This window comes from Symphodus melops (genome assembly GCF_947650265.1).
Source record: "Symphodus melops genome assembly, chromosome: 8".
In the NCBI taxonomy this organism is placed as follows: domain Eukaryota; kingdom Metazoa; phylum Chordata; class Actinopteri; order Labriformes; family Labridae; genus Symphodus; species Symphodus melops.
This window is the reverse complement of record NC_136698.1, coordinates 7738920-7809957: the sequence shown is the minus strand read 5'-3', so window position 1 is coordinate 7809957 and position 71038 is coordinate 7738920. Positions and strand designations below refer to the sequence as shown.

The 71038-nt window shown below is 40.2% G+C and overlaps 5 protein-coding genes across 7 annotated transcripts in view; 3 read left to right on the top strand and 2 right to left on the bottom strand.

Moving 5' to 3' along the window:
* LOC306828559 (receptor-type tyrosine-protein phosphatase C-like) overlaps positions 1-2302 on the top strand; it is an 18317-nt gene extending 16015 nt beyond the window's left edge. The window contains exon 23 of the mRNA XM_079351079.1: positions 772-2302. Coding sequence (XP_079207205.1) covers positions 772-1074 — 303 coding nt within the window. The 3' untranslated portion in view covers positions 1075-2302. The remainder of the gene's footprint in view (positions 1-771) is intronic.
* A 436-nt stretch (positions 2303-2738) lies between these two features.
* abhd8b (abhydrolase domain containing 8b) lies at positions 2739-12097 on the bottom strand. Its single transcript, XM_079349826.1, has 5 exons — positions 11684-12097; positions 6030-6827; positions 5006-5176; positions 4365-4581; positions 2739-4107 (listed from the first exon to the last, which is right to left on the bottom strand). The coding sequence occupies exons 2-5, from the start codon at positions 6815-6817 to the stop codon at positions 3835-3837; spliced, it is 1449 nt and encodes a 482-aa protein (XP_079205952.1). The 5' UTR covers positions 6818-6827; positions 11684-12097; the 3' UTR covers positions 2739-3834.
* A 1744-nt stretch (positions 12098-13841) lies between these two features.
* dda1 (DET1 and DDB1 associated 1) lies at positions 13842-17206 on the top strand. Its single transcript, XM_079349813.1, has 5 exons — positions 13842-14188; positions 14630-14710; positions 14887-14938; positions 15128-15189; positions 15321-17206. Exons 1-5 carry the CDS (start codon positions 14180-14182, stop codon positions 15423-15425), a joined length of 309 nt encoding a protein of 102 aa, XP_079205939.1. The 5' UTR covers positions 13842-14179; the 3' UTR covers positions 15426-17206.
* ano8b (anoctamin 8b) lies at positions 16978-52462 on the bottom strand. Of its 2 annotated transcripts, none has more exons than XM_079349781.1 (19): positions 52014-52462; positions 35505-35615; positions 34223-34355; positions 30149-30287; positions 29954-30050; positions 29594-29710; positions 29092-29219; positions 28830-28991; positions 28589-28741; positions 28329-28455; positions 28105-28160; positions 27946-28020; positions 25452-25699; positions 24924-25083; positions 24373-24762; positions 22450-22641; positions 22091-22222; positions 21454-21564; positions 16978-21032 (listed from the first exon to the last, which is right to left on the bottom strand). In XM_079349781.1, exons 1-19 carry the CDS (start codon positions 52177-52179, stop codon positions 20277-20279), a joined length of 3453 nt encoding a protein of 1150 aa, XP_079205907.1. In that variant the 5' UTR covers positions 52180-52462; the 3' UTR covers positions 16978-20276. The 2 variants fall into 2 exon arrangements, with proteins under 2 accessions (XP_079205907.1, XP_079205908.1); XM_079349782.1 differs by lacking the exon at positions 52014-52462 and adding an exon at positions 38761-39481.
* Positions 52463-57008: 4546 nt separating this feature from the next.
* gtpbp3 (GTP binding protein 3, mitochondrial) lies at positions 57009-70552 on the top strand. 2 transcript variants are annotated; one of them, XM_079349700.1, is made up of 11 exons: positions 57009-57331; positions 57730-57998; positions 58655-58741; positions 59506-59588; positions 60111-60230; positions 63442-63514; positions 64511-64654; positions 66379-66544; positions 69204-69355; positions 69572-69746; positions 70265-70552. In XM_079349700.1, exons 1-11 carry the CDS (start codon positions 57270-57272, stop codon positions 70494-70496), a joined length of 1563 nt encoding a protein of 520 aa, XP_079205826.1. In that variant the 5' UTR covers positions 57009-57269; the 3' UTR covers positions 70497-70552. The 2 variants fall into 2 exon arrangements, with proteins under 2 accessions (XP_079205826.1, XP_079205825.1); XM_079349699.1 differs by having other exon boundaries at positions 69560-69746.
* The last annotated feature ends 486 nt before the right edge of the window (positions 70553-71038 follow it).

Genomic DNA, 71038 nt, shown 5'->3' with positions numbered 1-71038 from the left:
TCAGCCTTGTTCTGGCTGCCTTTGTAAAATAAATATTCCCCTTTTAATTTAGCCCCTCTCCCTTTAATAAATATCAAAGGTTTAAGATGATGATTGATATAACAAGATATCTGAAAAGACCAAAATAATCTTTTATCTACTTCCTCTGTTGGTGCTTCCTGACTCTGTAGCGCTCTGACTCAACACAATTACTTAAAAACTTACTGCTGAACATCAAGACTCTTCCAAGTGTCCATGTTGACCCTTTTCAAAGCTGGAAGGTGCTATGGTGCAAATTCAATTTGTTTATTGATCACCGTTATAGATACCTAGTTATACCTTCCCAACAAACTTACAATTATTGTATGACTGTTATCATACAATAAAATTAAAATAAAACTTTGTACAATACAATATTTCTACAGTTTTTATAGGGGAAAAAATCTATATCTGATGCTTTACAGGAATAAATAAAGCCACTGATATATTCTTATTAAGCATTGTCAGTAGCTTAGAATTTAAAGAGTTTGGTTTGTCAATGTCTTTTCACCGTTTAAACACGACATCTATGGCACAAAGAAAACATCCGGCTACCTAAGTGTTAATGTGACACATTTAGAGTCAGTTTTGTTCATTTGAAGTGAAATTCATTTCTTTGTTGAAAAGAGAAGCTGAATTCTTGCGCTCTAGTTTTACGTTGTCGATATAGTGTGACCTTGAGTAGACTTAACGCCCTTATTATAGCACAAAACCTGCATTATTTTTACTTAATTCCACCTCTGTCTCAAACAGGAGCAGTACCAGTTCTTGTATGACGCACTGGAGGGAGTCTTTCCTGTTCAGAACGGGGACGTGAAGGCAGCACAGTCCTCCACAGCCGACAGCATCTTGATCCTTAATGAAACAAAATCAGCAGCAGAGCCTGATGAACCAGCCAGCACTACCAGCCATGACCAACAGGGGGCAGGAGAGAGCACTTCTGATGTGGGTGATGGTGTAAAGGAAGAGAAAAAAGAGGAGGCTGAAAAGGTTACTAGTGAAACAACACCCCTAGAGGACAGCAGTAACGGTCCTACTGTCACTGTGGAGGTCTGAGGAGAGGTTGAGTGTTTATCTCTGCCGACTACTTTGGAAAAATCAGCGCTTTAGCTTAATGCTTTCTTATATTTTACTTAATGAATGTAAAAACAATGTAAAGGTTCAGCTCAGAAGGGTTTGGGTTGAGATTTGTAAAAGAATTTGATCAAATGTTAAATGTGAATTTTTAAAAATACAATTTAAAATAAGTTATAAATATCTTAAAAGAGAACGTTGAGTCGAAGAGAGTGTCTGTGAGCAAATTTTACAATAATGCTGTTGTCAAACTAGAGTCCTTTACTGTATAGTGAGGAAATGTTAAATATAAAGTGGATACAAGTTTAAATAGCCCTCTTTAAGTGCATATTGTATTGAAGTTATTTTATGTTTTTCTCTCGCAAAATAACCAGAAGCTATGCGTTTATATATTTCTAGAGTAGCAGAGTCATTACAATGTTTTGTTAAAAATTTCGAAGACTTTTAAGGTAACACTTTGCTGTCTGAATAAAAGAGACCCGCCCAAAAAAACAGTATTAATGTTGTCTTTGCAAAGTTTGGTTTAGATACGTTTCATTAGGATTGACTAAACAAGTTTCTGGTATCAGAAAATTTCAAAGACATTTTGCCTTCTTCTGGGCATCTTCTCGTCTAACTGGTTGGAAACAAAATGTATCCTTTCTTACTGGTTTGAAGTGAGAAGTGCCCCTGCTGTTGTACCCTTGAGCGAAAAAAAAAAAGAAGACCAGACTCTTTACAAGCCTGTGGTTTAACAATGTATGTGATTGTTTAAGTCTATCAATTGAGCTATTAGTGAAAAAGAGAATTTATGGTTGCAAAATAAGATAAGATTAGGTAAAATAATCCTTTATTCATCTCACAAATGGAGAAATTTACAGTATAATAGTGTCCTTAGTAAATGGTGTTATATTACATGTTATATTTCAATCATACACTGGTGATATAAAAGACAGAAGACAAACTGTTCAAATCATTTTACAATAATTTACTTTGATACAATGAATATTTCTAGATCTACAGTGTGTCCAAGGCAAAAAGTTACAAAATGTAAGACACAAGATACAACAAGAATTAAGTACAATGATATAAGAACACCATAATTTGTCATTTAGAAATGTTTGAGATTAATACATATCTGTCACATATGTCTGAGCAAGCTGTTTTAATTGGTCAATGATTCAGTGCAGCAGCATCTGGATCTTTAAATATAGAAAAACAAAGTATAAAAGTCTCTCTCTCTCTCTCTCTCTCTCTCTTTCTGTGTGTATATGTTGTTATATGAACTACTGCATCTCTAAGAACATACAATGCAATATTTTAGTGGTGCAAAATAACTTTAAAAAGATATTAGTAAAGATAGTGTTCTGAGACAACTGTTGGCATTTAATGTGCATTTAATTCAAACAAATGTCCATACCAAGAGGTTACTGGAAATACATTCAGTTTATTTATGATACCATACGATAGAGCTTTGCTATTATTATTATTTTAAATTAGCATAGTTTGGGTGAGCAATAAATGCCACTAACGTGTATTAACCGTGATGTAGTTTATGAAAGTCTTACAGACTTTAACCTTGACATGTTCAAATGTTTGTTTTATTCTGTTGAATTATAAATCATAATATCTTCAGAGATGCATATATGTTGCTTTTTTTTAGGACAGTAAATACTGATACTGTTTGGTGACTTGAAGTCAATACTCATCAGGAAGAATTCCATTCTTAAACCTTTACAGTGATGTTGCACGGCCTCTGTGCAGAGACCCTTTGCTCCCCTGCTGCCTCCTTTCAACAATTCCTTTTTCTCAATAAAAGGCAAACATGTAAAACATATAACTTATAAAAACAGAACACATACCCACAGAGGGCATGGATACTTTAATTAAGAAAAAGAAAGAAAAAAGCTAGTTGTTTATATGTTCATTTTTTGAAGTCCATTGAAGTATTGTAAAGTTTTGGGTGGATTTTTGTTATTACTAAAGCATTCTTATGCACTTTCCTTATAGATTTAACATCTGTTTATATACATGTGCTTTTTCATTCAGCTACTTCAGCATGTACAATATTAAAGTTAATCACTTGTATGCTGCGTTTGCTATCATTAGAGTAAGCACTTGTCCCTGAATTCTTAGAAGTGGCAAAATTACTTTCACTTCCGTCCTTCTGAGTACTTCATGAGTCTTCACTTTTTACAGAAGGTAGGGCTACTTCCCCTTTTTTTAATTCCAAAAAAGATACTGAAAAAGTATCAAAGTAACAAGTACTTCAACAGGAGCTTTGGCTTGCTTTTCATCTCAATGTGACAGGCAGAAGTTAGCCCTGTTATCTTTTCTTCAATAGGTGTCAGTGTGGCACGTGTTTCCAGAAAAGTCAATTCCATCATTTTGTTGATCGATAAATGTTTATTTTGCGACCGTGCCTGTATCTCTTTCAAGTCTTGCTCCAACTTCACCAGCATCATCGAAAGCCTTGACTTCAAAGCACAGCTATGTCTTTCAGTCTGTACAGGAACAGGAGGCTGAACACTGAAGATTGGACCTTCTGAAGCCAATGTTTGAGCTCCTCCTCTCTGTCTTTCAGCACAGCAGCTGACCAAGCTCGAGTCAAACGTTCCTGCTGTAAGCTGGAACATCAGATAACCTGGCTAAAAGCAGCTCAGCTCATCAGGACCCTCAGAGTGCCTGGTCTGCTCTTTTACAGTGTGCAATACTGTAACAACCACAGGAAGCTTTAGCTGTGATCTTCACAAATTTCTTGTTTTAGCTGCCTGACTTTTCCTCTTTTTTGCAGTTGGGTGAGGCCTGCCGAGCTGAGGCAGGTCGGACCTTGGCATGGTCAGATGTAGCCTTTGTGTTGTCGGAATGGGTTTTGGCGGTCTCTGGGCGTGTTTTGGTTGCGTGCGTTGGCAGAGGGACAGTGACCGGCTCCCAGAGGAAAAACTCATGGAGAAGTGTGTTTACAGGGTCTGGACACTCCATCATGATCATGTGACTCCCGTCCTCAAGGACCTTTAGGAAGGCCATCAGAAGGATCTGAGAGGAGGTTAAATGGAAAAAAGAAAGAAAGTCAGATTCTAACTAGATAGCTGTACTAAAGCCCTGGTTCTGTTTGCAGAGCTCTGAATAACAGATAATATCTACAATCTTTTTCACAGTTCAAAGAGTAAAATAAAATGAAACAAGCTTATCATTTAAATGCAGGAGTACAAGAGAGAGTTAGAGAGCCCCCTATGACTTTGGAGGAAGGTGGACTATTCCAGGAAACTGGGGGATGAGAGGACCATGCTTACCTCTGCCATGCGCTGGTCCTCCTCTATGGGGACAAACTTGTCGTACATTCCGTGAATCAGCAGGACGGGTACTGTGAGTTCAGCATGGTAGACCTCGTCCCCCTCAGGCCAGTACTGTCCACTCATCATGGCGCGCAGCACAAAGGACGACACGTTGAAGGCATTGTTGTCTTTCAGCAGCTGCTTTTCCCTGGCACCCTGTCGAGCAAAGCCAGCCCTGCAGGAGGCAGAGAGTGGGAGATCAACCTGAATTAAAAATTGTTTGAAAACAACATAAATACAGGATTGGGATGATAATTAACTGTGGGTTTAATAAAAACACACGATGCCTGATGAAGATTAACCCATCATAAATAAACAGCGACAGAAAAAGTTTTTCAGTTGCAACATTTCCTTTTTATTTGATTAAAATATGTGTTTGCATAGATTAAAAATCATATGTTTGGATGATTGACAGGACCCTGACCTCTGTCTTATGGACTTACTAAATCAGGCTTTAAAATAATACATGGTTATTGGCCTGGCAGAGAAAATCTTGTCAGCGGGCCTTCATCATTCTTCTAATTCTAGATAGATCTACCAAATCAAAGATTTGTCTCTGTTACTGTTTACTGGTTTACTCTTGTGTTGCTGTGTCTTACTTGAGAAAGCTCCAGGCTAGCAGGGGAGAGAGGCAGTGAAGTACGCAGGTGGGCAGGTTGAAGATGGAGCAGAGGCTGGGCTCCAGAGCTGTGGGACCACCTCCATTGATCATAACCATCTTGTGAATTTGGTCTGGATACTCATGGGCCAGGAAGGTACAGAACGACACACTAGGACAACAGAACAGGAAGCTGGGTGGTTACAGAACAGACTACAGAAGTCAGACATACTTATACTGTTTGTTTGGAAATGGAGTTGGGGATGACAATTCTGTCATTTTTTACATTTAGGTTTTTGGATGTTGGGAAACATATACTTCGTCATTAAAGTCTAGAAATGTTTAGACTTCCCTTTTACATGCTGTAGCTGCCACAGAAAAACATACAATGAGGTCAAAATTTGCATTTGCAATATTAAATTCATAAGGAACTATGAAACCTGCCCACCAAGCAAATACTAGCTTTAGCTAATAATTCTGGACTCAAAGGAAAAAAGTTTGAGACATCCAAAACGCCATTATCTGTAAACCAAAGGAAGATACCCATAATCCTTTTCCTCGGAGCTTTCCCTTCTTGTATGTCAGAAAAGCTGACCCACGAACATTAGCAACAATAATGTAATGCTTGGCTATATCCCCTGAATGTATTTGTTTGAATCAACTGCAATTTATTGTGTAAACATTAAGTCTTAGTATGTAAATGGAAGTTTCTGTTGGGCATAATTATGAAAACTGTAAATGAGCATTGCAATAAATTGAGAACAAATAAAAACTAAAAGGGTGTTAAGTTAATTTGGCTTTTTAACTTATTTGTTTTTTATTATATATATTTTTTTATATGTTAGATATATATATATATATATATATATATATATATATATATATATGTGTGTATGTGTGTATGTGTGTATGTGTGTGTGTGTGTGTGTGTGTGTGTGTGCATGTGCATTTATAACTAATTTCTGCATGACCTGGCGATCATTAAATGCCCCCGCTCTCCATGGATATAGTGACCTTGTACTTACCCATAAGAATGCCCTATGAGAATATTCCTTTTGCGTGCATATCTCTTAAAGATGAGTCTTATATCCTCTGCCAGGGCATAGAAAGTGTATGCAGCAGCTATCTGTGGTGCTGAGCTGGCTCCGTGTCCTGCCAGGTCTGGGGCAATCACCTCATAACCAAGCCTAGAAAAGAAGTCCAACTGGCTCCCCCAGATGTCCAGTGAGCCCCCTACTCCATGAATGAAGAACAGAGCCACGTCTGAATGTGTCCCCCTGCAGGCTGATATCTTCCTCTCACAGTCAATCACCACAGTGCGCTTTGGTTTACGCCTGCGCCTCCTGGGAAGTTGCGACTGCTCGTGCTGTGCAGCAGCGGGAGCATCTCCTACTGCTGCTCCTTCAGAAGTCCCATCTTTTGCAGGCTCAGACATGGGCTCAGGCATGGTGACAGGAGGTGAGGTGTTCACACAGTCTGTCAGCTCTACCTCCACGGTGCTGTTTGGTTCTGTATCCCCATTCTGGTAGTTTTTCAGCTCTCCGCTCGCCCTGTCACTTAAGTTCTCGATGAATAGTTGTCCATTACGATAAACTGTGATCTTCCGTTTGCAACTGACACTCCCACCTTCCCCAGTGGGTTCCTCCACCACCGGACGGTCAGGTATAATGTGTCGAACCCGCAGAACACGGCCTGGCTTCACCTCCACAAACTCGAATCCATCAGCTGGTTCTGATGTTTCTACAGGAACGACCACGTTGGCAGACTTTGAGGTCAGGCAGCAGAGTACACCCTCTATAAAGCTGGTCAGCATGGCTGCCAGCCTGAAGGTAATGCATGGGAAAAAAACACATCAGCACACATTAGCAAGCACATGACCAAATGTAAATTAAGTAAAGCTTACAAACACAATGTTTTCCTATATCTTGTTTTTCTCATACAAACAAATCTTCAAACATGATATCAATACTTTTCTTTTTCTACAACCTGTCTCCAAATCCCTGATAGTCAAAGAAGTCATTTGGTACAACAAAAGCAGCCACAAAAGCAAACCAGACCACTGGAGAGAGAGCTGACTTTTTCTATAGTTTTTTTAAATTCCTGTAACTGCTGCCATGGGGTTGGATTAAGACCACATCTTTTCCAGGAAGCATCGCACAAGAGCCTTTGTTTACGTTACAAGTGTCTCAGTGAGTAGTACGCAAGAGAGTTAAAAGGATGAAGGCGATTTCTCCTTAAGGAATTCTACACACGGACGCACAGGACAAGATCGGCGATGATACAAGACATGCGTCTACAGGGGGCGCCAAAGTCAACAGAAAGTAAAGTTCCTCACTATTGATTGAAGTAAAAGTCAATTCAATTCTTTACATTAAAATGAATATTAGGATTCAAAGTATAGAAGTTATTTCTGAATTAACAATATCACTCATGTTTTAGCAGGTACAAGAGGGGTTAATTTTAATAACTATCAGTTAATTATACTTAAATAATGTTATTTTGTATAATCCAGATCTGCAATATAATAAGCAATTGAAATTATTTAACAAATGCAGTGGAGTAAAGGGAGCAATATCTTCCTCTGAAATGCAATGTAGTAAAAGATAAAGGTCGCAGGAAATAAAATTAAGTTACTTCAGTAAAGAATCTGACAAACTACGAGCACAGTAAATGCACGACCTAACTTTTCACCCCTGCAGCTATTAACTTTATTTTCACACTATTTCTGTACAGTATATCATGCATTTTGACAAAACAATGCAACTCTTGTCATTAATCTTTTAAACAACATTGAATCTTTCTATTAAACAAGTATGTGCAAACCCTAAACATACCGGTAAACAACTTCATCTGCCCTTACAGTCTGGGGACTAATTACAACTGAAACCTAGGACACTTTCTGTCAGAAGCCGAAGGAGAATCCTCCCTCAGCGTGGACTCTGGTGGTATTAATAGCCAGGGACAGTAATAGCTCGCTGCGTTAAAGCTGTCCACCATGTGACCACTGTACACCGGCAAACGCTGCCACACCGTGAGTCACAAACACTAAACTACTCATAGTAATCAGTGGTCCTTTCTGAAGTATGGACCAGTAATTGGGAAGAAGACTTAAATCATTAACTTGGGGAAAATTGGGCTTTTAAAGAACATGTGCACTCAGTCATGAAACAAGCCCTCACATTTGAGCGTAAATTGCGCATCCAAAGGTAAGGAATTAGCATTGACTCCATATTTTAAAATGTGAGAAACAAACCATCTTTAAAGTACATTTCTAAAGAAAAATCAAGACAACATATATTGCATGTCTCATGTGTACTGATTTTAGGCTGTCAGTTGATTATCGTCCATGGCAACAGCTAAGCAGCTGAGCAGGGTCTGCAAGTCTCTCTGCTGGTGGTATTATCCTGTCTCCTTGTTTCTCCCCTCCCTGCTACGGGGGATTATACTCTCCGTCTCCCTATCTAAATCCACACAACACAATCTGTCTGTCTCCTCTCTGAATAAAAAAAGTTAACAGGGACAATCTCACCCTCCGTGTGATTTGACATCCTGTTTTCATCAGGGGCCTGTGGACGAAGGTGTCACTTGTACTTTAATTTTTTTGCTTTCCAGTGTTTTTATACTGATTCATGTAAGGCTAGCTGTAGTAGGCCTATCACATTGGTTGTCTTAAAGTTAACCACAAACTTGATATACTCACTTGTTAGATGTTTGCCTCTAACACAGGACAACTGAACACAACTCATTTCACTGACATTAACAAAATCATTCCACCAGTCTCATTTAAAGCTGTGAGGAACTTTCTTTTTTTAACCATCTTGGCAACCTCTGACGACAAAGTGGTACGTCTTATGTCTATGCTGAACTTTTCCTCTACATACTGTATGTTATTACATCTCTGTGAAATGTAGTAGTCTTTTCTGCAGAAATGTTAACAATGCCATTCTGGTTTGGCCTGTTGTAAATGACCTCATCTGACATGTAGGTGGCATCAGACATCAATGTGACATATTTTCTAATATTCAGTCTGATGGTCTGGTTTGCTTTTCTTGGCCGTGTAGAGGTATTTGTTTTATTTCAGATAGCTCTATAAACAGCTCAAAACTCCACATAGGTGCTTTAAATTATGCAAATGACCAAAATGTAAATGTGTTGCGCTTCTTCAAGTAGCGGAAAATATAAGAATAAAATTTAGGAATATCTTCTTTTTTTTTTATCTAACTCTGAAATAGAATTATTTCTTAAAAGAATCTTCACAAAAAAAATTCTCATTACAGAAACATTCACCCTTTAGATGCATTATGATCCTCTTTAAATTGCCAAATCCACAATAAAGGTGGTAAACATGCTCTATGTGTCTCATCTATCTGCCCTATACATTATAATCTAGTCTTTATATAAAGAACGAGGTGGTTAAAGCATGGATGGCTTGAGTTTTTCACAAGGTAAAACTAGCACAATAATAGTAGTAGAGTTTGTTAATAGTTAATAGAAGGTGGATAGAAAAATCAAGATTCTTGTCTTCTGAGACTTTGTTGTTTATGGTGGTGCGCTGTACATGGGCGCCTCTGCAAAATGTTTACAGTCATTAGATACTGTGTATCACTGTGCTTTGAGATTTGTGACAGGTTGTAGACGCCTTACTCATCACTGTGACTTGTACATGATAGCTGATTGGCCATCCTTAAAGGTGTGGAGATATTTACACTGGCAAAATCTTATTTATAAAGCTTTTCTTGGTTTGGTGCATTTAAATTTATGTACATACCTTCAAAGAACCAGAAGGACAAAAACACGAGACAATCGGACAGTGCCTGTGTGTCTGAATTGTAATCTGTCATCATGACTATGCACTTGATCTGTAAACTGATCTGTTCATTGCAATTGTTGTTTTTTTCTTATCTTATTATAAAATGTTATTAATCATGTACTATTTATCATGACGTGTGCCGCTACCCTTCTGGCCAGGTCTACCTTGTGAAAGAGATCTTGATCTCAATGGGTTAATTACCTGGTTAAATAAAAAAAATAAAAAAATAAAACTTTTTGTTAAGTGTAAAAAACAGACAGTCTTGGACTATACCTGTGCTGGAGGTGATGAAGTATCAGAACATGTATGGTACCCAGAGAAGGACACAGCCTTTGTAAAGGCAAACTAGATTTCACCTGTGAGTAGCTGATTATAACTATGTTTCTTTTGAGGGTCACTGAAGCAGTCAGGTGTTAATTGTCTTGTTAAAGAGAAGTTTATAATGATCATTAGGAAAAGGCAAAGGCCACCTTTAGTCTCATTTGATCACTCTCGTCCAGGGATTGAACTGACCACCTTGAAGCCAAAACACTGTGTCCCTGACTGATGGTTTAGATTAAGAGCAAAGAAGCTAAGTGCGTCTCTCTTTAATTAAAATGTTTGTGCTGTGCTTTGTTATTGTGTAAGCTTGCCTGCCTGTGATTTCACCTTCTATTTGGACCTTATACTGTAAAGAAATGCTGCCAGTTTGATCTCACTTGCAGTCAGTGCTGTTCAGTAACTTCAGGAGGCTGTTATATAATGACTAACAGACTAATCTTTTTCAGACTAATCAGACAGAATCATAGTGGGGAACGATGCCCAGAAAAGAGCAGAGACTGTGTTGGGGGTTTCTGTTCCTTCACTGTCCTGCAGATGAACTACAACTATTCCCTGGAGCTGCTTTAAGAGAACATGGCCTGTCTGATTATGTGCTACTAAACACTGAATCTGGATCACTAGTCTCAGTTGTACTTTATATTTTAATCAATAAATAGTGGTATCTAACTACTGTAAGTAGGCTACCTTTGAATTATGTCTTTTTTTCTCAAGGAAGTTTCAGCATGTAACAACTTGATATGAAACTGTGTGAAACAATCAACTTTTCTGTGCATGTTGCTTTAATGAAGACATGTTATATTAAAAACATTTGATTAAAAACTGACTGCAGACAATCTGTTAGATTGAACTAACATTCGTCAGAATTTTGGATCTGGGAATCAGCTCCATCTTCATTTTTACAACTGACTGGTTTACAATGGGTGCTTTAGTCTTTTAGTCTCTAAGGAATGGCTGGCCTACAATATTTGAACATAATTTTATTTGGAGGGGAAAGTTTGATTAAACAGGTGGAAAGACATGAAATCATATAGATAGGTTACGATGGGAGCCAAATCTCAGCAGAGTAGTAAATATTTATAAATCAACGTATTTTTTAATGCCAACAGTGTTTGGTCTAAAGGCCAATTCAATTTGTTCAAATGGGGTAAAAGAGTAAAGAAATAGCCATAGGTGTATCAAAAAAAGAAAAGAAAAAAATGAACGTTAAAATAAAACTTCCTCTGACAGTATTAGTGCCTCATTATAACATAGCCAGTTTTGTTTCTAATGTTGAATGAAACTTGCTGTATTTGTTGTGCAGGTAAATCCAGTTGTCCCTTTCTATTCACTGATGACAAAGGGGAGTTGAAAAGGCCCCTCACTCATTGTCTGATACAACAAATGAGACCAGTCACTTTTTATTCTAATCCAGTGCAGCAATAAACTAAACTAGGCTATTATTCATATAAACAGTCGCCCCAGGCTTTTTAACTACAGCAACCTGTTTCGTGTCTGTTTTTAGTTAAATAATGTAACATAAATGACAAAGTATAAACTGTAAAAACGTACCTTCTTATTTTCGTAAACTCCGCGTCAAATATGATTAGATAGGTGTGTTTTTCTCATGAAGCATTGCGGATGCAGGTGAGCTATAATCTGTGGCAGCCAATCCAATAATCTAATTTATCTGGATTCTGTTGTCCAGAAAGTAGCCTCCACATGGCGGCCAGCGTCAGCCGACTGACAGCATACATATGCGTGTGGTACACAGTCATCTCCAAGTGTGTCAATGATATGCCTCCATGTTATTGTTGAGGGCGTTTGGAAACGCACCGGAGATCAGCTAAATGCCAACGCTTTTACTCGGGAGCGACGGGAGTGAGGTTGACCTCCCTGTTCGGTTTGTGGACGTGAAAAGCTGCCCCCTGCTGCTAGGCTACGTGATGCCAAACAAGTAAAAAACCCTTCGGAACACTGCAAAAGGTGAATCATTAGCATACTTGAACACAATCTCCATGTAAAATAAAAAGATCAGGGTCCAAGTGTATTTTCATCAGAGTTAATTCAATTTCTTTAAATAAACAATCTGTATGCCTATCTAGTGTATATGTTGACCCTAAATCAAAATATTAAATTGAACCAATGTGATTTTTCTTTTAATGTATAATCTCTACATTTTGTTGATCAGTAGGCTATGATTTGTCAAACTTGTTTCTCGAATGGGTTTCTTGAGGGTTTGTTGAGTTCACTGATGTTTTAAAAACATAACCTAAACACTTTACACATAAAATGCCAACCCAATTGTCTTTTTGAGATATTTATTGCATTTATTTTGAGTGCAACTTTGACAGCAACAGGAAATGGTCATGTAGCCTAGCCTATATAACTACAAACTAACAATCCAGACAAAGTCTACAGCATTTAAAAGTCCTGTGCAGCCTGCCAGATGCTGAACAGCAACATTTAAATGTGGATAAAAACACTTTAAAAGGACAAGGAGACATTATGTATGAAGAAGAATCATCTAAAATCTACTTATTGTCAAAAGTTTATTAGCTGTTTATGACTTCATTGACAAAAAAAGATTACAATAATAATAAAAAAGTGATGAAATAATACTTGTTATGCAAAAATACATAAAGACCTAAGTTTTAAAAGCCTAATCCTAATCAAATTATAGCAGAAACTATTTGTCCACTATAAACCTTTGTGAGATAGCATATTGCCCAGTTAGTTAAGTTAAACTTTGAAAAATCTGGTCCTATAGAACCAGCCTCAGTGGTCAAGCAAGAGTTCGTCACTGTGTGCTTTCTTTATTTGTAAATAAAAAAAAATATGACTTGTTAAATGTTGTAGGCTATTAGTTCAGCATGTATCTGTGCTTCGATGTTTATATATCTTTCAGCTGTTGGCCTAAGTCTATGGACTATTGTTTTTTTCGCTGAACACTCAAAGGCATTGTCTCCTTGTACTTGTCATTTTTTTTTATTACATTTAATTGTAATCTTTTATATTTCACATAAATTGCAAATAATTTGCATTATAAAAAAACAGCACTCCATTCTTCATGCAGCATCCCGTAGGAGCTGGTGCTGTAGTTACCGTGGCAGGTTGTTGCTAGGCAACTGTGTGTCAAGACAGATGCTGGAAAATTGATAGCAGTTGAACAAAATAAAGATCCACCAACCATGTGCTAAAAATGATTTTGATCACTCAACTTCATAAACAAAACAAAATAAGGTTGATTTAAAGTTGAACGAGTTTACATTTTAGTGTCAAAAACAAGATAAATAGACTCAACTAAACAGCAGCTACAGTTGAAGTAGCCACATGTCATTTCTGTACAGATGGTCTGCCAACTTTCATTCTTTACAGAAAAAAACAATACCATGTCATTGTTATGTTTAATGTGATGCAACCTTTCTGGAAAGAGATGTAATATATTCTATTCATCTATAGTTACAAACAATCTTGAGCTTGAAAATAACAAACGGAAAAGAAGGAATCTTCTACATTTCATTGGCGTTACATCTACATCTGAACTGTAGAAAAAAGCTTTCAGTAGATGTTAAACAACTTTCAAACTGTTGTGTGTATGTTGATATTTAAATAATGAAACCATAGACTGTAAATATTGTAACGATTTTTAGTCAATGTTTTAGGGAGGGGTCAATGATTGCTGCGCTTTTGATTGGCTGTCCGGTCAAGCTACAACCACATGGTTGAAAGAGTGTGCCAATGGGCGCCGTCGGGGCGTGGCCAATAAAGCATCGTTACCATCGAGCGATCATGCTAGCCGAAGAAGTCCTGTTAAACTAGCTTTTTTATAAACTCATAAAATGACAACTTGGATTGTTTTATTTGGTCTTTTCATTGACAGTTGGTTATAGAATGGAAAGAAGAACTTGTGTGTGAAGGTTATTGTCTTCTTTACGTCTGGGACCCGAGAGGACAGCTGCCCTACAGCTAACTAGCTAGCCACGCTAACCGCTACATGCTCACACAGCCTTCCTTCACAGCACGACAAACACAGAGCGAGGTCCACAACTCAGCGTCTCCACCATCATGGAAAAGGTACGTACTCCACATACCCAAACACGGTAGCGTTAGCTTCACTTACACTACCGTTCACAGAGGGCATGTAGGAATACCAAGCAGGTTAGCCAGGTAACAGATAGCTACTACTAGCCACACCTGCTTCTGCTGCTGGCGTCCATTCATCAAGGCCGAGCCGGTTTCTCTCAACTCTGGCTTGATATCTTAAGCCATGTGCTGTAAACTGTGTACCTTACACTGTCTGATACATCTCCTACAGTAGGGGAGGTTACCGGGGACTGTGTAGGCCCATTAGCATGTGGCTAAGATGTGGCAACGCCCAGCACTGACTCATTTAGATTTACATTTGTGTTTTGTTTTGTGTAGATTTCGTAGTCTAAATAATGACAATAAAACAAGACAGATGGAAATTCATTCACCAAACTGGCTGTTGTTGTTGCTGTCTACCTCTTCCCACAGGCGGATTTCTTAAAAGGACTTCCTGTCTACAATAAGAGCAACTTCAGTAGGTTTCATGCAGACTCTGTTTGTAAAGCATCGGTACGTAGCCAATGGTTATATTCATACTAAATGTTTTCTATGGGGGAAATGTTTTGCTTATGGTTTTCATTTATTTCCTGAAATAGAAGACATACTGTGGCTTAAATGTACACATAAAGTGTGTTCGATTGCAATTTAAATTGTAATTTTTAATCTTTCTCTGTCGTGTTTTACAGAATCGTAGACCCTCAGTGTACCTTCCAACACGTGAATACCCCTCTGAACAGAGTAAGTATCAATCCTTCACAGCTCAAAGCTGAAGATCAGAGCGATGACAAAAGTGTCACATTTGAAACCATAGATATTAAGACTCTAGAATTGAAGCTGTTCTTCACTGAATGCAAGTAAACAAAGGCCAGCTGTGCTTTAAACTGAGCAGCACTTGTCAGTAATATGCTAACTGTGTTTACTCAACAGTTATTGTAACAGAAAAAACCAACATCCTCCTGCGTTACCTCCATCAGCAGTGGGACAAAAAGGTGTGCATGTTCATATCGTAGGAGTTTTTCTAAAAGAAATTCACACAAACAATCTGAATATACAAAGTTTAATTAGTATGAAACACGTGTTGGATTTTACTGACTGCAGTGTAATCCTCTGTGTCACACAGAATGCAGCAAAGAAAAGGGAACAGGAACAAGGTGAGAGTGACAGTCCAGCACCCCCGAGGAAGATCGCCAGGACAGACAGCCAAGAGATGAACGAGGACTCATAAGTGTGCTACTGTGTGTGTGTGTGTGTGTGTGTGTGTGTGTGTGTGTGTGTGTGTGTGTGTGTGTTAGAAAGAGTGGAGAGATAATGTGTGTATGTATGTTGCCTATACAGGGGACAGCCAGTATAACTAAATCCAGGGATAGTTCCCCCTGAATAAGACTTCTGGTATCGGCATAATGGGAGGATACTTTCCCTGGCAAAACTTAAGGGTCATTGTGTGGTGAATTGGGAACATTCATATCATCAAAGTAGCAGTTTGTTTAGTCTGTCTGTTGGTCTCCAAAAGAGACGTTGTCAGGGAGGGATCTTTGAAGTGCTGTTTATCTTATTTATGTTGGCTAATCCCTGTGTAGGTTAGTAAACGTGTATATGTCTGTATGCATGCTGAACTGCAGTTGTGCATTGTAAAGAACTGTGTGTACAAAGTGGAGGATGAGATGAAAATGTGTCAGAGTAGATTAAAGAACAGAGATGAACTTGTAGCCTTCTGTTGCCTGGAGAGGCTGTCCTGATTTGTGATGACGTTTTTGTTACTGTTTTAATTTTATTATAACTATTATTGTTTATGTATGGCAAAGAGCTTCCTGCCAGCCACAGTGCCCGCGCTCTCAGTTTCACTGCCCAATCTGCAACCACACAGGGGTATTGTGACATTTCTCCACACCGTTTGAATCAACTGAACCAAGATTGCACTGTGAAGAACAGCACAAAGTAGAAGCAATCCCTCAACCCCCCCCTTAGGTGTTTGTTTACAGCAAATATGCGTACTTTCATTTTATTCTGGGACTTGTGCTTATTAAGTGTTGTGCTAATGTTTCTAAGAAAAAAATATTTATGTTTTGCACCTCCATCATCTGACTGATTGATGCTATTAAAAATAGGAACTCTGAGGTTTAGCTGCTCATTAAACAAATTATGTCAAAGTTGGATTAAAATATAGAGCTGTCTGTTGTTGGATCGTCAGTTGCACATCAATATGTAAAGTTGCCTGGAAAAGACACATTATGATGTGTAAATACTTGCCAGCATCAGACCTAGTTCATCCCATCAAGTATCGTTCTGTCTGCCTCTTTGTAAGAGAATCCATGGCCATGGTAAGCAAACACTTTTTGAAAGAATAGAGCCCTGGTTGAACGTTGCCTCGGCTTGCATGTTAACACCTGGTTATTATATTCCAGGACCACCAAAGGGTTTTAAGATGTGTTGTTATCCATGGAAGGTATTAGTCTGTAGGCCTTACAACCTGTTATCATGGTTCCAGCTCTTTTGCTCCCTATGTGCAGTGTTGGTATAGCCGTGCTGTGTGCTCCATCTTCAGGTCAACTTTGGATGAGTTCATGGTCTGAGGACAGGCTGAGGTAGAAAAAAAAGGGCTGGTGGTAATGTTTTCAGCTATAGAGCGCACAAGAAGCATGCACAGCAGAGTGCACTCGTCATCCTGCCTTGTTCTTGAGATTCAGTTTGTATTGGTGTCATATACTGTACAACACTGAGAAATCTTTTTTGGTTAAACTTTCTTTCCACTGCCCCATTAAAGAGTCCTCCCCTTCCTGTTCTGTTTTTTTTTTTTTTTTTCAGTAAATGCTGCAGTGTTGGTTGTCTGTGTGGTTGGTGATCTTCCTACCTAAAATGTATATACAGTACTGTCAGTTTCTGAAGCGTAAACACATGATGCTTCTTCTCATTTAGACTGTTCTACACCTAAGCCTTGCCCCATCTCATGGCTGTTTGATCACATGTTCTTTTTAGCTTTGTCCAAATAAAACTGGACTGAAACTGGGATTTATTTGTCATGTGATGCTTTAAGTTGATTATTTGGAAGTCTTTAATATCAGGTATTTTTATAATGTTTGTGTGTAGGGAAAAAAGTATTATTGTTTTCATAGAAATAACTTCTCGACACATGAAATGCATTTCAAATAGTTTTATTAACTATTTTTCAGGTCTTACAAAAATATGACAAAATAAATTAAATGAAATAAATAATCCCATTTTCCAGTAGTTCTCTTTAAAAGATCTTTTTTTTTTGTACAGTGGTACATTGGAAGAGCGTATGATGTTCAGTTAAGTGAGGCTTCCATGAAGATGTCTTCGGGTCAGGTTTAAACGTAGCTGTAGGGAGATTTCTGCCTCCTCAAATCCACTTTGAAAGTCCTGAAGAAGTCTGTGCATTCACTAAACAGTCCTTTCCCCTCGGCTTTCACATGAAGGTGCTTGTAAAGTGTGGATAAGCCCTAAACCCTAAAGGAACTGCAGTTTCTTTGATAGTGAATCACAGACGGCTGATGAGTCTCAGCTGTCTGAGCTGCTGTCCTTTATGCAAGCGGTGCAGTGCATGGCCCGTTTCACTTCAACCAAAGCTTATTTTAAGACCTCCATAACATGCAGTATTTGTTGCTGCTGCCAAGAGTGCGAGGATAAAAGCTGTGATAGGTTGGTTAATGCTATCCCTTTCTAGTATATGAAGTTGTACTGAGAGTTTTCCCTGAATAAAAAGGAACTACATGTGTGAAGGAATGACCTAAACTACAGATTGATGCCTTTCAATTCTGATTTTTTTCATGTAAGCCATCTCTGCTATGAAACCAGCTTCTAATTTAGTACACAAACTATCAAATGATAAGTGAAGTCTATTGCATTACGGTGTCACTCGTCCCTGAAATCAAAATGCTGCAAGAAAAAACAAGTTTTTTTGTTTTTACAAGACTTTGCTCAGCTAAACATACCATCCTAATCGCTCTTATGTGTCCTTTAAACAATGAGACTAATATATCACATCACATTTCAACCAGCCTTGCTCTTCTCATTCAACGAGTATCAAGTACAATGATTCCAGATATAAAAAAGAACAGACTGTAGCTGGACAGTAAAATGACACTTTGACCACACAAATGGATATCCTGTCTGTTTCCTTATTGCGTTTGACGCCGGTAAGTTTTTTTTTGTCCATCTATGGAAGTACAGTCTTGTATTTTATTGAAGTATGATACTAAAATATGGACTACGGTTACTGAAATGTTGTTACAGACATGAAAGCAGCCACATATGATAAAAACCTGCACAAAGCTTCATATCAATCAAAAACCCTAGACCAGACAGAGAGAAAGCAGGAATTAAACGGATGAAATGATTGGTATAAAAGTTGTAAGACCACAAATAAAGGAGCCTAACACAGGGAAACAAGAAAAGATGCATAGCATCTGGCTGGGAATAATGCAGAGGGATTGGTGCTCGTGTGGGGAAGTTTCAAAAGGTAAGTCTCCAACAAACCCATCGTTATTGCAGCAAACCTTGCCAGAGGTGACAGTGCACAGTTGATGTTTCAGTCTCGTCCTACAGTAAGAAAGCATCTTATCTTTATCGCTGTACAACTTTACATATTTTCTCCATTCACGTAGCTCTTAAACTGCAGCCAAATACTGTAATGTTACTACTTCTGCTGTATTCTAGAGATTAAACACTGATACCGTTTTAACGCAAGCAGTGAATCATAACAAGAAACACTTTCAGCTATGCACGTAAACTCTGGCACCACCTTCTGGACAGCCTGCAGAAGTGAAATACCTTTAAAAAGTCAATTATGGGCTTGCTTGTTGAGTACTACCAACATAAACATTGTTAATGCACAAGGAACAAAACATACAGAGCAACTATCCTGGATTAACTGTGTAATCTGAGATAATGCTGCTTTGGTAAAAAAAAAAAAAAAGGTATATTTCCATGATTCGTACTGCAGTACAGCAATGCAGCAAATGGTGCGTATAAAAAGATAAAGAAGTTGAAAAAATTAAGAGCAGCTATTGTAAAAACGGATCGTATCATTCAGCAAAAAGCATGTTTTGTGTGAAAGGTGGAAAGAAAACCATCCAGCTTTTGCATAATGTTATGAGGCAGGCTGGTGTTTCCATGCACGGCGAAGGGATTTAGTGCAAATGATAACTTCTTTAACTCAACGCTTGATTCCAAGTCTGGTTAGAGTGCATCGGCTGGAGCACTATCTGTATATATATGGCACTCTGCAGGCTCCAATGGAAACCAGCACTCAAAAGGCTTCCTACTTTTTTTTTTCTCAAAATCTCCTACTTCTACTTTTTTTTTTTTTTCTCGTTTCTTTTCTCGGGTCCATTCGCTCTCTTGAGAAGAAAAATGCTGAAACATGACATCTCAAACTTACTCAAATCTTTTCATTTGGCTACGGTCACAGGATGGGCTGCAGTGTTCAATCACATCACCCCTGCTTTGAAAATAAAGCTGGTGATAAATTAGGGATGATTATTAAGGGGAGGGGAGATGTGTGATGACGGGTATGAAGAATCAAAACACTGATTAATATTGCTTTTCATTTTTTCCACTTCATTTATAAACGTGAAGGGCCCAAGAATTTTCTCACAGCTTAAAATGAGACCTGTTTCATACATTTCATGTACAATCTGTGATTCTTCTAAACAACTTTTTTTTTTTTTTTTAACCCTTAACCTCCACTGTCACGTCTTGAGCGGGAGGCGAGATGCTTACAATTTATGTCAGAATGAAATAAAAAAACAGCTCTCTGCTTTAAAGGCTTAAAAATATTAGAAACGCAGCTCATGCATTTCTTTATGTATTGCAGACAAGGAAGGATTCGATGTTTGAGTGTGTGTGTGTGTGTCTGTGTTTTATTTGTCACGGTAGGAGGGCTTACGTCTTTCTTACAAGCCTGTTTGTCTCTCTGCATAAAAGCAAACAAGTCGCCTTCAAGTACCTCTACACTGATCCTGTGATCACACACGACATGTACTGTAGGTCACAGTACCCACATCTCTTCTTCAGTTCAGGTAAAACCAACAATACGTTTTTTTTTCCTAGACAGCTACTAGACTTTAGAGCCAGCGGAGTCCAAGTCTATCGAATGTCCATTCTCAGACCCCTCCCCTCCAGGTGAGGGGATCTCGTCTGGAACGCCGTTCAGGTCGGACCTGGATGCTTGTCTCTCTGAAGTCTGTGATGATGATGATGATGATGATGTTGATGAGGTTTCCCCGGATTTGGGCAGCGGGGCTCCATTTACACATGCCCCCCCCTCAGATTTCCCAAAGTTAAACAGTTTCCCAGGGTTGAAGGCTTTGCTGGGTGACTGAGAACGCTCCTGAGAGCTGCTACCTGAAGATGAAGATGCTGTTGCTGTGGCGTTAGCTGCTGTGGTGTTAGTTGCAGAAGAAGCCGCAGCACCTTCCTTCTTATTCTCTGGTGATTTGAGGAATTTGAAGCTCAGGAAGCCGGGCAGCTTCGGCTCGCTGCCTGTGGGTGACTGCGGGGAGCGTGCGCCCGCGGAGGAGAACTTACTCTGCAGGGGGATGATCTGCTTCAGCTTCATCACATTGTTGTTGGCCAAAAGAGAGCTGGGCCTCTTGGGTTTGTCTGACCCGCTGCTGCCCCCTCCAGCTCCCCCAGTACGCGATTTACTGCTATGACTTTTGTCGTGGTGGTGATCCCCGGAGGAGTCGCCCTTGCTATCGTCCCTCTCCCTCTCTCTGCGGGCCATGTGCTCCGCCTGCCTCTGTCGCTCCTCCTCCTCTCTCTTCCTCCTCTGCAGCTGCTGGTAATGCTGCTGCGCCTGGCGCTCGTGCTTCTGCAGAGGAAAGGGAAACATTCACACAATATGTTTACTACAATCAGCACTAAACCAGCAAACCGTTACCATACTGCAGCAAACAAATCCCTTACTAAGAATTCTGAATTACTACTGCAGCTGTCTTTACACGCTTGCCTCTTTCAGACTTCTGAAAATTGGAGAAAAAACTTGTTCAATAAGTAATAAAAGTAAAAACCTCTCCTGGAGTGAACAAATCAAACATTTTATCTCCAAAAAGAAAACGCAGTCCTGCACTGCAGCCTTTTCACAGCACACACTTTGGACATCTATTTAACACAAGTGTCCAAAAGAAGTTGGTCTTTTGAGGGCTTGTTTTAACTGATAATATACAATATACACCTTGAGCTTAAACGTCACCCCTTCATCTGCATTTTGTCTATGAAACATAAAATGTTACCTTAAAGGCTTCCCTGCGTTGATAATCCAGTTTAGCCATCTCCTCTTGCACCCATGTGGGAATGTCAGGGATGGCAATATGGATGACGTACTTTAGGAGGATGGCAAAGTGCTGCAGAAGGAGAGAGTAACATATGTTAAAAAGAACCATCAGGTAAAGTGCAGTACTCCTTAAATGTTACATCAACTTATTCCTGCAAAACATCAATTAGGCCATGAAATCCTCTCGTGATAGGCTCGATTTCTTTACCAGGCCAAGACAGAGCTGCAGGCTGTTTACCTCTTTCCCAATATAGGCACACACAGTTTGTAAAGCTAACAGAACTAGTATCCAAACATGTCACAAGAGGAGGCTTTCATTAAAATTGGTACTATAGAAAACAATTTCATGTAATTAAATTGAATCAATCTTCACAACATTATTATGTAAAATATTCACACAACCTCCTCATGTCATAAAACACTCTAAAGTTTCTGCAGGTTGATAAATACATAAAGTAAGAAACTAGCAGTCTGTAACATTTATACCTGGCACTCTTTTTTTTTTTTTTTTGTGATACATAACAAAATCCTGGGCACTGGGAAAACATTTTATCAGTACTTCACCAAGCGATGAATCAGAGATGAGGCGCATTTACCTCGAGGATGACGATGGAAATGATGGCCATTTCAGGGCTGAGCCACGGAAAGAGACGCTGCAGCTGACCACACTGACCAATCAGGTAGCAGTTCACTATGATGGCAATCAGGCCCATAGCTTCCATTGCAGTCTGTAAAGAAAGAAAACGAGCAAACAAATCTAAATCTTTTTCCCATTTCTGCCAACTATTGATGATTGATTTGATGTAATTGTTATATAGTGACATTAATGTCTACTCTCTGTACATCTGGAAACATTACTGTGATTCTTTAAATTGTTGCTCCCTATGGATAGCATTGAGTTCAGTAAAAGCCAAAGCATGATCCTGTGTTGACATCCACAGGGTGTGTTTCTGACCTGCCACTGGCCGATGCTCTCCACTCTCAGTCCAAACGGCCTCTGCAGACCAGTGCAGAGCTTGAAGGCATCGCTGCGGATCTCTATGATGTTGTTGATGAGAGCGCACATGGCAGCCAGAGGGAAAGCTGAGGAGAAGAGCACCACGTAGCCAAACTGCACAAACATCTCCTGGTAGTCCTGAAAGGTGTCCTTAAAGAGGCAAAGCGGAGCATTAAACCATAACAGGAGACATAAAGGTTTCACACAAAGAGCTGGTATTTGTCAGCTAAATGACGAGCCTGCATTTATGTATTTCAAATAATGTAATGCTGTCAAATGGTCATTTCTTATCTTTTGTAACGTAACTGTGTTAGCCGCGTCACATCATGACACTTTGGGTGTCACTTAAGCACCACATGCATGCAACCAGACCTAAGAATGAGAGGAATGACAGCCAAAGGTTCCCCGGCTGGCAAGATATATATGGCTAAGTTGTTTACTCGCTCACTATGCAACATTTTAAAGTTGTTTTCTTTCTATTCCATATTACACCACACATGTACCACTAACTAACAGACTAGTTTCTGTCTATTTAGCCTTTTTGGTATTGATTAAAAAAAAAAAAAAAAAACATACAACTCTCCATCAGTCAAGGAAAATGACACAAGTTACTTATAGTACAGCTTTCCAAGTAACGTCAATCTAAGGAAATGTATTTCAACATTAGCTGCTCAGACCAGCAGATCTACCTCTGGTCCACATGTCAGCTGATTTATCTGCCATATTTACACACGTTTTTTTAACAGCAATACAAGGCTATATTTGTGGTGGAGCCGTATCCTTCATTTCCCCCCGTACACAACATATTCTCACAGCTCCTGAAAACTGACTGATAAGCACTTTACCTTGGACAATTAGTCACAATGTTGTAACACTTGTCCAAAATGTTTTGAAGGAATATTTATTCAAAGGCTGTTTCTGCAGCGTGCTGTTAATCACTTTCTGTAACACCTACCCTATGGCAGCTGTTTCAGACCTTAATAATAACTATATAGAAATACTCAATTTTTAATAGCGATCGTCATGTTTGGTTTTATAGGTCAGAAAGAAACATCAGTATTCATTTCAGTCTGTTTCATAACCAGCCAAAAACTCTTCACTGGAGCTTAAAGCTGGTAGGCAAACAAAAGCTTCTTGCATAATACATATTTTAATCATGTTTATATGCCCTGTACTTATCTAATAGCAGTGTTTTTGTATTGATCTGATCTAATGTCTTTGCTTTTCATTTGTACATTTTTTAGATTTGCTTGGTGTTGTCAATTGTGGTTCGTTGTTGTGCTTCATTTCTGTTTGTGTTCCTACAAACAGCACTGTTGTTTGCAGGTTTGCATGAATAAAGTTGCCTTTACAAGGATATAACATGCACCATAAAAAAGATTGGCAAGTAACACATAACGCGCTGCCCTCTTTGTTATGTTAGTTTATATATTTCAGTAAGGTCGTTTTGGGCTTTTTATTTGAGCCAATATTTGGATATAGGACAGTGGATAGAGTCAGAAATCAGGGAGAGAGAGATTTGGGAATGACATGTGGGAAAGCAGCCACAGGCTGGATCTGAACCTTGGTGACCAATGCTTTGGCACACGCTCAGTAACCATTAGGCCAACAGTGCCCCTTAGCCTTCCTCCATTTAATGAAGAGATCTAACAGCTGTCTTATCACTTTACACGCTCTGAGATTGTGAGGTGATTTTGGTTTAAAAAAGTATTTTACTTCTTGCCCTTACTAACTTCATTCTTGCATGAGTTTGCACTTCCTGAATCTCTTCAACAGAGGTGATTTATGAACCGCTAACATGGCCATTAGTTGTAATTAGTCTAAATTGCCTAAAAACCCAGGGGCAGGATGAACAGGATAAATCTAGTATGTCTTTCTTACGGCGTAAGTCTGCATGCAGCTCTCCATCTCAGCCTGAGTGAGCAAGTTACTCTCTCTCTCCTCAGGGGGGTCCATCCATGACTCCCTTTTTGTCTTAAGCTCCGGCCTCTCTGCGCTCCTGCCTCTTCTTCTGTGTCGCAGTGACGTGCTGCTCTCAGACCCAGAAGGCACGGGGGCAGCAGAAGTACCAGCAGCAGCATTTAGTCCCTCAGCTGCACCTGTCCCTCCCCTGCCCGCCTCCTTCACATCATGGATGCCATTATCGTCGTCGTCATCGCACAATTCAAATACAGAGGAGGGGTCCATTCCTTTTTCCACCATGGTGGGGCTCCCCTCATCCAGGAAACTGCTGTCTATGGGAGGTCCGCTGCAGACTGGCCTTCTGTCAACCTTCGCAACGAAACACGGATAAGAAACCAAAACAACACTCTTACTGATATGACTACCAACATTACTGTATTTCACTGTTAACACCTTTTATAAAAAAATATGATCAAAATAATCATAGGTTTATGAACATATAATGCGTTTATATTATCACACAGCTTTACCTTCTCTATGAAGCTGACTTTTCTCAGCTTCAAACCACAGTCGATTAGACTTTCCTCCTCCGTCTCCCCTTCACTAAACCTCCCGCTGTCTGCCTCGTCCCTCTCACCTCCCTCCTCTTCATCAGGCACCCCGCAGCCGCCGTTCAAACACTTCTTTTCCCTGTGAGAAGGCAGAGAGACAGATAAGACGTCAGACAGAGTGCGTGTGTTAACTGCTGCTTAGTGTCCAACTGGCATGAATCATGACTGCACGCAGACCAAGATCAAGTGAGCATGATGAGGCATTTAATTTGAAACCATGCCAGTGTGTTTGTAGCGACTAATACTTTAAGTGTTGGTGTTTTTGAAAACTGAAAAATCAGATATGTCACCCTTCATCTGACTGATCTTTTGAGAAAGTGACAGATTCTTCTCCGTGATGGTAAACGATTATTTAAGTGTTTAAAGAAAAAACTGTTTGTGTATGTTTTACTCAAGTGTTAATGTAACTTAATTAATATATCCAAGAGAGTTAAAATAATGTTTAACCTTCTGTCTGACTGCCCCAGCCCAGGCCTGGTGCCCCTCAGACCTGGCCCTGGCATGGCCTGGTCAGTCGGGGATGCCTGTGCTTTTCCAGCAGCCAGTCGGGCGTATTTCAACAGCACAGAGAGCAGCAGGTCCCACACTGCTCGCAGGGTGAGCTCGCCCAGCTTGTGGCGCTCGTACAGGTAAGGCTGCAGCACCTCCTTCACATTTTGAAGGAACTGTCTGATGATGAGAAGAGTGGCCAGCATCTGACAAGTACACAGAAAAAAAAAATCACAACTAAATCAGCTGGCACACTGAATGAGAACATAATGTGAGCAGACTTTGGACATTCTCAGAGCATCTGAGAGAAACTTCCCTGGAAAATTGTTCAAAGTTTAAGTTGCAAATAGTCTAAAATAGGAAGATGGACAGGAAGAGAAGAAGGACATCATCACAGACTGAGAGAGCAGATAGATACACCCTTATTACACAATGCAACTAAGCAATCAATACATAATCATGACAGCAGACTTTATCCACAAACAAATCCCATCAGACGGACAAGCAATGCTCAAATATTTCCTGTCAATTAAAATGCTCATCGCTGACTGGATGGAAGAAGTGTATCTGTGGTTTTCTTTTCTATATGACTTGATGCAGACATACCGTTTAAGAACAATGAACAAACCATGTGTAAATGGCCCATCGAACATCAAGGCCTTCCAATACATCAGAAGCTTAAAGTGGATAATTATCCATGAATCTTATTCACTCTGTTTTCCCGTGATAATGTAAATACACTATTAATGGATATTTTCATGAGATTTTAACTTAATTGTCTCGTATTCTCAGAGTTGAAAAGCACAAAACAAAAATAATTTGGCCTAACTCAGCTCATTGTTGAAGGCTTGGGGAGCATCACATGTCATGGTCTGGCATATCAGTGATCAGCCTGTTGCTTTGTATTCTGTCACAAGAAGATAATGCATTTATCACGAGAAAATACACTCTGTTATCTCCAGATATCAAGAAAATTAACCGCAACAACCGCAAGTTACTTATCATGTAAAAGTGAAGCAATAAAAATTAATGGATGTATGTCCACTGAGGGCTTCTGTATATTGCTATGGAAACAGACGCTGAACAAAATCAAATCACAAGAAAACATCAAAGTACAAACAGTTCACACACGAAGGAGAACTCAGGCAAACACAAGGTCTCCCTGACATGGACTGTCGATGCTGTAATGTGAGATCTCAATGATAAAGAAAAGCAGACACTGTTCTCCTACTGTTCCCTCCAGCGCGTCAGCACGGATACGTCACAGTAAGAGACAAGCAGATTCAGCTTGACAACACGTGATGTCATTCATTTCAGACACATAAAAGTGACCTCAACAATGTTTAGATCAGTCAATGGGTTCTGTTCATTTAACTACGGAATGAAATTTAACAAAGACAAATCCTTTTTTTTCAGTATTTCAGTGTAGTTTCAGGGTGACTGATGTAGTGGGGGGCGGAAGTTAAATATACTGTCACAAATACTGAACTCAAGTGATGTTAACAGATTTTGAAAAGAAGACTGAGGAGGCACTCCTCAGTCTGAAACAGAAACTGACAGACAGAGTGAGTAATTAATGGACCAGGGCAGACAGCTGAATTTGAAAAAAAAACATTCCCACAACACCAATGAAGCAAAATACCAATAAATAAAAAATATTAACTCCAAATCCCCACGTCAGCAGTGGAGGTGTCACAACAGAAGGGAAAAAAACAGATATGAAACGCTGATCATTCAAACAATCAGACCTCATCTTCTGCTCCTGTTTATTCATCACAGCTGAGCTATTGGTCAATCTGTCACTTAACTTCTTCTAAGAGCCCCATCTTAAAAATAAGGAGTATTAAAGAGCAGCAAAAACAGGATTATGGGGAATTGACGGCATTAAAACAACCTGTAATCTGCGGATGTGTCAAGTTGCGACATCCCTAATTGTTCAAAAGGAAACCAATCAAATGTCAAGCTCTTCACAAGACTAAAAAAAAAAAGGAAAATAAACAACCTGAATTATCAAGGCGCGCACTGGTAGCTCTAGTTTATGTCTGGAGTGGCATGGCGCATGCAAAGTTTACACTGAAGAGGTCTGAATTGCCCAGGCAGTGGATGTGCAGGCATCATACTTTCGACCTGAGTAAAGCCCTGAAGAACCAGGGAACAGAGACCACAAGCATCTGGATCCTGAAGAGCAGGGAAGGCAGCAGATTGTCCCGGACCTGCCGCTGCAGACTCCTTAACAGAGACAACACCAGCAGCATCTTCCACACACGGACAAACAGGTGGATGTGAGCATGGATGGTTATGGTGAACAGTGCATGTAAGCAAGAAAGTGTTAGGGTTTAAGGATGGGCGTAAACAACAACAATGGATGTTTGGGGCTAAATGAAATGATGGAGCTAATATATATATATATATATACATGACAGGGAAATACAAGGATCGAGATGTTTCTCACCTCTTTGAGACGCTCCATGTCTTTGAGGTAGAATCCAATGTAAAAAAGGCTGAGATAAGAATTTATAAACTGAAACTGCAGGAGAAAGGAACAGAGTTTAAATATTCTATCATAAATCACAGGTGCAGTTTGGATATGATGTACTGAAAAAACACTCACTAGAACCATTTTGATGATGAGATTTTTCTCATAGGCACTCTGGAGTCTATAGTTTTCTATGGAAACAGAACAGAAATGATTATTTATTGCATCCACTGAAGCACTCATAAACAGTGTGTTCAACAATCTGGGCTGAAAGCATTTTAATGAAGCCTGTGCTCTATGAGAGACGCACTGCTCTGAATATGAGGAGATTTTGAGAAATCTGGAAGCTCGACTCTCACCCATGTCGTTGAGCCAGCAGGCGATTTTCCTGTACACTTCGTCACATGCAGTCACAGTGATAGCTAGCATGATTTTAGGGATGAAGCGCGCCAGACGAGGCATTTCCTTGATCCCCATCACAAACTCCTGAGGAGACACAACAGATGACAAGTTCTTTTTTCTTGATTTACTGAAGATGAATAATTTGCTTAAGATACTAACCAACTATTGCTATTGCTACAGTTATTCATGCAAGACAAGAAGCTTCCAGTGGACTGACCTGCAGCTCAAAGCAGATAAGCATGACCAGGAAGACAAAACAGAGACAGAGGATACAGATGGGCAGGCTGACCAGCCACCTGAACACACGCCTCCGCCACGGAGGATAGTAGAACTCCTCGCAGCCTGTGATGGGACTGCAGCGCTTCACTCCCTGCAGAGAAAGAGAGGGAGAGAGGAAAAGTATGAAGGGTCTGAGAGAGAAGTTAGACAGATAGAAGGAGTCAAAGTTGTTCTCTTACTCTGAACTGAGGCCGAGGTTCCTCAAGGGATTCAGCCGGTGTGTCCAGTGTTCCCCACTTGTACGCCAGCTCAGCCCCCCTCCTCTTCCACCGCTCCAGAAACAGAGTGGCCCACACCACGTTGAACAGAGCAAACACCACACAGCAGATGTCACGGCTCGTCTAAGACAAAAACAAACACACACAGGCGTTTCTGACTATGATCAGGTGACGATCTTAGGAGGTGTAAAGCAGTTTAAGGTTATGTCGCTCCTATCCTCACCTGATCTGACTCAGTTAGCATCCAAAGCACGAAGCCGATCACAGCAGGATACAACATAGAAGTGGTGTAAAAACCCAGCCAGGCAAAATACATAGCAATCTTCACCCCGAAGTAGTCACAGATATCATCTGTAAACAGCAGAGAAAAAACACAGATTAGAGGGAGAACATGACACAGGGATTATGAGCAAAGTCAATGATTCCAACTTTATCAAAATGATTTTAGTCAAATAGAGAATGAAGAAATCTATCCAACTCGTGTCCCTTTGGCAGAATCCATCGTTTACTCCCTAAAAACATTTAAGGACAAAGTACTTCTTCCAGCTACATATGTTAGCTTCACAAAGACGACATCATTTGAAAATGTTTGAGCCCATTCTTAAGTAATATGTGTAGTTGAGCAGAGACATACTTTTTTTCATTTCCCAGGGTGTATAGCAGAGGAGGCGGGTTAGGAAAGCCGAATATGTACATGTGTTAAGGCAGTATTTTGTTCGACTGACCTAAGGGCTGTTTCTCACAAACAGCCTGCACCCAAGACTTCATTAGCTGACTGAGGATCCTCTGCTCATGGAGAGGAAAAACCTGCTGGATCACACCTCGCGCACTCAGCTCTGGGACTGCAGAGAATCAGAGAGCAAACAACAATGACGATTGAAATTGCAGTACATTTATTATTTCAGAAACATAAAGGAAATCTAATTCATAAGACAATATACAGTATTATTGACAAGACTAAAACATCTAATCCAGCCCAATTTGCTGCTAATAGAATTAATCTCAAACCAACAGAGGGATTATTTCCAAAGCCTATGAAAGAACACATTTCAAACAACAGCCCTCTGACAGAGGATGTGACTCACTGATTGGCTGGCCTTCCAGGAAGTTAATATTATGAAGCACTTCCCCGTGTTTGGCACGTAGATTGTCCAGCCAGTATTTGATGATGCTCTGCCTCTCCTGCAGTGAACAAGAGGAGGAGGAATTCATTGACTTTTGTTTGATTGTCTGTGTGGTTTTGTAGGTACATTTGTGTCAGTCTGTCTCTGAACGCTAACCTGTGAAGTGAAGAAGCACAGCTCGCTCTCGATGTTCTCATATATGTAGTCCTCCTCACAGGAGAAGCTTCGGGCTCCGCCACCAAATTCAGGCTTCACAGATTTCCTCAAGCCCATCTCCTCTGCACCTCGCAGCAAACTGCAAGACAACGGAGAGACACCTTTCATAAGAAATCCCCCCTCTGGAAGTGTTACGGAGCAATAAAGTTCTTAATTCTGTGATACTGGGGAGAGCTGGAGTGAGGGTAAAAAAAAAAGCAGATACTGCAAATTAAAAGTTTGCATCTCCCACTTCCTATTTGAAATCCTGAAAGAAATTCCCTCAAAAAGCTTGAGATGCATTAGAAACATTGTACTATAAATAAATTAACCACAGCATATTTGGTCAGTTTTTTCATGAAATCAGAATAAACCAACAGCAAACGTTCAAATGAACAGTGATGGATCGTCCTTCATCGTGTTAAAGGCAAGGGAACTCTCCTTTAATGCTTTAACCTCATCACTCTCTCTCATCATCTTATTTCCCATCAACCCCTCCTCCTTGCCGTCGCTCTTCCCTCCCCTTTCCCTGTTCGTCTTTTTATCTCCCAGAGTCCTTTCCTTTGCCCCTTCATCATCCCTTTCTCCCCTCCTCCTGCCCTTCCCAGCAGCTTTGTGCTACAATGGCGGTAATAATGCAGCACCATGCTCTCTGTTCTGACAGCTCCTCCCCCCCTCTCTCTCACACACACCCATGTACATGTATATAAAGTTCATGCACACACATTCAGGAGCATGGTCTAGGTGGGCCTCCAACATCCATCCATCATCCAGCTCCAGACACTTTGAGGAGCACTACTGCGAGGTACGTTCAGCACCATGATGGATTATAGCAGAAATATGAGCTGTAAGCTTCTGTATCAGCGCTGAATACTGCTTAGTGTGCAGCACTTTCACAATAAAAGGTCCTTGCCTGAGAAAAGAAACGGCTGTATCTGTTTAAAACAACTGTTTAGTAATCTCAACCAGCAAAGCCTTACAGCGTGTGTGCTGCTGCTGCGGCTGCTGCTGCTGCCAGGAATCTTAATAAGATTCCTCCTTTTCTTACTTTAATCAAAAACGTTATTACCTTTTACACTCTCTATGCCCAAATACAAGGAGTCTTAATTTGAACTCAAAGCTGTGGATGAAGCTCACGCTATAAAAGACAGAACACTGTGAGGAAGAGCACTGCATAGATTTAGTTTGTTAAGCAAATATCCATCAGACGTAATGTAGAAAGACACCATAACAGGATGGGAAACCTTAACATGCCCAGGTAAGAACAGGTAATGATGCATGTTTGTTAATTAAAAGGTTTCATGATGAAAATGACTGTACCTCTCACATGATTTGTTATTGTTTTTCTCTGTGAGTTTAAGGTTTTAAGAGTTATGCAGGTCTTGAGACAGGTCTGTTTTGTCCACAGGGGGCGCCAATGCTGATGCAACCTGAAGCATTTTGAGTAGTAGTCCGCATCTTCTGATTTTAGCATCAGAAGATGTATTCTGATTTTAAATACGGTAAACTCAAGATTGTCTCTATCTTTGAATGGACAAGTCATTAAGAAATGTTGTATAGAATTTAATCAAGCTAAAAGGATGTGATTTTATTTTTTATATAAGCATGTTATGTAGAGCCTGTTTTTTGTTTTAAAATTACAATCCCATTCATATCTCAGGTTTTCATCTTGCCTACCCAGGAAGAGCAACAACGAGCTGATGATTTAGTGTTTCCTAAAGCTTCATTCTTTGCAGCATTTTGTCCAAATAAGGTCAGTCACGGCCACAAAACCAACAAGACGGCAACAACATGCCATTGCCAATACACAAAACGAGAGCATGTAAATTTTAAATCATTTTTCAAAACTCCTCAATTTTTTATAAGCTGAATCTCTATAGCAGAGGCCCTCCACGCTCCACCATCTCAGCTAATGGGACAACTTATTACAAACCAACAGATGACAACAAGCTCACCTGAAGCCCTAAGCTGGAAACTGAATGGCTAATGTAGGAAAAGAAAGGTAAATTCAAACTGATTCAATATGGAAAAGTTATGATTATTCAAGGTGACTACGAGGATGGAATAGCTTCTGGGTTATCTTTTCTATCTTATACAATGTAGGTCAACCTTTTTAGCAGCAGGTGTGTGTGTGTGTATGTGTGTGTGTGTATGTAGAGAGAGAGAGAGAGAGAGAGAGAGAGAGAGAGAGAGAGATATACAGGAATCATTTTCCTTGAGCATTTCATCAAAAAACACACTGGCACAGTTTCAAAAAGCCCTCTCTCCATCCTCCTACTACATTACCCTCCCTGTTCTTTTCTCTGTCTATCCTCATCCCCCTTCTTCTTTCTTCTCTCTAGTTCTCTCTTTGTCGGTCTTTCTTTGTCTCTCTTTCTATCTTTGTTCGTTCTGGCCATCTGTCTATTCTCTCTCCAATCACGGGTAAAAAATGTTGCTTGAGATTTTCAGGTTTTTTTCTCAAGAGGCCCGTTGGTATGCACAGTCAGCAAAGTGTATTGAATATTTGTCAGGAGGTGAAATGCAGTATGAGACAGCGAGTACCACCCTGATCCCTTGGATTGTATTTCTCAGTATTAATATAAACCAAAGTCAAAGCACAATTAAAATGACCCTGAGCTCATCCACAATTCTCCTGGGGATTTATTCAAACAAAGATAAGAGGCTGTGTCTGGGCAGTGAAGTCAGAGTGAATATGATCCATATGTTGAACCCGACTCTAACCTTCCACAAAACTTGAAATAACCTGCAGCACAGCTTCAGAGGCAGGGCAGTGATGCAGATACACCAGCCATCTCTAATGTTTCACTGAACTGTACTGCAGTGCTACTACAGCTGCAGCTAAATATAAGATGATAAGAAACACGTACAATTTGACACTAGCAGAGAACAGCGATATTTTTGTCTCCAGTTGTAATGTTTAAAAATAACTAAACCTCTGACGGATTAGAAAGTAGAAGAAGAATACTTCATTATTCATGTTGCAGTTGGTTCATCTTTTTGTTATTGCTGTAGCTTGTTGCCAATGCTCAAGTGTCAAAACATGTAGGCCACACAGCTGTTACATATTGCATGGCATGGACTTATGTATCTGCAAAGGTCATAATAACACTAAGAGTATTATCTCTGATTTGTTGTTCAGCTATGTCGGAATAGCCTACTGTTCAGGCTAAGCTAGCAATGTTGGCTAATTAATGAAAGCATTTTTTTCCAATCTGAATTTTTCACTGCACAACTGTCTGTTAAATCTGTCGCTAAGGTCAGGAGACAGCTAGCTTAGTGTAGCATAAAACATAACATGCAACAGAAGCTATAATAATAGTAGAATACAACATGAATTTAAATGTAAACCTTTTTAGTCTTTTTGCTAAGCTCGTGAGTTGTTCAGCAACATTTAAGTATACAGGAGTTCAGTTGAGTCTAACAGCGATAAGCCAGTAAGGTATTTAAAACCAAAGTATTTTTTATAAATCTGTAAATACTTTTCTTTCTTTTTTTTTACCAAGATCTTTGTTAGAGGATTGCAACAACTCATAATCTAAATATAAAATACTATCTAAGGTCCAAATCTATCATTCCCTGTTTCTGGTGGTTTCTGTTCTGCTTTTAATTTATCATTTCACTTTTGATAATTATTAAGCACACAGCCCTATTTGGCTGTCAAACAAATGGGGTGACCATGTTATGATTAATCAGCAGCCAAAATTGTAAAGTGTCTCCAGATAACGCCTGTTATGAATTGACGCTATACAAATAAAGATTGATTGATTGATGAAAATGAGATGCCACCAATTTGATTCATAAAAAGTGTCATTTTTTTAATGCAGTTGTTTACTGAATATTTTGGGTTTGGGAGTTTGTCAGAAAAGATACGTCATCTGAAGGCGTCATCTTAGATAAAAGCTATTAACATTTTTTTCTATATTTCAAAGAGTGGGTTACTTCTCAGCAGTTTAAGTACGTATCACACATACTCAACAAATAAGCGAAACAACGTGTTGCCTTCAATTGAAAATCTTTCTAGTGAATTCTTACTTTTCATACGTAGCTGTGACGAAGAATGCGTAGACTCGTGTGTGCTTATGATGTCGGATTTGGATGATGAGTTCTGGGATTCCCAGCCTGATGTGGTTCAGTAGCCATAGCAACGTGTGGTCATCTGTACCGTCTGTGGAAGGAAATGAAAGTTAGAAATACATTTCCAACCGTACCCACGCATCCCTGTACGCTGGAGCTGCTGAGTACTCCCACATTCTTGTTATATGTATTCCAGAGCAGCAGCTGGAGGTTAAGTATCGTAGTCACAAACACTTGAGAAAGACTCTTCTGCTCAGCTTCCTTCTTCTCTGATTTCTTCTTATTTGCACAATAGTCAAGAGCCTGCTCTGTATTATCCACAGAATAAATCAATGGATTCAGACTGTTGAAGATAATGTTGTGCAATTTCTAGTTTGTGAGGATTTTATAAAGAAATGTAAACGCTAGAATGATCAACTTAAGGCAGACAATACATGAATACAATAATACTGCTTTCTTCCTTCCCTAGAGAATGAGACTGTGAATGTACAGCTTCTTATGGTTTCGTAAAATCTGAATGAAATAAATGAAAAAGATTTCAACTTACATTTATAAATGTGCATGAATGTGTGCACTTCATTTGTAGGGATCAATACTTAGACCTTAAGAGCAGACACAGGAGGTTAAGGAGCAAACCGCCCATATATTTGAAAAGGCTGTTAAATGGTGAAGACCTTTTTTTCAATGTGTAAAGAAGCCGTAAAAACTAATCAAGTGAAGGGCAGACTATTTGTCGACTATCTCTCTGAACTAATAAATTCATTTGGTTCACTTTGGCCAAACATTTCCTTCTTCCAGCCTTTAAGATTTGGTGTTTCCTTTATTTTTAGATGAAACTCAGATGAAACTTTTATTTGGAAACAGCAAATAACTTCATAAATACCACATATTGGATCATTGTTCATTACTACTTTTGTTGTCCAGAAGTTGATATTTTAGGCATTTCTTAAATCATTTTAAGGTTAATGCAACTTAAATAACCCTGAAGTTGCACCTAGGTTTAGATGAGGTCCTGTAAGTAAGGGATCCATTATGTCAAGAAGACTCCTCCGTAGTATATTTTGTTGTCTACTTTTTAAAATTAGTTTTGATTAGGTTTTACAGTGATGTTGTCCCTGTGCTTCTAGTCTTCTCTGTGTTCCTGCAGCAAAAAATATCTGCCCTTGTGGGACTCTGAATCGGAATTAGAATAGAAGAGCAACGAACAACAAACACAAGATCGTGTGCGAGTGAGTCTGACCTGCAAACGTCATGAGGACATCACAGTTCTCAGTCGGCACAGTTTTCATCCAAGACTTATGAGACATGATGTGTCTCCCAGCCTGCAGCAGCCGCTTCCCAAATAACTTATCTGAGAAAGAGACAGACGGAGAGAAACACAGGGAAACAGAGAGACAGACAAACCGAGAGGGAGAGAGAGAGAGAGAGAGAGAGAGAGAGAGAGAGAGAGAGAGATGGGAAGAAAAGAGAGAGAGAATGTCACCTTTTCAAAGTCAAACAGTATAAGGAGCGATGACATTTCTAACGTTTTTGGGCAAACCACCCCCCCACCACCACCACCAAAACTCTCCCCTCTGCTGCCCCATAAAACACAGACACACACACAGACTCAAAACTGTCCTTCTCGACGGGACAGATTTAAATGTCACGCTGCTTTGCCTCACAACACAAGATTGACAAATTAATCCTGCCAAGACTAGAGGCCACACATTGTCTACACTCTATGAAACAACACACACAAAGACACTCAGCTAAGTCAACTCAGCACATGTAAGAGTTGCTATTTCTCCCTTTGGTGACATGTCCTGAGAGGCACGCACACACATGCTTTGAATCATAAACAAACACTCCTTATGGCAGGATAGCTAAACATGTTGCTGAAATACAACAAAAACAGTGGATTCAGCTCCTGTATAGAATTACCTTGTCTCTATTCCTGAAGTGAACAGGAGACCTAAAATAGATCTACTGTAGCCAGATAGTAATGTCACATCATAACACAGATGCTTTTTATTCAGCAGTCTGTAAGGAAATCCAGTCTATCATACTTCACTAGTGGACACTGTCATATCTTTTTTTTTTTTAATTTTAAAGAAGAAAAAAGATTTTATTGTCGCGTAAAACACAAAACAAACACGGATAACAAAACAATGTAACAATATAGCCTCACAAGAGCAGGGACAGAAAATAATTAGAGATGCTTGAAAAGTCTCACAAACTGAATATCACTGATTTTCCCCAGAGACACAACACCGGTACGTCTCCCACATAACAGATATTCTCCTTCTTATTAGACAATGGAAAAAACAAAAACCGATTTATTTCAAGCAGATGAAATCCGCTGCCCAATAAAAACCAATGTTTCATACAAAAAGGTACTTATGTAAGTTTTCCAGCAGTATAATTGTGCCACGCAGCACGACTAATGACGTCGGTGCATGCTGCATTATTTGAAAAAGGGGCCTATGTCTGTCAAAAGGGTCAGCGGGGGCTGACAGCGATGCATCTGAGCTTTTTTTAGATAAGTCCAAATCTTTACTCAATGCAACAAAAACATTAACCCTAACCCTGAAACAAAAGAATGATCACCTTACCAGTGGGTTGAAACGTTGCCCTGTGACTGCATGATCTGTATAATCACCCTTTTTTAATCATTGAAAAGAACGTCATAAAGAGAAAAAACTGTAAACCAAGCAATATATGACTTAGAAAGAAACAAAATACTAAATGAAATACATGTTACATATTGTATTTTAACTGATTACACAATAAAAGGTAGGTTCTGTATAATCCCACTGTTAATTTTGCTTTTATGTTGGTCTCTTTCACTGGTCATCAGAGGGATTTTGTATGTTTTTTAACAAAAGATTCTGATTAATTCTTAATTGAGCTTCAAGTATAAATATTTGAAACAGTAACTACAGCTGTTGTTTTCATGTCTAGGATCAGCTTGCTCTTCGTGACACCTTTGTAATTTGTCACCAATCTTCTCGTGTCTCATATTTCCGCCCCTTTATGTTCTTGAGATAAAGCAGCAGTGCCAAAAGTTCAGACAGGACTAAGTGATTCTGTAAGCGGTGAAAGCCCAGACCCTGCTCGGCTGTCAGAGGACAGTTTGTGAAAATCATTTCCTGAGTTCTGACTGATAAAGACAGCAGCCTGGAGAGAATGCCGGCCGAACAAAAACCCTGTGATCACTGAGGCATGGAGCGTCAGAGGAGCCAGAAAAGTGGGACACTTTCCAGAGATGGCACACAGACACATTCGGAATCACATCATTCATCCAAGAATTGTTCCTTGTTAGGCATTTTAAACAGAAGAACTTCTGGAGTAGAAGAAAAGGAGACCAAACGAAGAAAAAGTGATCTTGATGTTTCTCTACATGGTTTATGAAATGCTCTTAGCATTACAAAAGGGAATGAACACACGTCTGGCATCTCACAAAGGTCAAGGCCATGCCAGGCTGTAAATATAACCATGATGTCACCACTAACATGGCATTGTAAATTACAGAGTCTCTGTGTGTTCTGGGGCCGTGCTGCTGCGTGCCGTGTGTGTCCTGTTATTTCCTGGAACCCCCTGCAGAGGAGACAGGGAGGAGTGGAGCTTCCTGGAACTAATCCTGATGGTCTTTCCCAGGTAAAATAATTGTCCTATATTTGTTTCAGTACTGGATATAAGGGAATAAACACTGCACAAACCTGCAACATGTGTAGCACATGCTAAGTCACTTTACCAATTTTAACCTCTACCGCAAAATTAGCAAAGTAAGGAGTGTTTAGAGCTGCACTGGTCGATATATTTCACAGCTAAAGGGTCAAAGAACCAACATCATTTGAAGGAGAACGTGGTGAAGTACGAACAGAATTATGACCTGATCTGTCAATATTTGATCAACGCTTTGGTTTTACAGCTTGATACTTCCATAAGAGCCTGATCGATTAATCAGCCAACCAATAACATCGGGTGATATTGGCATAGCAATTGACTATCGGCATCAGCTAGTTTTAACGCATATATCGATTACACTACCTTTATTTATTTTCTTACTTATAAACATGTTGAGTAACCAACTTATGTTACAGCGTGACTTAAAGTGTTGTCATAACTGGCTCAATCATTTTCTATTTATTTGATCGTCTCTATTATTGTTTTTATCTATGAGCCCTGCATGTTATTTCTACACTCTTCTAAATCATTTTTTTTAAAAAACAGTTGGCATTGTATGGTTTCATTTTACTGCTCGTTTCTTCTCTCAGCCCTCTCTAATAATCAACACGGTTCTTAGACTCAAAGCCAAACAACAAAATAAATCTAAACCAAGTTAACCTCAGCACCTTCCAATATACATTTAAAACAGACATTTCCAGATATTTGTTATTTTCTGTTAACATATATCAAACCTGTTGGAGTTACAAACTCACACCTGCGAAAGAGAATTTGACTCAGAGTCAGAGGAGACATTATTATTCAAAGGATCCCTCTTCAGTACTTACAAAGAAGCTGTGACAACTTAATCTGGGTCCACATTTCTCTCCCCTTCCGAAGAACATTTTCAAACATCGCAACAGGCCGGACAGGAACCACTGCAAGGTTATTTTTTTTAACTTCTTAATATTAAATGGTATTACTCCTAGATGCTGGAATCTGACTGGACGCTCTGCTGTGCTTCAAATGAAATGCTGCAGGCAGCGCCCCGACATGACAGCAATTCTAATGAGTCCTGTATTCATTGCTGAGGGCAACGCAGTCACACACACACACACACACACACACACAAACACACACACACACACACACACACACACACACACACACACACACACACACACACACACACACACACACACACACACACACACACACACACACACTTGAACAACCAGCAGATTGGTTTCGACACCAAAACACAATGCTTGAATCTATGAGGACCAATAATTACCTTGTATCGAGATTGTTTGCATATATTTGTTACAATGTTGTACATAAACACATCGAGGCTTCACTGTGTAAAGAGGACCAGTGTGACTGCTACGTCAGCATGTCAATGTGTGACGTTGTTTTTTCGCCTTTATTCGATAGGAAAGTGGAAAGGAAGTCGGAGAGAGAGACAGTGAGGAACAACAGGACAGATTTGAAGCCAGAGCCGCCTGTTTGGAGGACTTTTACCTCCGACCATGGGGACCTCACCGCTTAACCCTCTGCGATCCTTGAACACAACACATCTCAGCAGTAGTTACATTTTTAATGAAGTAGTTAGAGGCGACACATTTCAGCCTGTTAACAAAAAGGAATATTATCCGTTATTTTCAGGACTCTAATGAACTTAAAATGCATACATTTAAAGTTGAGTATGAATTTATCAGTGCTTAAAAAGGGATGGTTCAGTTTTGGGAATGGTTAAACAATAACAGAGCTGGGTAATCTCTTTGAAAAGGTCATTCCAGATCTCGTGTTCATTGGCAGAAAAAGTGAATTTGAGTTTGATGGCACCCTTGGGCCACGAGGCAGAAATCAGGTCTCTGTTTCACAGGTTGGCCCATGGACAAGCAGTGATAAAGATAAAGCCTCTATAACTCCCGGTGTTCACATTGAGACAACTGTTTCAGGGCTAAAGCTTATCAGACAGCAGCCAGGCAGGCATAACAAGCAGGGTGTCTGTGATCTCAGTCTCTCTTTGAAGAATTTCTTCAGGGTGTTTTATGTGTGTGTGTGTGTGTGTGTGTGTGTGTGTGTGTGTGTGTGTGTGTGCATGTGTGAGAATGAGTGCGTCTGCATAGGTATTGTCTATGTGTTTGTGGTATAAAGCACCAGATTAACAGAGTGTAAATCGGTTATGAAGCTTGAGCAAAGCACTAAAGTGAAGGTCATGGACACTGAAGGAAAGACCTGATGAGGCATTCACTGTCCTCTCTGGCTCAGAGTTGGTTCAATTAGCTCTCAGACAGAGCAGCTTTAGTTAAGTTCAACTATTACTCAACGTGAACTCCTGTTTGATCAGTTTGTAATGTTATTCAAAGTCTCTAGCCAGCTAGAAACAACAGCCACATACAACAATGTGTCAAATCAATGAGTATGACTAAAATATATTGATGTAAAAAGGTGAGCCATTGATTCCTTGATGAAACATTCATTTTAGTGTTAATGTTCGTTTCAATTTCGTGAAATCAATTAAAAATCCTTCAGATTCTTCAATGATAAACTGTTCACGGTAGAACTTAGTAACTTGGCATCATTTAGGAGAAAAAACACTTTGGACTTTCTGAGGCCTGTGCAGATTTATTGCACTGATCAGTTTCTGAGGATTTTACTTCAAACGCACCTCTAGAAAAAGATGCATTTGCTTTATATGCCTGTGTGTATGTCCTCGGAGGCTGCAGACTAAAGCAGGATCAATATGTTCTCTGCAGCGAGTCATTTTCAAGTCCCGCCTTCATTTCCACATTCTAATACAAAAAGACATAATGAAATAAAGAAAGAGAGATGGACAGAACTCAGAGGGAGGAAAGTAAACAAAAAGACGGACAGAAAACACTCCCATGATCACATCTACTGGGATTCACTGGAAAATGACAGTTAGAACGATTACATCAATAAGTGGGTCAGAGAACCTAATCAGGTTTAAACACCCGCCTATTTCCTGAATTAGAATCATCTCCCTCCTTGATCCTGTACGGCGCCAACCCCTACAGAGCGTCCACGCCTAGACACACATGCCCTTTTAAACATGTTCCCAACTCCCATTACACAAAGTAAAACACATACAGAAATGCAGAAAGAACCAAAAAAAACATCACATGACTGCATGATCACATGATCTCGAGGTGCGGCAACAACTGGCATTCTGAGTCATCAAATCATGCCGCTGACATGTCTCGAATAAATCCCAAATCAAGGTGTTCCACCTGTGAAGATGATGCAAATCGGGCTGTGGATTCTGCAACATGTCTTCAGGGAAGAATTTAAACCACACTCCACCTCTCTTCTGTCCACCTCTCGTTCTCCCTCCTGCTCGTGCTTTCTCCTTCCAAACACTGCCTTGTTTTGTTGCAAAGGCCACCTCACCGCACCCTCCCAATGCAAGGTACACAGTGTGCATACGTTCTGGCACCAAATAGACAAACACAAGCATTCGCAATTCCACATGGTCATCTTTCCTTTCCACCAGCAGCTGCAGTCACAGATGTGTTTTAAGAGGACATGAAAGCTCCATCTTCCCTTTGCAGCAGAGCTCTCCTCCCATCTATTTTCAAATCCTTTCACCTCAATCTGCTCCTCTCTTTTACACCATAGACCTATCTGTCTCTCTTGCTTTCTCCTCAATGTATTTTTCTTTTTTTTTTTGCAACCATTCCTGCTATTTTCTCTCATCCAAATCCTCTCTCTGAACCCCCCGGCAGATCCTCTCAGCCCCTCCTTCTCGCCATGTTTGCTTTTTTTTTTTTTTTATCTCTGTCTCTCTTTCAGCTCTCCTGCCTTCGCTCTCACTCAGGCTGTCTCAAGAGGTATTTGTACATGGAGCTCTTATGGATGAGGACTTCAAACTAGGCAGATGGAAAGAGGAGGGGGGGACACTTCACAGTGAAACAAATAAAGCATGTTAGGAAAGTACAGATGCCTCAGGCAAAGCACGTTCATAATATTTCTGCCATTAGCATTGCCCCCTCTCCAAAAATAACTCATATAAAATAAATATAAAGACAATGAAGAATGAATGCTAAGTTTTTGCAATAGCACAATAAAGGTAAGAAAAATCAATCCTCCCTTGAGCCTATATAGAGTAGTCAACTTTTTATTTTTCAGCAAAACTTGTGCAAAACTATGTTGTCCATTACAACGCAATATTAGGAGACAACCGTGTGACGCTGTTAAAATTATTGTAATACCATATTTACTAATTATACAAGTGTTGGACTCAGCAACCTCCAAAAGCCAAGCATAATCAGTGACTAATAATATCACAAGACAGATACCTGTTCTGATTGCTGAACCTGAATGAAGCTGGGTGTCAAAAGTCTGGTTTCCTCATTAACAGGTACTGGTGGAAAAATTGGGACTCGTCCCTCGCTTAAAAAAAACAAAACAATGATCTTGTGACACTGGAGCTGTTTGTGGAGGTGGGCCAAGATAAGGACAATGCAGTACCATAGGAAGAAAGAGGAGCCACTGTGCTTACGAAGCAGAATAGTTGAAGGATCACTTTTCAAATCCCATCTTCTTTCTCTTCTTCAGTCTCACTGAATCTGACTTGTTTATTTCTCTCTCTCGTTTTTTCCATACATTTGGTTTGTTTCAAGTTAACTGATAGTTTGGGAGAAAGCAGAAGGGATGGATTCTTCATATTTGATTTAAATTGGGGTCAAAAGAGGAAAACAATTCAGTCTACTATCTATGAAGGTAACAATCATGAAATGAAGCCAGCGTTTAATGGATTTCATGCGCAATCAATGCAGACGACTGCTTTAGACAACCACTATCCAACAGGCTGAATTGAGCATTGTCATGGGCTGGATTACAAAATTATGAATGGGCAAGTGGTGATGATGAATATAGTGGAGTGAATGGAAGTTTTTGTGTAGCACACAGACCTCGTTGTTGAGAAGCAGGACGCTGCCAAAGTTTAGGATTTTTTTTTGTTTTACACACAGAACAAAGGGGCCTGGATTACACACAGTAACAGTGTGAACACATGCAAATGACCAAATCTGGATTTAAGGAGCAGCTTGAGGATCACTGAGGCCCACTGGCCTATGTTGTGTTGATACAGAATGCCCAAATATCTTCAGAAAAACAAAATTAAGATAAAGTGGATAACTCAGAAGACTATGCTCACTCACTTTTTAGTGCATTAGTTAGATGAGAAAATAAACACAGCTCTAATCTGTCAGTTTACTGTAAAGATAAAGACAATCCTGTTGGCTTAGTTTAGCAAAAGACTGGAAACAAAGTGGAACAGCTCCTTTTGTGCAATATACAAAAGCTATAAAATGTTAATAAGCTAGCTGTAGAAGTGTTGGTAGGATGATTGTGTTACCTTCAAACAAAGCCAAGCTGATCGTTTCTCCCTTTTTCCAGCCATTATGCTAAATTAAACTAGCTAGCTGCTGGCATTGGCTTTACTGTACATGGTCAAATGCCTTCTCATTTAACTTTCTCACAAAAACACAACATAGTGTGCAAATATATATTATTTACTGTTTAACTTCAAAGTTTAAAAAATGGGCTATCAAGCTAAAATGTAAACGTGATCATCCTGATACAAGTTGTTTAGAGCACTCGGAGGGCCTATGGAGGCAGAAACGACTCAGGAGTTCAGAGAAAACAGACTCATACATTTTTAAGGAAGTTTAACAGAAAGCATTAGTGTCTAATGAGGGACTGTTACTGTACATCTGGCTGACTGTAGCAGGCTAATCCAGAGCACACTTTGTCCTTGAAAAGGTATGGTTAACATTTTTCATTTGGGGTTAAAAGAATTATGAAAAAACTATGGGAATGATCAAATCAGTTATCAAATTAGAGGGTACTTATCATTATACTTAATAAGATTAAACATTTAGCAAATTAGCCTATGTCTGTTTATATCAGGCACCACGCTGGACACCTTTTCAAAAGAAGAAAATGACGATCATGAAGTGAATCAAGAGAAACGGTACTGCAGCAGGGAGTCAGTAAGTCTGTGTGATGGTGTGATATTTAATTCCTGGACAGGAAAGATGGAAGCAAGGCTCCAAGTCAAATCAATACCCAGAGGAACCAGTGATCATTGTATATCTCCAAACCATTCCTCCCATTTCCTTTCCTGCTCAATGAAAAGCAGAGGAAGACATTTTTAATGACATGGTAGGCTTTGATTTCATCCAGATTTATTGAGGTCAGAAACTGAATTTCAGGATGAAGGATAGAAATTAAAAACTAATAGATAGCACTAGTACAGTTAAAGAAGAACATTTGATAACCTATTATTTAAAATGTGAGTAAAGGAAATATTGAGATAATACAACCAAATCTGATGTTTCAAATTAAAAAAACAGCAAAGTGACTGCTTGATATGGAAAAAATGTGACCTTGTGGGGGGTGGCGCTTTGCCACGGAAGCAAGGGCATGCCACCCCCCCACGGTCTCCTCCAAAAAAACAAACCAAAAAAAAGTCTCTCTTTAGCTGTCCTGTCAATATAGGCCAAAAGGACCAACAAATAACTTTAAACTGGTGTTAGCTGTTTACTGGTGTTTTAATAAATAGATCTGTCAACAGAAATGGTAACAGGGTTTCATTTTCCCAAGCCATTTCCGGACTGCCCCTTTAAACTGCAACATTTATGCCCATCTTGCCTTAAATGTGAAGGTGACAGCAGCGTGATAATTGGATCACGTGGCAATAATAGGCCAGCACCAGATGTATTTTATGCCACTACAGAGTCAATGGATGTAATAATGCAGAGCTTCATTAGGCGCTGTAGCAGAAACTGCAAACTACTGATTGCCACTTTCTTCAGGCAGAAACTCTGCAGCACTGAGAGAGAACGCAATATGATGGGCACGGAACAACAAACAATGAAATACAGTGAAGAGAAAAGAAACACTGAGGAAATGCAAAAGAGAAGTTCAATAACAGCCTGTACTTTTTTTTGCTATTGTCTTTCATCAGTCAACACTGACCACATGCAAACACATGAGCGGGAACAGAATGCCTCCACTTAGCTGCATGTTAATAGACTTTAACCACGTTGCATTGTCTAATAAGAATACAGGAACCATAATCTGAATGTACTTCTCAAACAATTAGTGAAATATATGAGGGGAAACAGCATGGTGAAGTCAACAGTATGTCAGTAACGTGGTCCGAAACATTTGAACCTCACTCATGATGTCGTCAGTAAAGATGGAGCAGCCGGGCTTTCTTTAAACGATGGCTTTATTTCCATTTATAGTGCAGATAAGCTCCCTGAGATACCACTGATGTCAGAATGAACTACAGGAAACAGATGCACGAGTAATTGAGAATTTTCCATTTGATGGGTTTAGGTGCCATAAAGAATGGAGCCTTGTTTTGGATTGATTTAAAATCCATGACCAAGATCTAAAAAGCTGATACGGAATAGACAGACTGTGATTTCTAAATTTAGACCATGAATTGTCTTAGAATCTCGTTAACATGTGCACAGATTTTGCATTGACGCCTCTGCAAAGTAACCCATGAGGCAGCTTTCTTCTTTTCTTCTGACAAATAACTCCATTAAAGAATATTTTACCTTCTCAACTCAATCTAGTGTGGACCGACCGCTACGCTGAGACATTCTGCGTCTTGTCCTTCAGACAGTGCTGAGAGCATTACAACATTTAAGGGCCATTTCACTCTCAGCTGGACCAACTATGTCACCAAACAATTGCTCATTGAAGCACAGAATTGTTTTGTGTATACGGTAGTCTGTGTTTTTGTTAGGAAACATGTTAATGACATGCTGTCTGTGATAGGTCCATATCTGACCCTTATTACATGGCTGTGTTAAATACTTGATTCTATTCACTTTGTCTCACTCTCACTCACAGGGTCTCCAGGTCTCTGTCAAAATGTTCAGGTTAATGTGAGTGATAACAGCAAGGTACGCTTATTTCATGGAGGCGACAAGGTTAACTGTTACTAATGACTCCGCTCTCACAGTAGTCACTACATGTTTAGAAATGTCATCCTTTATCATCATCAATAAAACAATTTCCCAATCATTGATTTGTTTCAAATCTGTGTCAGAGGAAGGATAATGTACAGTAAGCAGGTTGGTATCATGGAGGGGCCACCTTCAAGTCCTCACCCTGTAGGGTTTCTATTCCCTTAAAAACAACCAGTTCACTTGAACCTGTTGTCATATCAGTAAATGACAGTCTGAAATGTTTGATGGTAAATGTTTTGTATTTTTTAGGTCTCAAGTGTCTTTGATAACAATGACTGAATGCTTGAGTGCCTGGTCTTTGGCTAAGCAGCTGTTTTGTTAGCTCTGGTTTAAATGGCTCTGACATTGTAAAAGATCCCACAAAGGCTCACAAAAACAATGCAGCACCTTGAAATGGAACGTTGTGTCAGGAGTGATCCTCCTCCTCAATCTATTTTCTTAAAGACGGAAAAAAAAAAAAAAAAGATTCAAAAGAAAAGGCCAGAAAAAGGTAAAATAATTAGAAAATGAACTGAACTGAGATCTCGGAGGAAAACCCTCAGCCACTCTTTCATCTGTCATCTACAGCTGTGAGCTCGATGCTACTGTGTGAGCACTGAGCAGTAAGTGTTGTTTTTTCCTACTACTAAGATAATGTGTTTCTCCATCTACACTCTTCAGGTAGAGACTGATTAGCACTAAGATGAGCACTGAGTGTGTATTTGTCACACTAAGACACTTTCAGGCTAGATAAACAGACAGATCGATGCAGGACAAACCGCGAACATTACACACAAAACGGAGAAAGTCCTCCGAAATATGAAGTCATCATCGGGGAAAGTCAAAGTGCACTGCAACATTTTCACCATTGTTTAAACAAGAAAATCTGGTTGCTTTCCAGTGTTTCATTTGGCTCTTTTTGCCTGCTCCAGAGGATAACAAGAAGAAGATGATGAGGAGTGATGGTACCTCTGTTCATACCAAACAAAAAGCTGCTATAAAAAGGAGTCACAGGAGACTTTTGAAACAGACACAAGAATGATAGAGAGGACAGGGAAGTCATAAAAGAGTGATTGTGCTTTGAAAATCTCTTGTTTCTCATTGCATGGCTCGGTGCTGGCCTGACACTGACAGGGATAATACGTCGAGTTATTAGGTGTTGTACGGTACACTTTAATAGCCCTTTAGCCTTCTCTTGAGGCTGCAGAGTGGCTAATGTGGAGCAATTCCCTACTACAGAGGCTAAAAACAGACTTCTTCACGCTGGTCATTGTGTTTCTCCTGGTTTCGCTTAGCAACTACCAAAGCCAAGAAAATAGGACAGGCACGCAGGACAAAGTACAAGGTGACCGTTTTAACTTCAACCCTACATTTCAATATCAGTTACACACAGAAGGAAGCCGGTTATTGACTCTGCTTTGGTCACAGGGAATGGATCCGAAGCTCCTCGTCTCTGGCTCTGCAACGTGCTGTTTCTTCCACACAGAGCCAGACACCAGCAGCACTTTCTCTGCGTGTGCGCTTCGAATGAAGTGAACTCTCCAGTGGGCATTATCATTTTCTGCTTACTGTTTGATCATCGTCATGGCTCCATAAATGGAAAAGTGTGAATTTCCTCAGAGCATGAATGGGGATTAAGAAGTCGGTTTGCCGGAAGGAAAGAGGCATTATGGGTGATATGATTTAGCCATTTAAATCCTGGGAATCTAGGGCAAGAGAATCACCGCAAGCAAGACAGATGGTTTATCACAACTCAGGGAAAGTGTCTGTTTCTTAAATACACCAACATTTAAAAGCCCTGGATATAGGCTTCTACACAACAGGTAAATGTAAATACCCGTCCCCTAAAGTGTGCCTGATAGCGAAGGTGAAACATGTTTATGATGATTTACAAACTCAACAAGCCTAAGGTAACATAAAGGCAAACTGAGTTGATGGTCTGAGGGTGTGGTCACACTGATCCGGCACTAAACGGATACAACTTGAACAGAGATGCTTTCAGTTTGTTTAAGACTTATTTGTTCCACATGTGTTTTAACACGTCACAACAGCAAACATGTCTCACATGTCAGTCGTCAACTAAAAATGTGTTTAACCAAAACCTTATCCACTGATCAAAATCTCACAAAAAATGATCATCAGCTAAAGCAACAGCCAGAAGTTAAACAAACCGACGAAATAAACAGATCAGTGTGGCCTCGCCTTTTCAATGTGAACAAAGCTCATCTTCATCATCTTTTCAAGCAGGTTCTTGAAAATGATTTTTTTCATATTTTGTTTACCTATAATCAGATGTACTGCACAGATATTATGCTGCCTACTATTTTTATGCAAGGCAAAATGAGGCCAGCTATTATGGTGACTGAGTCAATCATCCACAATGACTGCAAGTGACTTTGCGTTATCAATGATGAAACAGTTTCTAATGTGGTCAAGGCATGCTATTAATAAGACTGCTGCTCATTTCAATACAGCATCATTAATAGATGCAACAGAAAAACAAACTGTAGTTACACAAAATAATCTATCAACATTGAAAATGATTGCAGCACTTTCTGTTGTGTTTCCCATCATCTGACAAGCTTCTCCTTCAATGTAATGATCTTAATTTTAAGGCAAAGTGCTCAACACAAACATGTTTTTTAACAGCATAGAGCTGCCCGCTGCATTATTATAGTTCTCTTCATGGTCTGCTTAATTGTTCAATAAAATGTCGCCCCCCACATCAAGGGCTGCTTCACTAAAACAATCTGTCATTTGTGTGTTTGACCGACCGTCAGCGGGTAATCAAGCTCCAACTTAACCAGCAGCAAGGTCACCCCACATGGAGACGATTTTTCCTCGATCGCTAATGCAGCTAATGTGCAGCTCAGCACTTACTGGAGAGGCGGAGGACAAGAGGAAATATATCTCTGTGGAGCATGCAATGAACAAGAGTGAGATAGGAAAAGAGATCCAGAGAGAGAGAGAGAGAGAGAGAGAGAGAGAGAAAGAGAGAGGCATTAAGTTTGGAGTCATTAGGCTCAACACACTGCTGCCATTATATCAGACTGCATTACATTAATTTGTGAAGCTGGAGGAGGGCTCCTTCTCTCTGGTGCCAAGAAAAACAGCTCTTTCGTCTGGGACGTTCAGTGTGCTGCTTTTTTCCTCTCAATGCTGCCCTGCCTCACATTGCTGTATTTAAAGCAACCTGTGTGACACTGAACCTGTCTAAATCCGTCTGAAGCCAAGCTGAGGTATTCTGTTTGCTTAAGAGGCAGTGAGAGTGAGAGAGCAGAGCCTCGACCACGCGTCTATGGGATGGGTGCAGATCCCTGCTTAACATTGTTTTCTCATCCATTTTAAAGACCGTAAAGTGCAGGCATTAATGCCAAGCATCAATGATGGAGTTAAAAATAATACAGGGCTAAAAAATGGACTCTTCCGATCCTTGCGCTGACTCAGAAAAGATCTTATCTGATCAAAACAAAAGTGGGATTAAAAGATTTCAACTTCACATTTTAGATCAATTTTATTTGCTTAACTGTCACACGTTTAAGATTTATGTAGTGTGGAGCTTGAAAAAAGCTAAGTTAAATGTGTTTAAAGTGAATACTGGCCTACATTAGCTTGATAAACAGTAACACAGCTTCATATTTTGATTTGGAAAATGAAGACTGAAAGCTGTTGAAAAATACATCTTTTTTGGGGGGGGCTTCTTGCAGGTTAATGTCCACATTCCTGTGCTAACGCATTGCTCTAATCGATATTCCAGTTTAACTGACACTAGATCAAGCTGGAAGCGCTGCTCGTAGAAGAGCTTGTTTACATCTGGGCATTAGAGTCAGAAGAGAAGGCCCGTTAGATATAGCTATGGAATGACAGGCATTGTGGGTCCACATAAAGAAATGATTATAACCAATTTGGCCAATTTGGTTTCGACGACTATAAGGTGATTTAATTTAACCGTTTTGTCAGCGAGTCGTGCACATTCCTGTATCCTTACAAATGACCTACATCCTAAATTACTGCGTTGGCTGATTGGGAAACTACAAATGACATGACCTGATTTTCTTCCAACAGAATCTAATCAACACATGGTCTCAGAGGGCACACAAACTAATTGGTGAGGCGTTTTTGTAATGATGGTTGCTTAATTAATCTTCGGAAAGCTGGCCTGTCAGTGTTTGAGCTACAGAGGAAGATGACGGAGAAGATGAAAGTGATCCCGGTCTACTGTGGAGGGATTAGGGAAAATGTGGTGAAGGTCTGAAGACAATGGAGCAATCCAAGCCTGCAGTGCAGAAAATCTTGTCTGGAGAAATCACCCTTACTTGCCGCTGGGCAAGCTGACTGACACTGGCACGTGTGTGGGCGGTTATATGATATCATGCTAATCCAAACAAAGTTCCAAAAACCAAATCCTTCACTTCATGAACCATGCAAGGAAATGTAGAGGCAGGAGGGAGAGTGAGGGCATGGAGTCACTGCTCTACTACACATCCCACAGTTGGCTTTTAAATTTCAAAAAACAAACTGTGATTATTTTACATTCTCTCCACTACTTCTTTAATATCACTTGGGATCATTTGCTGTTTCTTATGAGTCACTGTTGGACACAAAATTCACCAAAAAAGAGGATAAGAAAAAAAGGAGGAGGCGCTCCTTTGATTTGAGAGCCTAACGTGCCTTGCAAAAGTGTTTACGCCTCTGGACTTACAAAGCACTCTATCTAAACGTGTTCTTTGTCCATAAACCACAGAAGCCAGTGTTTTTAAGTGTAACCATTTATGACCATATCTTGAATAACACTTACAAACTTCGTATTTCAAATCCAGAACCATCCGATTAAATAACAATAATTCAGAATATGAATCTGACAAAGGTATTTGATGGCAGTTTTTTTGTGATATCTTTGGACTACATGCTGCAAATACAATTGATCAGGAATACTGTAAGTTTGGTTCCACAGGCGTATATACTGTCGTTTTGGAACACTGATCTGTTTTAATAAGTGTTTAAGACTATAAAATTGAACTCCTCAACTTTGCTGCCCCTCAACTCCCCCTGCAGCCCATCCAATGACCCAAGCAGTACCACCCTCTCAACAGTATGACATCAGGCTGCTCTCACAACCAACAGCCAAGCAACCTGCTCAGGTTACCTTGACCAAGTGTGGAAAGGAGCGCTCATCCGCTGACAGCCCCACTGCATCACTCTGCAGCAGAGTCTGTCCCTGCACGCAGGGAAACAAGCTTGGCTCGGCAGCTGAGGCTCTCTACCCAAGCTAATATTGTGGTCTTCTCTAAAAATAGAACCATTGCTATTCTCGTAACTATGCTATAGCCCATTGAAGTCCACTTTGAGTGACAAGGAGTAAAAACAACAGACATTTTTATTCTGCTTACCCAGTCTAAAAATGTAGTGTATAACTACACAGTTGTGGGATATATCCCACACAACACCTAAACAGAGTATCAATGGGAATAATATTATTACGAAAGGGGTGGGTTTCATGGCGTAATACCTCATTGCAATAACAAAGCATGAACCTGCTGTATCCAATTGCATGACAGCTTACACAGACAGTCTGTAGTAGCAGGAAGAAGAAATCCCTGATGACATCATGAAGTTAATAAACATTTTGGATTCCTGGAGAAAAGATGGACAAATATCACACAAACCCCCCATTGATAAAAGCAACAAACAGCCAATCATGTCCATCAAGCAGCCCTTAAGGATGCTGTGGAGAAGAAGAAAAAATACAGCAGGATTTACTAAGAATATTGTGTAATAATATTCAAAGTGAGAGACAATAAGGTCAAAACCAGACACGAGCATGTGCCAAAAGTAGCCATTTTCCTTAACAAGGGATATTATGTCAAGAGGTATATTTAAAAAAGCCACCTAATATAACATGCAAGTCAAAACCAGTTATTTACAGGCATGTGGGCTAATCTTTGGTAATTTTGGGACGCCCTCGCCCAGACAAAAGAACGGTAGCCTATCGCGAGGTGTGTGATGGTGCGCTGTTCGTCTCGTTTCCCAACATCACCTGTCCGCACTTCCTTCCTATCTAAACCGCATCGTCCAAAGCAAAACAAGTACCCTCGACTCACCCAGTACACCAGAGGAGGCTTGCGGCGGGGCTGAGCCCGGCTCCGGCCTCTCCTGGTCCCCTTGCTGAGCTCGGTGTCGGTGCCGGGAGCTCTCGCTGCCGTCGCCGGTGGTGGTCGCACCACTGGCGGCCGCCGCGACCGCAGCGCCGGCCCCCGTGTCGGGCATGCTCTCTATCAGCGAGGAGCGACACAAAGTGTAGATATTCTCCGGATTGTGTAGTGGTATCGCATCTCAGGAGGGCAAAGCATGGGTGTAGGTGGCTTGGCGGCCGGCGGGGGTCCGAGTGAAGGGTTAAATGCGAGTGAAAGTGAAGTGAAGGTTGTCGGTGTCGGTGCGGCGGAGGATCATCCCGGTGGTGCTGCTGTGGAGGCGCAGGATGCGCGGTGAGAGGAGAACGCTCCTCCGACGACTACAGAGGAGGGACAAAGAGAGGGAGGGCGGGGGGGAGGGGGACTGGATGACACGCATCAACACTCAAACACACCTTGCAACTATTTACTACTGTATGCTGCAGATTTTCTGATTCCAGATGAAGCAAAATATAGGCCTACATCTAATTCAAAAATGTCCCTCTTCAACAATGTAAAACATGAAGTTCAGTTGGAGAGCTTTTAATACAGACTTACTTAAATCAAATCCTACCTTAAAACAGACTTACAGCTTTAAGTTACTGGCTCTACAGGCTACAGCTTTCAGTTATTGGCTCTTTTTTAAAACTATTTTGTGATGCTTTTTTTATTTTTATTTTTACATTTTCATTTAATTTATGTGATTTCTTCTGCTATCCTGCTTTCCTGATGTAACACTGTAAATGTCTCCATTTGTGAGATGAATAAATGATTATCTTATCTTATCTTAATATCATAAAAGCCCCTACACACAAAAAAGGAGAAAATAAAAAATATATATATTGGATGACATTGGTCATATTACACTCAACAAAAATATAAACGCAACACTTTTGTTTTTGCTCCCATTTGTCATGAGATGGACTCAAAGATCTAAAATTCATTCCAGATACACAATATTACCATTTCTCTCAAACATTGTTCATAAATCTGTCTAAATGTGTGATAGTGAGCACTTTTGCTTTGCTGAGACAATCCATCCCACCTCACAGGTGTGCCACATCAAGATGCTCATCAGACACCATGATTAGTGCATAGGTGTACCTTAGACTGTCCACAATAAAAGGCCACCCTGAAATGTGCAGTTTTGTCTCACAGCAAAATGCCACAGATGGCGCAAGCATTGAGGGAGCGTGCAATTGGCATGCTGACAGCAGGAATGTCAACCAGATCTGTTGCTCGGGCATTGAATGTTCATTTCTCCACCATAAGCCGTCTCCAAAGGCGTTTCAGAGAATATGGCAGTACATCCAACCGGCCTCACAACCGCAGACCACGTGTAACCACACCAGCCCAGGACCTCCACATCCAGCAGGTTCACCTCCAAGATCGTCTGAGACCAGCTACTCAGACAGCTGCTGAAACAATTGGTTTGCATAACCAAAGAATTTCTGCACAAACTGTCAGAAACCGTCTCAGGGAAGCTCAACTGCATGCTCGTCGTCCTCATCGGGGTCTTAACCTGACTCCAGATCGTCGCCGTAACAGACTTGAGTGGGCAAATGCTCACATTCGATGGCGTCTGGCACGTTGGAGAGGTGTTCTCTTCACGGATGAATCTCGGTTTACATTGTTCAGGGCAGATGGCAGACAGCGTGTGTGGCGTCGTGTGGGTGAGCGCTTTGCTGATGTCAATGTTGTGGATCGAGTGGCCCATGGTGGTGGTGGGGTTATGGTATGGGCAGGCATCTGTTATGGACGAAGAACACAGGTGCATTTTATTGATGGCATTTTGAATGCACAGAGATACCGTGATGAGATCCTGAGGCCCATTGTTGTGCCATACATCCATGAACATCACCTCATGTTTCAGCAAGATAATGCACGGCCCCATGTTGCAAGGATCTGTACACAATTCTTGGAAGCTGAAAATGTCCCAGTTCTTGCATGGCCAGCATACTCACCGGACATGTCACCCATTGAGCATGTTTGGGATGTGCTTGACCGGCGTATACGACAGCGCGTACCAGTTCCCACTAATATCCAGCAACTTCGCACAGCCATTGAAGAGGAGTGGACCAACATTCCACAGGCCACAATTGACAATCTGATAAACTCTATGCGAAGAAGATGTGTTGCACTGCATGAGGCAAATGGTGGTCACACCAGATACTGACTGGTTCTGAGTCCCCAGACCCTCAATAAAGCAAAAACTGCACATTTCAGGGTGGCCTTTTATTGTGGACAGTCTAAGGTACACCTATGCACTAATCATGGTGTCTGATGAGCATCTTGATGTGGCACACCTGTGAGGTGGGATGGATTGTCTCAGCAAAGCAAAAGTGCTCACTATCACACATTTAGACAGATTTATGAACAATGTTTGAGAGAAATGGTAATATTGTGTATCTGGAATGAATTTTAGATCTTTGAGTCCATCTCATGACAAATGGGAGCAAAAACAAAAGTGTTGCGTTTATATTTTTGTTGAGTATAGTTATGTGATCATCAAAGCGTTGTTAGTACCCACCTTTGAATTGAACCCAATCGGTCCTCTCTGGTCTTAAGAGGCAGGTGGTTTCTGCAGGTAGACTCCTCTGTGTGTGTGACATCACTATCCTGTCCTGGAAGATTGAATAGGCCATGACTTATTCATTAATGCAAAAATATCCCCATAGATTAAATTTTTAGAGACACACACTTTTAAAGGACAAGAGTCTCCACTTCAGCCCACTGGACTTTCAGTATGGAGCAGCCGTATAACCATTTTAATTTCATAACCTCCTACTTTATTAAATCACCACTTACCATAATCAATAATGTCTACAAGGCAAACTATGATGTCCTCATATCTGATCAAATTTATTTTATTTCAGTAAAGATAGATAAAGTTGACCAATAGGGCAAGCCTCTAACAAAACACACCCTTCAAAACAAACAGTGATGTGCAGACAAGGTCAACAGGTAATATAGATGTATATTTCTGTCATTTATGTAAATAGACATAAGTGTGTGTGTAAAAACAGAAGAGGTAATGTGTTCCTTGAAAAAAAAAACTCAGCTTTTATTAGATCCGGTGAAAGCCTTTTTTCTGTTAAAAGAGACCATTATGTTTGTGTATTGAGGGTGCTAAACAGCTGTGAGGTGGCAGCTGTCATGCTCTGTGCACACAATGAGCCTCCAATAAATAATTGAGATCCTAGGTTAAAGATTGGTCCCTGGGCCTCAGGCCATGTCTTATCAGCCTGTACACAATCCATCTCTAAGCCAGCCCCCCTGGATGCTGTTTTCTCTGTTAAACCATCGAGCAGGAAGGTAGCCCGCCCCTTGCATGGCTCACAGCTAAGAAGTATCTCGTCTTCGAACAGAAATTGTGCTTACTCACCACCCTCTGGCTTGACAGCTGCAAGGAACTGCAGTGGGACACACACACACAGACACACACACACACACACACACACACACACACACACACACACACAGACACACACACACACAAACACACACACACACACACACACACACACACACACACACACATACACATACATACACACATACATACACAAATACATACACAAACACATACTGTGTAGTCTTTACTCTTTACTGTTTTTCCTGTGAAATTCATTATGTATGTAGGCCATGAAGGACTACATTAGACCTACACTATTACAAACCAGGACATAGTCAGGCTAAATGTCAAACAATACTTCAACTTTATTTGATATGAAGAAGATTATTTAATGAAATTATTACAGATAAATTACCAGTGTAGTAGATAAACAATGATCAAACGATGCCGCCTATAGCATACCTTATTGAAATAGGCTGGTAAGTCAGAAACACAATTTTCTGAAATTGAAATGAAATCATCAATAATTACAAACACTTAACTGTAATTAGGTTGACAGTTCTGTCTTTAAAGATGAAACCATTTTAGTATTCTTGTACCCGTACAGAAAAAAAACTTGGAAAAGAAACAACCTGTCTATCAGAGGAGAGAGATGATCCTAGTTTCCTCGAGATACTTCCTGTGATGACTTTGGGTCTTCCTCATCTATCTTGTCTTCAAACAAGAACAGTGTTTTAGCAGTAATTGTATGATTATTTTGTATATGATTTAACCGGATAAGCGGCAGAAAATGGATGGATGGATGGATGGATTTAAGTGCTTCTCCAATGGAGTGACCACAAACAAAAGAGCTTACACAAAGTTATAGTAAACATAGATTCTTCAGCAGCCATAATTCACCTACTCATGGTTTCTTAATATTTCTTAAAATGGCTCAACAAAACAATATGTATAAACAATTAAGTGTAATGCATGTGAGACATGGATCAAAACAAACAAAACAATAAACACCAGTAATTGAGTTGGACTAACCAAACTATTCTTTTTCAAGAATGGATAGTTTCAATCAATTACAGTTGTCTGTTAATTTTGCTTTTTAACAGTAGGGGGGATTATAACGTTTTTTTCATTCATAATCAAAGTAGAAGTTCAGAAACCACAACAGTGAGGGTCTTGTAAGCATGACTGCCCTTATAAATATGTTTAACTTAACTTTAAGTGCAATAAAAATATTGAATGTGTTATTTGTCTTTTGTCTCTTTTTAATAAATATTTTGAGGCTATTAATCAACAACGTTGTTAAAATGACATCAACCTATCTTTTCTCGTAAGTTATTCAAAGTTATTTCCTGTGGTATTATGAATTTAAAAAAAGGAATTAAATGATTACCTATTGATTAAAAGATAAATAGGAAACAATAGGAAGGCCGGCGTTGAAGAGCAACTGTATCTACACGGTCCCGTATTAGTGGCGCACAGTAGGCGGGACTATTTTAAGATTGACATCTTCTAATCAAATCAGGCTTTAGAATGTGCCGACGCAGACCAATCACAATCAAGAACAAGACTGAAGCGCTCGTTGTGGCAAGTGTGAAGTCTGTCAGTGAAGTGTCCTGAGTTACTGACATGTCTTACACTGACCATGTTATCAGATACGGTGAATGGGCCGTCTCTGTTAGCCAGCCAACGTTGAATTAACTGGCTTATGTGTTGTAGCTGTGCTTGTAATGTGATAAATGTTATGTTTTTGTCAAGGAAAGAGCATGTCAGTCTTTGTCAGTAAAATCAACCACACGAGAAACAGCATGCTCGTTTGGTGATAGTCACTTAAAATGATGCTCCCATCAATTTATAATGGGATAAGGAGAGCTGCTTTCCACACACTAAAGACAAGGTCAGTTATCTAAATTAACCATTAATACTGAAACCATCTTTATTCTTATTTGGCCTTTATAAAAGAAGAAGAAAAAACCTCATTAGTTGTCATTAAACTTTTATTTATTGTTACTTTACTGCATTTTACATTAATTTCGTCTTTTATCTCTCTACTTTTGTTTTGTATCTATGAAGCTTTGTATTAATTGTTACCTTTAATTTTGATCATTGAACAAGCCACATCATTTCTTGCAATGTTACATGTCTTTCTGATATGCATAAAACACTTTTAATGTGTAAACAAAACACCAGTTAGTCTCTATACAATGCAATATATCCTACTGTGTGTGCGACTTTATTGGTCCACTATGTTATCACATGTTTGTGTTTGTCTTTCTGTTTACCTGTCTGCACCAGGGGATCTCAGGCTTGCAGATTCCAGTCCGCCGTTGACGGGCTACCAGCTGGCCCAGCTGATACCGGAACCATCTTTGCCTTGTCTTCAGGCCATGGCAGGTGTGGGGTAGCTGTGGTACGAGTCAGCGGTCCAGCCTCAGCCACTGCTCTGAGGTGTATGGCGGGTTCAGCTCGCAGCCTGCCTCCTCCACGCACCGCCCTGTTACGCAGCATCACAGACCCTCAGTCCAAGGAAGTGCTGGACCGTGGACTTGTCCTCTGGTTCCCAGGTTTGTTCTCTTTGGAAATGTAATGAATGTATTCTTAACATTTCTGTCAGTGGCAATGTGATCACACCATTTTAACACACCGTGAGCTGCTTCAATCTTCTTGCATTAACTTTCATTAGTAATCTTATAGAGCGTAGTGGGTTTTTTTCAGAAGAGACTAAACAATCATATGGTTAACGCTTAACAACATTAGAATAAGTGCCTACCTCTCTGCACTTTGCAAGGGGGGAAATAAGCAAAAATTAACACACGCATGGACACATACAAAAAGACAATGTTAGTTTTGGAATTGAAAGGTAATGAGGTGTCATGTGGTTCCTTTCTGAGCTGGGATGTAGTCATGGAAGGGTTTTATGAGCATATTGTTGTAGAAAGGTTTTAATTATCTCTTTGATGTAAAGGAATGACAAGCCAACTATTTTGCTGAACAGAGAACTCCTATCTCTCATGTTTCAATTGTTTTTAATTAATTTCACTAAAAGCAGTCGTGAGTCTTTAACTTACAAGCTACTGTATCTAATAGAGACTTGTGACTGTCTGAAGTTTGAGCAGTGTCACCTATTTTTATAGCCAAAGATTAATTTTAGGAATCCTGGATAGAAGTTTCTTGAAAGTACTCAGACTGTTTTATTCTTCTCATGTGTTCCTCTCATCAGCTCCTCACAGTTTCACAGGAGAGGACAGTGTGGAGTTCCACATCCACGGTGGCCCTGCTGTCATTACGGCTGTTTTACAAGCTCTAGGTAACATGTGGATGCCATTACATGTATGATGCAATATAATATACTTCAATATAATGCTTTATAACACACACAGTGTCATGTGATATAGTGTTATTTTTAGGGTGTTATTTATGTGTTTAGAACCATGACTAAGCTGTAAGCTTGCACAGTAACTCGTCGGGTCATGTTGCCGTCCATCACTTTCACTTCAAAGGGAAAAAGTGACGCATATGTTCCCATTTCAAAGATACTTATAAAATGTTCCATGACAAGCAAGACAATCCCACTGTGACTGACATGGAATATTTCACTGCAGTTCTCCAACTGGCCTTCCAGGGGGCAGTGTTGTACAGAATAAAAAAATGTGTTACTTATAGCTCTTGTCCAGATAATATAAGGTTATTACTGATTTGTAAAATGCTTTGAAAAGAACATTTACATAACAATGCTGAACAATTTGGGAGTTTTTAAATAAATTGGAAGATATTCGTGAAATCTTCTCAAGCCAGTTGAATAAAACATGAAACGCTAAAAACTCTGACCCTCATTGAAAAATGGTTCTGAAAACAATGAAAATGTCAGTTCATTAACCTGCTAATAGTTTTCATTTTTCATGAACCCAAACTGACTCAATTGACACTGTATTTGATCCTCCTGCTGTTGATGCTCCTGTGTGTGTGTTGTTTGTGATCCATGCCCACGTTTCTCTTTGTTTGTATGTGGTGTGTTGTTTTGTGTGCGTGCGTGTGTGTGTGTGTGTGTGTGTGTGTGTGTATATTTCTCAGGAAGCGTGCCTGGCATGAGGCCTGCTGAAGCCGGAGAGTTCACGCGGAGAGCCTTTGTTGCGGGGAAGCTGGGTTTAACAGAGGTGGGTCAAGAAGCAAATAAAAACCTCACTGAGGCAGATCTGTGCAGATTTGTAATGTCAAGAGCTCTGCAGATGAATTTTGTGAGGTACATGTGGAATAAAGAAGGTCAGTGCATTAAAAGAATCAAAAAATAAACATTCCCTCTCTTTTACATATTTTGCCCTTTGAACGTGACTCCAATTTGGTTGTTAAACATTTATACAAGAGTAAAGCTACTGGGCTTCCTTTTTGTAAAACAGCCAAGTGTGTAGCTCAAGATATTTATAATAAGCTGTGCCAAGTATTGTTGCAATATATTCTGAGTAGATTTGAATGTAATACACCCAGCTGGTATTTATTTATTAATATTCAAATGTGTTTCTACCAATAAGACAAAAATGCCTTTAAATGTAAAAACTCTTTGAAAAAAGTACTTTATATCTCATCCTTGTGATAGGAATAGGAATTATGAAATATGTGTGTAAATAAAGATAATACAGTAAGTAATGTATGGGAACCGTGTATTGACATGCTCCATGAAGGTGGAGGGTCTTGGGGATCTGATCCACGCTGAGACGGAGGCTCAGAGGAGACAGGCACTCAGGCAGATGTCAGGAGAGCTGGGACATCTCTATCAGGACTGGAGCCACAGACTCAAACAGGTAGGTTTACCTTTAGTACACCAACTCATGGTGTGTAGACAGTGGTTTCATCAATCAAAATACAAAAATATAACTCTTTAAGGATGGGCTGGTGTGGAGGTTAAATATGCTGCTGGTATTAAATTGGTCTCAAATCAGTCTTGAACATTTCTTCCATGCTCTTTAAAAAAAAACAAAAAAACATTTTGATGATCATTTGATGAACTTTTTCTTGAGCATTATTAAGAGTTCATCAGAACAACATACACTGTAGAAAGCTGTTTGTGGTTGATAAATCTCCAGTTTTACACACAGATCACACAAGACCTTACTGACTTGATGGTGTTGTTTTTCATCTGTAGCTTGTCTTTGAACAACAGAAACATTCAACCTTATTGTTAGTAAGCTTGACAACACAAGAATCAGACCAAATCATCCCTGGAGAGATTCTGTCTGTGTTCACGCTGACATTCCCCTGAAAGCAGTGTTTTGGGAAGAACTTGTCTGTACTGTGTTGTAGGTAAGGCATCTGTAGTTTCACACCTAGACAATACTTTCTGTTGTTTTATTTATATAAATAAAGTTCTGATTGGTTAACTTGAGGGAATACAAGGCTTCCTGTTTTCCTGTTGCTGTGGTCCAGGTGTTTCTGTGTAACACTGAGGACCAAAACACTGATCTTCATAGCACATGTAGATTTTGATCTAACATTGTCAACAGGAATGGGAAATTTGGAAATCAAAGAGGATCAAAATCTAATGATCTAGATGGATAATAGAGTTAACTTCCCATCACAAAAGAGAAACTCTACTGGAGTTGACAACAAACTAAACACTTGAAGTCTTTGGAGAAGTAAAGTAATTATTAATGAAAGCAATAATAGGTCTCAAAGCCCTTCAAGTAAGCCTTTAAATACTGGTATTACATTTCCCAGAAGATAAAGGCATGTTCAGAGCCACTGTTTTGGGCTCACAGATCTTTACGGTCAAATGTTTTCAACAGTTAATTTGAGGGTGTTATTTTCTATTATGGGATAAGTGAAGTGGCTGAAGGGATCAGGTTGGTCAGATTTTCTTGAGGAAAGCTGTTTATTACCTTCAATGACACATCTCTGTTATGGGTTTGTAACTTTCCAAAAAAAAATAAAAAAATCAGTGAATTTCTTTACTATGATTTTCTGTTCTTCCATGTTCAGATGACACCTATGTGATGTGTTTTTAATGAAAGAACATCTGGCTTTGTGTTTTTCTGACGGGATTATAGTTTATTATACAAACTACGGCTGCTGTGCGTGTTCATTGTCCGCCTGTCACTGAGGACGGACACACAATAAAGACATTGATGGATTCTGTGCAGTGTATTGTTTAGCTTATCTGTGCAGTATCCTGTTTTATACTCTGTATGTATAAATACATGTCACAGTTGGGTCGGTGTTGAAGATAAGATCCATTATAATGAAAGAAGAATGGAGAAGTGAAGCACAGCTTGGAAAAAAGGAAATCTGTCTTAGTTTGGTAGCAGATATTATAGAAGCAGATGGAGAGACAGAGCTAGAGATACTGTAGGTGTATGACATGAAACAAAGGTCTCAGCTATATCTTACTACACAACAAGAGACACTTTCTTTCTCTCTCAGAATGAGTACATAACTCCTGTTAGATGGAGTCTTTAGTATAATGCTTTCACAACAATTGCAATGTAGTCTGATTAATTTAAAGTTACCCATCAGCTCCTGTCAGATTAATTGGTGCTGATTAAGTGGTAAAAAAGTAAGTGCTTTATGGGGGTTCAGCTGTGGCATGTTGGAAATGTTTTGTAAAACATGCAGATAGACTGTAAAAAAAACGTTGAATTGTAGCTAATATGCATCCGTACATTTTTGTCATTTGTATTGCACTCCTTATTGTGCGATAATATCCATCAATGTGTAGTGGGATAGAACTGTTCTGTGGCCACCACAGACTCCACATTGTTGTCACCGTAGAGTCTATAAAACACGGACGAGGTCTCAGACATGTCACCTACTGGTTACTAAAGGGGAGTTTTGAAGCCAACATTAGCGGTGGCCATATTGAAAACGCTGTCTAAACGAACCTTTGGTCAACCTAGTTACAGTCATGGGGTGGAGCTGAGGCACGCCTTCAAGCCTCCTGACAAACGGCTGCCATGGGGCCTTTATGCAGTAAGATTAGTTATGCCCCTAATTATGTAAGAGTCATACCCTACATACAGTCAAATGGATGGTTTGTCGAAAAATTCAACCGCTGTACGTTGGTCGTCAGTAAAGAAACATTTTTGTACCAAGTTGTGAAAATGTTTATTTCTGCTTTAAAAATATGGAATTTTAACATCATGTGTAATTTGACTTCTGGGGCAAGCCTCGAGTGGTCACTTGAGGAACTGCAGTTTTCTGCTCTTCCAGATTGGCTTCATTTTTTACAGCACCAGACGTTGCCGCTTACTTGTCACAATACTGAACAATGTAATCTCCCGTGGTATATTTTTCTCATATTTTGGAAGGCCATCCTAATATCTTGTTTCTGCAGTTCACAGCAGCAGGTCACCGACTGCTGCAGATGAACACTTCAACTAAATGGACTCGAGCCAAACCCCCCTCTCCTGTGAACTGTTTTGTAGATTGTAGGTTTCAGTACTTTGGCACAAGATCTGACCACTTGCTTCAGGTGAACTCCCGTGTGTGTCTCTGTCAGGCAGCGTCTCTGCAGGTTTCTCAGGACAGTTCCGAGAAGTAATTTAAAGTAGCGCTTATTTTGGACTCTGATTTCTTAGAATCAGAAGTATACCATTTGTATTAAAGTATGGGAATCTGATGCTTCCTGTTATTGTGCAGCTTTACTTCACTATTTTTGTTCCACAATGTCAGTCAGTCAGTCATGTTGTTATGGGAATATTGAAGATTTCCCCCCTCTGTTTTCTAAATGCAAATGCATCTGAAATAGTTGCAGCAACATTACATCAGGTCAAACAATATCCTGGAGAAAAAAAATAGATGTATTTGAAATATTAGAATTTAGTGTTTATATACATAATGAAGACACATACTGGCTAGTCAAACTGCACAGTACAGTGTGTTCGTATGTTTTGATTATTTATTGAGATCCTAAAATGATTGAATGAGATGTTTTCTGGTTGTCAAATGTGTTTAACACACTTTTGTATTGCGAACCCTGACATCTTCCTTTCTTTCCTCTGCGCTCTGTGTGTCCCACAGTGTCTGGCTCATGTTGAGGCCTTCATAGACTTCAGTGAGGACGAGCTAATTGAGGACGGGGTCTTAAACCAAGGTATGTCTACACTGTGTTCTCTGTGTGGGGAAAACATAAGAGAACATTCGTCCCCCGGGCTTTCAGAAGGGGTGAATAGGGTCATATAGGGTTCTGTTTCTCTCCGAGGAGACCAGGGGTCTGACTGGCTTTCCTGTTTGGATCTTCAGCTGTCCATCGTGCACCTTTTGCAGCTCTGTAGGGAGACGCCATGGACAGCAAAAGACAATTTCCTTAAGGAAGTGTGGACAGAAGTCCAGGGGGACAGTGGAGGCATTCGTCTTACCTTCAAAGCCAACCTGACATGTCGCTCACAGGAATAGTGCTGTCAGCAGCTGTGTACAATACAACTGAAGTTGGTGTGCTTGAATGCGCGCGTGTGTGTGTGTGTGTGTGTGTGTGTGTGTGTGTGTGTGTGTGTGTGTGTGTGTGTGTCTGTGTGTCTGTGTGTCTGTGTGTCTGTGTGTGTGTGTGTGTGTGTGTGTAAGGGATGTCCCCCCTGAGCCTGTTTAGCTCTGTGAAGCCTCAGATGTTGTGGTGTTTGGACACAAAAAGCCTGTGAGCTTTTGTTTATCCTGGTGCCATGGGATGAGGGCTCACACCCCAGAGAGGGGAACGTTAATAGACTTGTTTTTGGAAATAGTAAATCTGGTTTTAGTCTTTCCGTTTCCCACCTGTACACAAATAAAATTAACCAATAACTTGGATGTATTATTGTGCTATCGAGAGTTTCAGGAGAAGTAAATACATTTTCAGCCAAAGACAGGCACGCACTATTGGTGAACTCTATCGCTAAAAGCACTTATCCATTTTTGTCATATGCGGAAAAGGAACTTGTCCATGACCTATTTCTTTTTTTTGGGTCCAGACAGAGTTTGTCAGATGACTGTTTTCCCTTCAAAGGACAGAAATTCCTTTGACAAGGCCATGAAAGTGAAGTTTAACAAGTAACCTTCGTCACATCCTGTTCCCTTTTCTGTCTTCACCTCCCGCCGACACCCCTCCCTCATCTCACAGTGGACGGATCAGTTCGTGATCTGCAGGCAGAGATAGAGCAACACCTGAAGGATGAGCGGAGGGGCGAGCGGCTACGCAGCGGAGTCCAGGTGGTGATCGCAGGAGCCACCAACGCAGGGAAAAGTAGCCTCCTTAACACTCTCTGTAAGAGAAGTTTACACACACACACACACACACACACACACACACACACCTTGGAGGGATTAAGATTAAATATGACATACCATTTACATAATACAGACCCATTTATGGCTGTCACAGTTTGGGGGAGAAGAAGAATCTTACAAACTCTATGCAGCATTGAGCCACATCATTTTGTGAAATGTGTTTCATTCATTGAAATGCAAATACTGTGCTACACAGACAGACAGTGAGAGAACATTTCTCCTTGTCCAGACAGGATTTTGTGAGAGCGATGAATCTAGAAAAAGACTGCAGTCTGATTTCAATTAAAATTTCAACATCAAGGCTTCAGGTTGGAAGATGGAATTGATTGAAACATTTCAGAATTGATAGTTTCTTCAGAAATCATTATTGGGGTTTTTTCTGTTAAATCTAGCAAATCAGCCAAAACATGATATCCAAATGTTCTTCCATTGAACAATCCTGTTGGATTTTTGGGCCTGATACTGATATATCCACAGCTCTCTTGGATCTTTGTCTGATCTTTAGAAATAGAGAGTTACCGTATGTTTATTCCTCAAATGCTGTTATCATATCTTGTAAAAGAGATTTAAAATTAAGCTTAAGATTAAGATTTTATTTTACAGTTGAACAAAAATCCAATATAGTCCGAACCTAGGACACTTCCTGTTAACATAAATGCGAGGGAAATAGTCTTCTTCACTTTGACATTTGTCACAGAAGACAAGACAAGACACAGAAGTCTGTGTAACTTTGTGTTGGTGTAATAAAGTCCCTGTATGATCTTCAGATGAGTGTGTTTGTGAATGTTCTCAGGAGCGTCGTCGGTAACAAACAGTTCTGAAGTAATGTCAATGAAAGAAGGCACAAACACTAAATGATGAGAACGTGAAAGTGTAGCATTTGAACGTCCACTCTCCAGCAGTACTTCATTTGTGTTTGTCCAAAGGAAACCCGTATTGTTGTAAAGGTGTGTTTGTTTAAGATGAAGTAGCCACAAAACATTTAGAATAACTTTATGTAAACGTGGCAGGGTGAGGCTTGGCAGGGCTTCCTCACAGTTTCCTATAAAAAAAAATAATGCACATATTTATCAGACTGGAGATTGTTATCATTTCCTCCTCTGATTAGTCACTCTGTCAGTCATAATGAGCTGCATAGAGAGCACCACGTGTCCTATACAGCTATGTAATACCGAGACCATTTTTTGACCATGCAGTTATGTGTCATATTGATGAAATGAGAGACCATGAGTTGATTATCACATTGTATATTCTTTAGACAATGTGCAATAAAACACATGATGCAGATCATGCTGGGTGGCAGTCTTGCAGCCGCGCTTCTTTTCTATGATGAAACTAAAGTTCCTAAAGAAAATAAATCACATGCATTAAACTTCCTGGGGGAAAAGTACAAACCAAACGATCATGTTTTTTATTCATTCAACCTTATTTCAGTTCTGCGAGGAGAAAGCCTTTAATATGACGTGTCTATTACAAAAACAAAGAACATGACATTCTTCATCACCCTTCATGGTTAAAAAATGAACCCCTGAAGGACGTAATTGTGATGAATTCAAACTCTTTGTGGTACCATGAAGAGGTATAAAAGAAGTTTTGAAAAAGAGTTGTGCATATCTTTGTGTCTGTCTTTTAATGAGATTGGGTTGGCAATAACAATAACAATGTGAAATATTACCAACCTGATTGACTTTTTCTAACCAGGCCAAAGACCAGCAGCCATTGTGTCTCCCATTGCTGGCACCACCAGGGACGTAGTAGAGACAGCGCTGGACATCGGGGGGTTCCCCGTCCTCCTGAGTGACACAGCCGGCCTCAGAGAGAGTCCTGACCTGGTGGAGAGAGAGGGCGTCCGCAGAGCTCGAGAAAGGTAGTGTGGGGGCTTTTATTTTGACAAATTAACCAAATAGAAGTCTTTTTTTTTTTTTATGATTTTCTTCTTCTAAGCAGCGTAAGAGTACATGAGTACATTGCTGTTCACGTGTGTTGAATACAACATAGGACACATGAGCCTGAGAGCCATGTAAGATGTCCTGGAAAACAAAGAAAGGAAGAAATAAGTCACTGCTTTTCCCCTGGCCATGATGCTGAAGTCGTGTAATGTCTGTGCTACATCCAGAGTTTATATTATTGCTGAGACACGGTTATAAATACACGGGACAAACACCCTCAGGAGGTTGCATAATGAAGAGCCTCCTTTCCTCATTTTTACCATTAAGACATTCTTCATGTGTGCTGTTGAGAATGGACATATATGGCCATTCAGCTGACAGCTGCTTCCACTATTTACACCAGGGAAGACATAAGAGCACGAGAAAGAGCTCGTCATCGCTGCTCCATCACAAACAAACAGGCAAACAAAGGTACATCACACATTATTCAACCATCTGTTATACACAGACGTTTGATCACATCAGTTTGGTGTTTGAGAGGAAGAGAGACAAAGATCAGGACACACGTCTTCATGGATCATTTATTGAATGGGAGGCCAAGATTTTAGTGTTTGTACTATTTCTCTGTAATATAAACAGATGAAAAGATGGATTGTAAATAAGTTGGGGGCGGCAGGAGCTCAGTTCATAGGAACTTGGGTTGGGAACCGGAGGGTCGCCGGTTCCAATCCCGATCACAATATGGAAGTTGTTCTGGTAGCTGGAGAGGTGACAGACCTCTTCTCGGACACTGCCAAGGTGCCCTTGAGCAAGGCACATAACCCCCACCAGCTCTGACATCTCTTCATTCGTGCATGTCCACAGGAGTGATTCAGGCCCGTGTGTGTGAGAAGCCAAGCACAATTTTATAGAATTAAAAAAATAAAGAGAAGCAGTAAGAAGCAATTTTTATAAATTCAATCAATACAACATGTAAACGTCAAGCAAAAGAACTTTAGGGAAAATAAAGTCTGCACTGTTGTGTTTTCTTGCCAGAAAAGACAAATGTTGATTGTTTCCCTGAGTACTTGTGTTGTTGGCAGGGAGAAGACGAATCTGACAGCAGCCAGGTTTTAAATCTCTGCGTGTTTATTGGAAAGGAAATTTGTTAAGTGTTAGAAGATTTACAGGGGCCCAAAGCCCCCTTTTTTTATCAAGAGGAAACTGCTGAACATTTAATTGATTAAATTCATGTGCAATAACAGCCAAAAGCTTTCATATTCTGCAGGAACATTTCGAAGGAAAACATCCTTGAAAATCCAGGCGGGGACGCGACTACGGTGCAAAATGATGCAATTTCAGAGCAGACGTTCTGCGACTCCTTTACCTTTTGTTTGCGTTATTTGGGCGACCTGGTGGCTCCATAGGAAGGGTGGGCACTGTGTTCTTTGGGGGGACTTTCTGTACAGGGAGCAGGTCAGAGGCTCATGACCTGGGTCACTACAGGAAGGACGTGGTGAGAACAAGCATCCGCTGCTGCTGCTGCTGCTGCCGCCTCACTGTGGGACTGACGCGCCGGAGTCCACAAAGTAATGAAAGTCAGAGCCTCTACTTCCTGAGGAGGCTGAGGTCCTTTCACGTCTGCAGGACGATGCTGAGGATGTTCTGTGAGTCTGTGGTTGCCAGTGCCATCCTGTTTGCTGTTGCGTGCTGGGACAGCAGACTGAAAGTAGCAGACTCCAACAGACTAAACAGATTAATCCGCAAGGCCAGCGATGTAGCGGGATGGAGATGGACTCTCTGACGACAGTGTCGGAGAAGAGGGTGCTGTCAAAAGTTGAGTGGCATGTTGGACAATGTCTCACACCCACTCCAAGACGTGCTGGTCAGACACGAGCAAATTCAGTGCCAGACTGATCCCTCCCCCCCTGATGCAGCACAGAACGCCACAGGAGGCCATCAAACTCTCCAACTCCACCTTTGAGAGTCAGACACTTGGACACTGGACTATTTAATAATGTTCTGTCTGTTCAATCGTGCAATCTGTCTTTTAATCATGCAATCTGTCCCTTTGTTCATTTTTGTTTATATTAAACCCTATAAATACAATGTGCAATATCAACACTGATAACCCATTGTATATACTTATATAACTGTACATGTTGTTCTGTGTTTCTTCTATTTATCTTATTTTTACATTCAAAATTATTTCTGAACTTCCTCCTTCTGCACTGTCTTAGAGCGGTGGTCACATTTCCCCCTGGAATTAATGAAGTATTTCTGATTCAGATTCTGATAAGAGTCATTCAATAGAAGTGTCCCGGCTTTGATAGTGTTTGTTTATGTTATTCGAAAAGGACACACAACTGCTTCTGGAATAAAACCACAGGGTGCCACCGCTCTGACCTGGAGCTGCTGCAGCCTGTGGATTAAGATATTTTTGAATACTTGTCGTCCTCATTTGCTTAGAATTAAAACATTCCAGAAAGTTATGAAGCAGAGTGTTAGCCCAGTCTGAGACTCATTCTGGCATAATGGGGCTCAAAATGAAAACTTCACTAAAAACTGTGGCTGTAATGTCCACTTAGAGAATTAGGCTTTTTCACTTAGAATGTAGACATTCACAGAGGCTTTCTTTTTTCTTTTTCTTTTTTCTAGGGTGGAGCATGCAGATCTGATTCTGGTGGTTGTGGACTGCTCTAATCTTCCAGCTGAAACAATGCAGGCTGCGGACTTCCTTCAGGATCACCTCAGGACTCTCCTGCCCACTCAGAAGCACCCGGATACTGGTGACATCTCCTCACCTTTCTGTCAGTGATGCTTTTTATCTTTAGTGCACTTTAGTCCACAAGCAAGAACGACATACTTCAAGATGATACAGTAATCTAGAGGTCACTGGCTGTAAAGATAGTTTATAGCTTTCAGAAGTTATTGAATCGAAGTCCTGTTGCAGGGGAAGTTTAAGCTGAGTCCCTGATATTGAACACATCTCACCCTCCCTTTTTAATCTGAAGTTTTTCCCACAGGCAGGTTCCTCCTGGTGCTGAATAAAACGGACCTGCTGCCTGAGGCACAGCGGCAGAAACTGGACAGGGAGCTGAGACGGGTCTCTGGACTGCCTCCTGTTTGTCTGATCTCCTGCCACAGTAATGAAGGACTGCAGGACTTCATCACAGCGCTGCACGGCAGGGTCAAAACTCTGTGAGTCGCTGCAGTTCATGACATGTTGTGCAAAATTAATCAAGTAAAATTGTAATAATCTTTGAGTTCATTTTTCAAGCAGAAAGGCCAAATATTTTTCTGCTTACAGCTCCACATTATTTTTATTGAAGAAAATATAGATGCGTCGTTGGGTAAATTGGCGTAGGCTTGAAAAAAAGAGACGAGACTTTGGGCTCTGGGAACTTGTGGTGATCTTTTTAAAGATGACATGACATTTTGTTGAAGAAAAAGGTAATGAATTCATTGTTAGATTTTAGTTATATGGATCAGTTTTATATACATTTTATCTCAAAAAGATGGATTACATCCAAAAATTAGTGTATGTGTATCGAAATGAACTTGGGTCAGCAGGTCACCTTAAATGGCAAATCCTACTCATATAAGCTTTCGTGAAAAATAAGGTTTCATAAGCAAGTTTTATAGTTTCTGTGAGGTCTTTTTGTCACATTTTTACACTGTAACCTTTTGCTCATTCTGTTCTCTGACTTCCTCTGTAGGTGTGGAGATCCTTTGTCTGGTGCCCCGACCCTGACCCAGGCCCGTCACAGGGCCCACCTGCAGCAGTGTTATGCAGCGCTGGCCCAGTACCATCAGCATCGCAACAATGACCTGGCTCTGGCAGCCGAGGGGGTCCGGTTGGCTCTCACCAGCCTTGGCCGGATCACTGGACGGGTCTGGGTGGAGGAGATCCTGGATATCATCTTCAAAGACTTCTGCATCGGGAAATAGTCGGTGTATACTCAAGTCTTCAGACAGGAGGAGCATGAGTTCATGTACTTGTGCTCCCGGGACACAAAAAATTTTTGTTTTCTGATAATGGTTTAACAGACTGAAATAGTTTCAAAGTGATGACAGGTGTCTCTAAGGCCTTGTGTGCTAGATATTTAATTTAAAAATACTTTTTAAAGCCTTTGATCAGTCAAGATTGCGCTCTTGGGACATAACATAACAGCCAAGAACATTAAAAAGTAAGCCAGCCAAGAGCATCTGCAAGGTCATGGACTAGGTGTTTGGCTGTTTACTTGTAATGCAGACAATGAAGGAGAACCTTTCGGGCGGGGGCTCCGTTTCAGCTGCACTGTGTGTGTTTGCACATGGAGTAGATTTATTTCAGATCGTTCCATATTTTTATTACTTTGATTGCAGAAGTTGTATTACAGTATGTTTCCAGTCGGTCTGCTCTGAATGTTTGTGTAAATTTCAAACAGGCTGTCAGCAGCAAAATGCTAACATTTGATCTTGGTTAAGTCCTCATAAGGAGGACCGGTACT

Coding starts and splice junctions, on each gene's coding strand:
- abhd8b (XM_079349826.1), bottom strand. CDS start 6,817: ATGCTGACCAGCTTTATAGAGGGTGTACTCTGCTGCCTGACCTCAAAG. Junction 5,177..6,029: donor CTCATAGGGCATTCTTATGG/GTAAGTACAAGG, acceptor CTGTTGTCCTAG/TGTGTCGTTCTGTACCTTCC. Junction 4,108..4,364: donor AGGACCAGCGCATGGCAGAG/GTAAGCATGGTC, acceptor ACCTCCTCTCAG/ATCCTTCTGATGGCCTTCCT.
- ano8b (XM_079349781.1), bottom strand. CDS start 52,179: ATGCCCGACACGGGGGCCGGCGCTGCGGTCGCGGCGGCCGCCAGTGGT. Junction 28,456..28,588: donor TTATCTGCTTTGAGCTGCAG/GTCAGTCCACTG, acceptor GTGTCTCCTCAG/GAGTTTGTGATGGGGATCAA. Junction 21,033..21,453: donor AACGCAGGGAAGCCTTTAAG/GTAACATTTTAT, acceptor TTTCCTCTGCAG/AAGCACGAGCGCCAGGCGCA.
- dda1 (XM_079349813.1), top strand. Junction 14,939..15,127: donor TGAATACCCCTCTGAACAGA/GTAAGTATCAAT, acceptor TTTACTCAACAG/TTATTGTAACAGAAAAAACC. Junction 15,190..15,320: donor ATCAGCAGTGGGACAAAAAG/GTGTGCATGTTC, acceptor TGTGTCACACAG/AATGCAGCAAAGAAAAGGGA.
- gtpbp3 (XM_079349699.1), top strand. CDS start 57,270: ATGATGCTCCCATCAATTTATAATGGGATAAGGAGAGCTGCTTTCCAC. Junction 58,742..59,505: donor GGCTGTTTTACAAGCTCTAG/GTAACATGTGGA, acceptor TATATTTCTCAG/GAAGCGTGCCTGGCATGAGG. Junction 66,545..69,203: donor GTCCGCAGAGCTCGAGAAAG/GTAGTGTGGGGG, acceptor TCTTTTTTCTAG/GGTGGAGCATGCAGATCTGA.